Raw genomic sequence first — 69,765 nt, forward strand, 5'->3', positions numbered from 1 at the left:
CCTGGAAGATGGGAGGCCTGGAACGGTTGCAGACAGTAGAAATGTCTCCTACAGGAGAGCGAGGATGCAGACTGGCCCACCCCTCCCCTCACTCTGTTGGCCCCGGGCACAGGTACTTCCATTTGAAAGACAAGGTGTTTGGGGCACTGGGGTGACTCAGTTGCTTAAGTGTCCAACTCTTGGTTTCAGCTCAGGTCATGATCTTAGAGTCATGAGATCGAGGCCCAGAGTTGGGCTCTGTGCTTAGCCCAGAGTCTGCTTGAGACCCTCTCTCCCTCTCCCTCTGCCCCACCTCCCTGCTCTCCCCACTCTCAAATAAATAAATCAATCATTTAAAAAAGAAAGCAAAAGACAAGACGTTCTCAGGAAGGTGTTCTGGGGAGCCACCATGCAGGGGGAGATGCGGTAGGGGAGTTGGTGCCTCACCCAGACTTCTTATCAGTGTTGTCACCTCGTGTGAAGGGGCAGAGCATTCTGGGTCTTGGGTCCCCTATCATCTGAGCAGCCTCCATGAAATGCCTTCATCCCCGCCCCATGAACTCTCTGAGAGGCCAGCATCTCATGGTCTGCTGCCACCGTGCCTTGCACAGCACCCACCATGGAGTAAGCCCGCAGTGAATGAGGTCACAGCAGTGCACAGTCCAGCAGCTCTGATTCTTAGATTGGGGAGGTCAGATTTGGGGTGCTCCCCCACCTGCCAGCATCACACCTCATCTAGCAGGGATTTGTAATTTGTCTGAGGCCGGCTGTGGGTCTGCTGCGGACCTCCTGCTCAGCCCCTGGAAGCAGAGCTGGCCGGCCGGCGGCTGATCACAGAGGCATGAGGAAGTGCAGTCAAGACCAGCAGAAGAACCATCAGCAGAGCCCGGCCGGTGTGGTCGACCACAGAACCATGAACCATGGGGGTTCTAAGTCTATAAGCTTGGGGGCGGGTTGTTGTGCAGCAAGACATAGCTTCTACAGGGCCCCAGGCCACCATCCATATTCCATGTAATCTGGTAGAGTGATTGTTTAGTGGGTCTGAACTTGACACTCCCCTGTTTAGCGTCTCTGTGGCCTCTTGTGGCCTGTAGGGAACACCGACCTCTGAGCCTTGTGACACTTCTTCCAGCCCTTGATCTCACTGCATCACATCTTGGGCGAGACAAAGACTGTGGGTGGTTGACACCCACATTGTCCTAATTAACTGTAAGACCCAGCTCTGGGTCACCTCCTCTATTACCCCCGTTTCTTGAACTCCTTCCAGGCAGACTCTGTCATCCTGGGATTAGCAGCTCATACTGAGAAATGACTTCTTTCTCTACCAGCCCCCCTGCTTGCAGTGAGTTGCTCAAGGGTGGGTGTGCCTTGGGACCAGGGAACCCACTGTTAGCCAGGTTCTACCATGGGACAGCTCTGCCTCTCAGAAAGTTCTTTCCTCAAAGTAAGCTGGAATCTGTTTCTCAGGACTTTTTTTTTTTTTCTTTTTGGTCCTGCTGGGGAAATGCAAAATACATTTGTCCCCTTTCTCTGTAGGTCTTTGCTTCTTCAAGAAAGCCCTCTCAGGCTCTCACTGTGTCATGAAAGTTATGTTATTGCATCCCTTTGCCAGTCTGATCCCTTTCTTCTGAATGACCCAAGAGATGAAACACAATACTCTTTATGACCTTGTCCATTGCTAAGCTAAATGGGATATCACCTCCCACATTTTAGATGCTATACTCCTATTAAAATAACCCAAGAACTGGCAGCTATTTCAGCAGTCACTAAGCTCCCTTTCAAGGAAAATCCTGAAGTATCTTCCTCTCATACTTGCTGAGCCCAACTGACCCTTCTAATACCCTTCTTTCCCTTAAAGCTCCAGAAAAGTGAGCCTGTCTTCCTGCTCATTATCTTAAATCCAGTGCCAGGCACAAGGAGTCTGCCACCAGGAAGGCAACTCTGATGCTGGGATCCCTGGCACTCAGGCCTGTTCTCTGACTTCATAGTCTGTTAGGCATCCCTGGGTCTGGACAAAGCCCTACCCCAGCAATCCAGCTCACTGGGTAACCTCAGGAAAGTCTCTGCCTATGTCTGGGCCTTGGCTTCTTTATCTGTAAAATGGAAATGTTCAACTCAATAATATATACATGTATTTTAAACTTTTTATTAGAGTCACAGGGAGATCCCTTGTACTCTTACTCAGTTTGCCCTGTGATGACATCATGTGTAAGTCTGCTGCAATGTCACAACCAGGAATGTTTTCGGATTCTAGCCACATTGTGCTGGTTTGACACGCACTTATTTTAATTTAATGGGAAGCCTTTTCTAGCGTGTAGGAGAGACTTCCTCATCAAGCTCGTGACTCATCTCCGGAGGACGAGAACCTGTCTGTGTCCGTTGCAACACCTAGGAGTCTCCCCGGGCTGGGATTTGGGAGTGTTGAGAGCTGTTCAGTGCCCACAACGGATGGGGTGATGGCTACGGTGGGGGAGCGGGGAGGGCGACTGCGGACTGACGCGACAGGCCCACAGCAGGAACTGGGTTAGAGAAGGGGCCTGCATGTCTACCCTGGGCCCTTCTCAGACAGAACGTGGGAGCCCACCTGGGTGCTGGAGCCAGGAATGCCGGGAGACCACACGCTCACTCATCTCTTCGTGTCAGGTGGGAGCCCTACCAGGCGAGGCTCGACCCACACAAGAAATCCCCTGGGTCGAGCGCATCACCCGAGCCGCGAATTCAAAAATTTTATTTCTCGCGCAGCACTGATCCTTTTAACCAAGGCAGGAGTTTCTCCCTCTGCCCACGAACACTTGACCTTGTCTGCAGGGCTGTGGGCCGGGCTCTGGTGATGGTTACACCCACCCAGGAGATCAGGTGTCTGGAAGATCATGCACACAGCCTAATGTTGAACAGGTGCACGAGCAACGGTCTGATTTCTCACGCCAGCACGCTCTATATGGTGGCATCGTCTTTTGCAACCCCCAGAGAGAATTTTTAGAAGGTACAGGGGACCGAGAAGGCAGCAAGGAGGACCTTTTCAGGTCAGGTCACTCAGAGCGGGGAGAGAGTGGGTGTTATCTTTCCTTTCTGACCCTCTACTTCGGCCTGCTAGTCCTGTCCTGGCCGCCTTATTCAGGACCTTTGCTCCCAGGATTCCTGCCCCAGGGGCTCAGACATGGCCTTGGTGTTGGGAAGCAAGCAGGCAAGCTGGTGACTCCAGCCTCTGCTCTGTGGGAGGGGGCTGTAGCTCTGGCATCAGGGGCACCTGCTCTCAGCCCCAGAGAACTGGTGTCCTAGAGAGCACCCCAAAGTCAGTGCCTGGGGGCCCCTGCTGTGCTCCCAGCACCCACAGCAGTGTCTGGCCCGAACTAGAGGCTCAGTAAACATCTGCCTAAGGAAGGAATGCAGGCTCCATGTCACTAGATCCGCCAATGCCCAGGGGAAGCCCGGAATGGGATTCTTGGGTGGAATTTAACTATTGGTCACCAACTCAAAAATAGTTTTTAAACACCACATGATTTAAATTAAACACATGTGCTGGTTGGATCAGTGCTTGTTGACTTAAATCTCTGCTCTCCAGGACGCCTCCAGGGGCTGGTGCACTGACCTCGGGGGTGGCCACTGCTGGCCTGCAAGGGTCTGGTGGCCCAGGCCCTCTTAGAGCCCATCGGCGGGCTCCAGGAGCACTGGCTTCTTTCCCTTTCCTGAGTGCATCCAGGGCTTTGCTGCTGCCCCGTGAGCACTGGCCTTTCTCGAGCAGAAGCTGTTCCTCCCTGTACTCCCACCCCCGCCTGGACACCGGCCTTGGCACCTGACCCACAGCTGTCTCCTCCCCGGCACCCTCCAGCACTGCCCGCCTGCCCGCAGGGGCCCTGTGGGCTCCCATCCCCTGCCTCTCCGCTCCTGGGCTGCCCGGTCTCTCCACTCCCGGGCTGCCCGGTCTCTCCACTCCCGGGCTGCCCGGTCTCTCCACTCCCGGACTGCCCGGTCGCCAATGACCTTCTCCTTCTCTCTATTCCAGCCGCTCAAGGCCATGGCCACACAGGAGATGGAATGTTCTGCGCAAACACTCTGTGGCCTCAACCTCCTGTTCTTCTGCTCTGTCCTAGGTGCTCCCACGGTCCCCGCTGTGTGACCACATCCGTGTCTGTCTCCCTCACCTCCTAAGATCATTCCTTCTCTAATTCAGTCAGTCTCCATAGTCTGACCAAAACCCCCAACCCCCTTGAGCGGTGGCGGTGCTCTGGCAAAACCCCAGCCCTGGAGGTACCCCATGTCTGCCTGTCTGGGGCCTGATAAGCATGGCTAGAATGAGTCACACAACAGGTCAATGCCTTCTAGCTCTAGCCGGGCCCCCCATGCTTCCCTCCCTGACCTTGACCGGCTCGTCCCATCTGCGAGCGCCTTGTTCCTCACTCTCCTTCTCTTCTCCCTCCCAACCTGTACACCTACCCACCTCTGGCTGGAGCTTGCTTCTTCTCTCTGCAACACACCATTTTCCTGTTTGGTCTGGCCAACTGCGTGTCCTTCAGACTCACTACTTACAGTCCCAGTCTCTTCCTCCGGGAAGCCCTCCAGATCCCACTCCTCCTGGCCACGCCTCCTGGGGGCTGCTTCTCTGTGCTCAGAACACCTCCTCACACGTGGTGGGGGCAGTTACCCTGCTCTCTGACACTCTCCAAGCCCCTTGAACGCAGACTTTTCCCAGTTCACCCCGATCCCCTGGAGCAAGAAGACTAAAGCATTAACAGTTCCATAAATACTCTTTCTGCATAGCGCCCGTGTCGCACCTGCGTGCCCCGGTTATGCCTCTGCCAGGCCCCCCTCCCTCTCTCTGCGCCTCTAGACTCTGCCCTTCCTAAAACTCAGCTCCCTGTTGCCTCTCTTCAGAGCAGGTCTCCGGACAGCCCTGCAAGGAACACACCCTTTTCCCCTCTGAACACTCACGGTGCTGGATACGGGGCGTGCTTCTGTGATTTCTCGCTTTCTTTTTTTTATATTCTAATTATTCATGCCAGTCTCTTGTGGATGGGATCCCTAGTTCTAGCATGTCTGTGTGCCTAGCCATTAGCCTAGAACCTTCTGGGTGGGCACGTGGCAACGTGGGCAGAGACCCTTACCGCAAGTTTCCTGTGGCTGCTGGAACAAATGAGCACAAACTCGGTGATGTGAAACAACACGGCTTTATTGTCTTCTGTTTCTGGAGGCCAGACCTCTGAGGTCCATCTCAGCAGGCTCAAGTCCGGATGTCTACAGGGCCGACTCTTTCCAGAGGCTTAAGAGGAGAATCCTTCTCTGTCCCTTTTCCGGCCCTTAAGGGGCGCCAGCAGCCAGCCCCTGGCTCTGGGCTCCTGCGGTCCCTCCAGCCTCCTGCTTCTGCGGTCGCATGGCCTTCTCAGATGCTCACATGGCCACTTCTCTTATAAGGACCTTTGTGGAGACACTGGACTGACTCAGATAATCCAGGATCAACTCCCCATCTTGGGACCCTTACCTTAATCACACCCACAGAGAAAAACACGCAACAGTTTCCAGGGATGAGGTCCTGCCCATTGCTGCGGGGGGGGGGGGGGGGGGGGGGGGGGGGCAGAGGGCAGGGTGCGCTCCATCCGGAGCCCAGGACAACAGCATCTATCATGTCCAGAATTACTGAGAAGGAAGCCACGCTTCATGGCTCCCTGCTGTTTTTCTTCTGCCAGAAATGTGGGAGAACGTCCGTCCTGTGGGGCAAGGACCCCAGACTAAGACTCCGAGGGGTACACTGCTGGTAGAGCTCCCAGACCTTGGTCCGGAAAAGCCGGCCCACGAAGACGTAAATGACGGGGTTCAGGCAGCTGTTGGTGAAGGCGAAGAAGTTGGCATACTGCAGGCCCAGGTCGATGAAATCCTCCCAGAAGCAGCCCCGGACGGCCCGCACCTGGTAGAGGAATTCCAGGAAGGCGAAGAAGTGGTAGGGGGTCCAGCACACCAGGAAGGCGGCCACCAGCGTGAGGATGAGGGCCGTGCTCTTGCCGCCCGCGGGGCCCCCGCAGCGCGTCCCCGGGACCTCCGCCCGCCCGCGCAGGGAGGCCAGGATGTGGGCGTTGAAGAAGACGATGGCGGCCAGCGGCAGCAGGAAGCCCAGCACGTTCAGCTCCACCATCCTCGCCCAGGGCCAGGCCCCGCCGGGCGGCAGCAGCACGCAGGCGTGGGAGTTGTTCAGCTCCGGCACGGCTTGGACGGAGCGGAACAGGAAGGTGGGCACGCTCAGGAGGCCGCCCAGCGCCCAGATGAGCAGGCAGGTGGCCTTGGCCCGTCGCCGCTGCCGCCGCCACCGGCTGGCCATGGGGTGCACCAGCACGCGGTAGCGGTCCCAGCTGATGGCCACCACCAGGAAGATGCTGATGAACAGATTGGCCTTGATGACGCCATTGACCAGGCGGCAGAGGGGGCCGCCGAAGGGCCAGCGGAACTGGTGCGCGATGTTCTCCGCCCAGAAGGGCAAGCCCAGGACGAACACCAGGTCGGAGGCGGCCAGGTTGGCCAGGTAGATCTCGGCCACGCTCAGGCGCCGCCGCGGGAGGAGGAAGACGGACAGCACGAAGAGGTTCCCCAGCAGGCTGCAGACGCAGATGATGACGATGAACGGGGGGAGCGCGCCGTAGAGCAGGGCCCAGGCTTCCCGCGCGCCACCGCACGACGTGGCATTGGGCGCCGAGAGCCGGCTCCGGTTCAGCAACAGGGACTCCAACAGGCTCCGGGACGCCATCCACCGGGACCTGCACCGAAGGGCATGCAGAGTTAGCGGGAGGCCGCCCCTGGCAACCCGCCCCCAGGCTTGGGAAATAAGGTGCTATTGGCGCGTGGCCACACCTGCTCCTTTGTGTGTTGTCCAAGGCTACTTTTGTGTGGCAGCCACAGGGCTGCGTGGCTGGCACAATTGGGAATACTCGCCGTCTGGTCTCCTTGAGGAGATGTTTGCCGACCCCTGGCATAAAGGAAAGGACAGGGGCTTTGACACCCCAGTCCGAACCCTGCTGCAACCTCTCGGTGTGGGCCACTGAGACCCCTGACTTTTATTTTTCCTTTTTGGAAGTCGGAGCCAATCGTATCTCTCTTGTGGGGCTGTGGCGAGGACCGGCGTTTGGATCTGTGGAGCGCTTGGCGAGGTCGCCTGGTCCAGAGGAAGCGCCCAGTGGAAGGTGCTGATTCGTCTTATTAACAACCACAGTAGTGGGGTGCCTGGGTGGCTCAGTCGGTTTGGCTCAGGTCATGATCTCAGGGTCCCGGGATCGAGCCCCACATCAGGCTCCCTGCTCCGCGGGGAGTCTGCTTCTCTCTCTGACCTTCTCCCCTCTCATGCTGTCTCTTATTCTCTCTCTCTCAAATAAATAAATAAATAAAATCTTAAAAAAAAAAAAAAGAAAGAGTAGCCATTCACATCGAAGAAATGATCTCTATCTCCAGGCACCATTCGAAGACGTTCACGTTTAAATATTTTTTTGTTTAATTTTCCCAGCAGCTCTGTGGGGGCTGGGTCCTTGTCCCCTCCATGCAATGGTTCAGAAACCGGAGCCCTGGGGGGCTGATCTCTCCTTTGTGGTCACACAGACCTCGACCGTCTGACCCCAGAGCCTGGGCCTCTGTCTACATGATCCTGCTGCACGTTTTGTCCCCACTTGGTAGACGAGGGAGCCAGGCTCCGTTGTTAACAGCCTGTCCTGGGAGACCTCAGTCTGTGCTGTCCCCTAGCCACACAGCTGGCCTGCCTCCCGCGTGCCGACGCTGTTCCAGGGGAAGAGAGATGTGGTGGGAAGGAAGCGGACTATGCCTCCCAGCCCTCTGGAACCCCATGGAAAGAAGGGACCGCGTCCTGTACTTGTGGGCTGAGATTCTTCCACTGGGCAATGCCTCACAGCATCTAACAGAAGATACTGTGTAAGAGAGAATCAATTTTGGAAGAGTCTTGGCTGTGTGACCTTGGACAACCACTTGGTGTCTCTGAGCCCGACTTTCCTTATCTGAGGAGGTGATGACCGTCAAGTTTTGACACTGTTGGTAACTCACACACTGGGCCATTCACACCAAAGCACAATTCACCAGTTCCTCCATGCAATTATCTACTGAACTAGTATTTATTGAGCACCAGCTGTATACCTCGTGCTGTTCTAGGTATTTTGGACACGGCAGTGAATCAAACCGGTAAAAACTCCTTGCCCTCGGGGGGCTTCTAGCCTAGTGGGAGGAGAGAGCCCCAACACTGAACAGACTGAGTAAATGTGTTGGCTGGGGAGTGGTGGCAAGGGGGAATGATAAGATGGAATCAGCGTCTAGATTTATATTGGAAGTAGTACCACCGTGATTTTCAATCAGATGCAGGCTGTGAGAAAAGAAGGATCAGATGTCGTCAAGAAATATGAGGTTGTCCTCAACTGACATGGAGGTCACAGACTGCAGATGGAGCAGGATTTTTTGAGTGCGGGGGGAGATCAGGGGTTCATTCTTGGACATGTCAAGGTTGCGATGTCTACTGGCCCCCAAGTGGGGATTTCTAGGGCTCACCTAGATAGTCAAGTCTGGTTTTCAGGGACAAGGTCTGATACTATGATTACCTAGATGGTGTTTAAAGCCACATGACTGGATGAAATCACCAAGGGGGAGTGTAGACAGAGAAGAGAACAAGGTACCTGGTCACCAGAAGGCAGGTGAATGGGACACACAGGGAATCATTGGCTGGGGGGCTGTGGAGTACCTGAAGTGCTCGGAAGCCCTGACCCAGAGCGTGCGGAACAGTCAGGATACTCTTGTTCTGTCAGTTCCTGCAAAGCATAAATCCACAACTAAATACTTCCTTGGTTATTCAGAAATACTTGTTTGTTTTTTTTTTTATTCTTTTAAAAGTAGGCTCCACGCCCAGCGTGGGGCTCAAACTCATAGCCCTGAGATGGAGTTGCGTGCTCTACCGACTGAGCCAGCCAGGCGGCCCCTGGAAATACTTCTAAATTTTGCAATATGCCCTTTCTGGCAGTGATGAGCTCAGAATTACAAGCCGTGGAGACTAAAGTAGCGAGCTTCTGTTTCTCAAGGAAGCTGTGGTGACTGTGCAGGTTGCACAGAATGTTTGCTGATGTTGACATCACTGTGGGGCTGCAGCGATTTCGCTGAACCCAAGAATACCTGAGACACAAAAGCTGCCATTTTAGAAGTTCATGTTTTTAAAAGATCTGCCCTAAGACACCGATCTCACCCGTGGAAGCATGGCTTTTCAACTTAGACCAAGCAACTGTTCTGCAAATTAATTCAGTTGATGTTTGGTTCTGGTTTTCTCCTAGACAAATTTCTGGAAGCTCAGTCTGACCAAACAGAACAAAGGACTTTTGGGGAATTCTATTCTAAATTTAGTTTAAATTGTTTATGTTGGAACTAGAATTATATTTTTGTGATGGTAATGCAAAGACAGATTATCCTGAGCATGGTGTCATGGTAACAGTTACATTCTTACTAAATAAAAGACCAAAGAAACAGAAATGTACACACTGGGCGCCTGGGTGGTGCAGTGGGTTAAGCCGCTGCCTTCGGCTCAGGTCATGATCTCAGGGTCCTGGGATCGAGTCCCACATCAGGCTCTCTGCTCAGCAGGGAGCCTGCTTCCTCCTCTCTCTCTCTGCCTACTTGTGATCTTTCTCTGTCAAATAAATAAATAAAATCTTAAAAAAAAAAGAGAAATGTACACACTATTTATAATTACTTGCAAGTAAGTTTCGATATTCTACCAATTGAAATGGAGATGATTGCTGACAAAATTAAGAAAACCACAGCTTTTTTAGTGCAGTTGATGGTGAATTAAAAAAAAGAAAACCTTTGACATGTATTTCTTTCCTTTGCTGCCCATCATCCATCTATTTTATAAGACCTTGAGCCTAAATGCCTGAAAGTGTTACTAGTTGTTTATTAAAGGAGAGCTCTAATTTTTTTTGAATTTTATTTCAAATCAATGGGAGAGCTTTAATCAAGATGTTTAAAGAACAGAGTACTGAAACATCTGCTTTTGCATGTCTAACGATGGAAAAAGAAGCTAGTGTGCAGAAAATAAAGGAAATGTATTGTAAAAAGAAAGAAAGGATTAAATCAGAGAGCAAGGGCTCCGTGGCACACAAGATTTAATTTTAACCCACTGAGCCACCCAGGCGCCCCACAAGATTTAATTTTAAAATTCTGTAGTGAGCTTTGGACTTCCTCAGTTTGTGGGAAGAAACTTTCCGTTGGATAAGTTCATATTCTGTATAGAAATGAGGTGAAATTGGGAAAACCTATGATTCATGACATCTAAGCTTGCCAAAGCATTCAAAAATCACAACTACAGTTTCTTTGTAGAGTTGCGTCTAGTAAAAGTATTTGTGGAAGAAAGCCACTTTGAATGAAGGCATAAAGGCACCACATGTGAAAATATCTGCGCTAAAGTACTCACATCATTTTATATGCAGAGAGTCGGGCTTGAGAACAGCCCCCCTTGGCACAACTTGCTCAGTGTGTGTTGGCACCTGAGCACCTGCCCCAGCCCCATTTTCTTAAATAAATATGTTCTAGTCTAAGAGAAGGGTCGACTGAAGGTGCTCATTTACATTTATTAACTGTAACACTTGAAGGCGAAGAGTTCAGCAATTATGTGGAACAATTAAAAATAGTAAGACCAGGCAAGAAGAAAAAGTCATTCTCCAGGAAAATGTCCCGGACACACCCAAGACAGGCACGGATCAGAGCCCACGGATTTGTACCCAGTTTATGCTGCTTACGTCCTTTTTCAGTGTTCAGCTTGGTAACATGAAAACTTATTTTGCCTTCATGTATACGGGTGGATATATATACTTAAAGACGTAACTATTTTTTAAAACAATTGTATTACTAAAACTCCTTTCTAACTCCATCACGGTAATATGGCCAAGCTGCTATGGGTTTGTGTGCATATAGAGAGAGTTAAATACATCAATATTTAGAAAATAGCTTTTGCACGAGAACTGCTTTATGAATGCACTGCTGTAATACAGCTATTTGGTTCTTTGAAGCCACCTGATTTGTGGGGCTTCCTTTCAGCGGCCGCAGGAAGCTGGTGTGCCCATCAGACTTGATTTCTCAGATGCCCCGGGGCGGGGAGAGGGCCCAGCACCCCATTGGACTTCATACACATCTACAGAGCTGCGTCCTGAAACTGTCACGGGGCCTCACACCATGCCTTCCTGTGCCCTTCTCTGCACTTGGGGACCAAGTTCTACCCACCAAGGAAAACCCGCTCAACAGCTTTGTCTCTGCCCCAGGCCTCCCCGATGCTGGGGCTGGAGGGAGACCTGGATGCCCGTGTCTGAGCCTTCAGCATCCCCTACACCTGTCATCTGTGGAGGGTTCAAGACTCTGCTGGGCTCTCAGGAACTTGAGCTTGACAGCGGGGCTGCATGAATAGTCAGAGAGTTGTGCCCATGGTACAGATGAACAAACTGAGGCACAGATATGACACCAGGGGCTCTGGAGGTGGAGGAAGGGGCTGTGAGCCCAGAGACACAGGCAACCTCTCAAAGGTGGAAAAAGCAAGGAACAGATTCTCCTCTGGAGCCTCCAGAAAGGACACAGCCCTACCAATACCTTGACCACAGCCCAGTGTGACTGATGTGGAACACCGAACTTACAGAACTACATGACAGTAAATTTGTGTCGTTTTTAAGCCACGAGGTTTATGTTAATATATTACAGCAGCCAAGGAAATCTCATCCAGGGGGCAAGGCTTCACCCTACCCGGAAAATCAGGGACTGCTTCCCAAGCCACATGCCGAGACCTCTGAAGTCAGCTGGAATCTGATCGGTTCAGCACACGCTGTCCTCTGTCCCACAGTCTGTGTCTGCTCAAGATAGACTTACTGACTTTTTAAGACTTTTTTTCCCCAAGATTTTATTTATTCATTGGACACACACACACACACACACATACACACAGAGCACAAGTAGGGAGAGCAGCAGGCAGATGGAGAGGGAGAAGCAGGCTCCCCGCTGAGCAGGGAGCCCGACACAGGGCTCGATCCCAGGCCCCTGGAATCATGACTGAAGCTGAAGGCAGACGCTTAACTGACTGGGCTACCCATGCACCCCAAGACTTATTTATTTATTTGAGAAAGAACATGAGCAGGAGGGGCAGAGGGAGAGGGAGAGAGAATATCAGGCAGACCCTGTGCTGAGTATAGAGCGTAACATGGGGCTCCATCCCAGGACCCTGAGATCATGATCATGACCTGAGCTAAACCCAGAGTTGGAGGCTCAACAGACTATACCATGCAGGTGCCCAAGCTAGGCTTATTTCTAAAGGGTTTGTCTTTGCCACCTGCTATCGGTGTTTATAGCAAGTTGGACAGAAAGAAGAGACCTTCCTTCACCACTTCTTAGTTGTAGCTCTGATATTTGCCTGGCATATAGTAGGTGCTCAGTAAACAGCACTATCGACATAGTAATATTTGATCTTATTTGTTAAAAACTTAGAGATGACCAGGCAGGTCTACCAGAGAAGATGGGTCTATAATTTCTATGTGCCACTTTCTGAGTTCTCTGTACATTTTAACATTGACATCGTTACTCGGGAGACTACTGTCTTCCACAAGGAGGGCTTCTTGGAATTCATTCCAGTTCCAACAGTGAGGTGGTAATAAAGGCATTTGAAATACAGACACAGAGATTAAAGAATCACAGCTCAGTCAAATAACAAGATGCTATTGTCAAGCCACAAATAACCTAGCCAGTTATTGGCCTTCTGAAATCTGGTAAGCCATCCTGGGGAGGTCTGTCGGATTTTTATCCATCAGAATTTGTAAATGGAAGCTGGTCAGAGCCCACACAGAACACTTGGGAGGCTGTATCCAGCCTCTACATATTTCCTGTGGCCTTGAAATAAAGAAAGAGCTTCTGGAAACTTCCCAGGCTAGTCCAGACACTCTCTTCCTTTTCTTCTGGAAAAGCAACTCAACCTGGAATATAGTCTCTTAAACGGATTTAGAATTAGGATTCCTCCCTTCCTTTCTTTCTTTCTCTCTTTCTTTTTAAAATATTTTATTTATTTATCTGACACAGAGAGATTAGAACTCACAAGCAGAGGAAGCAACAGAGGGAGAGGGAGAAGCAGGCTCCCCACTGAAGGGACCCCGATGTTGGGCTTGATCCCAGCACCCTGGGATCACGACCGGAGTCTTTGGCAGTGCTCAACCAACTGAGCCACTCAGGTACCCTAGAATTAAGTTTCAAAAAAACACACACTTAAAGAAAGCCAAAAATTCTGCTAATACTTAGTTATAAAGGGAAGCTTTTTTTTTTTTTTAAGATTTTATTTATTTATTTGACAGAGAGAGAGAGAGAGAGAGATCACAAGTAGGCAGAGCAGCAGGCAGAGAGAGAGGGGGAAACAGGCTCCCTGCTGAGCAGAGAGCCTGATGTGGGGCTCGATCCCAAGACCCTGAGATCATGACCTGACATGAAGGCAGAGGCTTAAACCCTCTGAGCCACCCAGGCACCCCAGTTTGTTTTTTTCTAAGAGACGTGGCTCTCCTCTTACATCTCGCTCTCACAAGAGGGGGAAAAAAAGGTGGTAATTTACTTACCCAGGAAAGGAAAGAGTTCACAGCTTCAGCTGACTTTCCCAATGACGAGAGCAGCCCTCGGAGGTATGTTCTGCACTGAGAAGCCTCGTGGAAATGCTGCGGCCTTGAATTATATAACCTCCTCTCCGATGAGGTCACTGGAGGGATTGCCGAAAAGAGTGAGTCTTTCAAAGGAAGAAGCAAGCTGGGGTTTAAAAGGAAAACTGCTCTGCATTTGGGGGACTGGCAGGAATTCTGCTCCCACACCTCCTCACATTGGCGACATCTGGGGAAGCCCGGACAGCCCAGGAGTGCTGTGTTGGCCAACATGCACTTAAAATGCATCCTGGCCTCCTTCTGAGACCCCGTGAGCCTCCGTGGACACTGAGTGATAACAGCCCCATTGACCACGGGGTCCTTCCTGCCTGAGGTTTTGCAACAGCTTTCCTTAAATGCCTCCTTCTGAATTTCGGCCCTAAAGGATCCATGGCCAAGAACCCGTTAGTGTGGAGCCCACTAAACAAACAGTGAGCTAGGAAAAATTTGACTCAGGCGGGGTCCGGAGTTGAGTAAGAGCAGATGCACTTTCCCTAATCTTCCCGGGCGGCTCCGAGGCCCATTCTTCAATGCACATTGCATCTGTCAACTTGAACTACTCAAGACCTCGTGCTCAGTCCATAAGACATGTCTGGCTTTCTTTGAGAGTCAAGTTTCAAGAGCCTTTAACTGCAGTGCTCCTTATCCGCCCTCTTAGAAAATTATGACATTTCAGAGTCCTTCCCTAAACGCAGGAGAACGCATCCATGTCAGGGCTTAAATTCTGGCTTCTGGAAAGGGGATCCCCGAATCTCAGGGTCCCAGCCCTCCACATTCCTTAGTCTGCCTCTTGGGTGCTCCATGTCCCTTTGGGACGTTACCTTGAACCCAGCCTCTCTTGAGCAGAACATGTCCCCTTTGTCTTCAGAATCTGGCTAGGTTATTTGTGGCTTGACAATAGCATCTTGTTATTTGACACCTCGGTGGGGACAATATGCTCTTTAGAATTTTCTAGCAGTTTTCTAATATGCTAGACATATTAAAGTCATGGGAGCAGAAGACAAAGAAGAAGATGATTCCAAGATTCAGTAGCCTCTGGAGTTTATCTTTGGGAAGGCCGCCTCCCATCAGGGGAGACTTGGGACTATTTTATTTTTTTTAAATTTTTTTAATTTTTAGTAACGTGGGTGTTAGGTGAGTGTCGGACCTCGTTTGGGGGAGATTTTCATCAGAGAGAGGCTCCAAGTCCCATTTCTTCCTGATTAGTGATGAGGATTGGGGTCTCCCCAGAGAAGCCCTTTCTGGAAAGCTGCTGCTTTTTTTCTCCCTTCCATATGCGTTTAGACTGGACTGTATCTGCTCTTATGGGATGCCTTCCTGCCCAGGCCCTGAGATCAGGTCCCAGGGTCCGACCCTGGCCCTGCACACGTGGGGGCAGGGGATGGCCCATGAGGACAAGGGGACGGTGTGTGGCCGGGCCCCGTGACTCCTTTGCTAGAGGATGACTGAGCTGGGGCTTGGGAGATGACTCCGTGGCAGCCTTGCCAAAGCCATGGGGCCTCGCCCCGGGGGTGAGATGGAATGTTCTCTAAAGAAAATGGATGTTCCCACTGTTGCTCACTCCGAGTGGGAAATGGGAAGTGGGTCTTGGTCCCAGGGAGGGGAGAGTCTCCTTCTACTTCTGGGGCAGTGGGGAGAGGGGGCCTGAATTCTGGGAGGCTGAGGACAGGGAGCGTGAACCCCAAACCCAGGACTGAAGGCAGGATGAGGGAACCTCCCATCTAGGAAGGGGTACAGACCCCTATAATGTGGAGGATGGGGGAACCCTGGAGTGGGATGAGGGTCCTCTGTGTCCTGCGGGATGTGAGGGGCACGTGTGGGGAGAACAGGGCAACAAAGAGGCACAAAGAGGTGGCTGGCAGGGTTCCCAGGACTGCCGTCTGCGAACAGAGGACAGCCTGTCTGGCTTGGTGGGACGGGTCCTCCCTCTTGGGGACTGTCCCTGAGGCGAGTGCTGGGACTCTAGGCAGCTGTGTCTCCTGAGCTCCGGGTGAGCTTGGGCTTCGAAGCATATTCAGGGAAGGTGGGGTGGAGTTTGAGGGACTTGGGGACTCATGGGTCACAGTCCCCACTGTGACATACACAGTTCTCCAGTCGCTAAACCCCGGAGCCACCCTGTGTCCTCTCCTAGTCACATCGAGCAGCTTCTGTGAGGACATTTCATTGGGAACATCTCTGCAGGTAACTTCTAGAACCCAAGCGTACTCAGGGTTCCTGCTCAGCCACCACAGTCACACGTGTGGTCCCTACTATTAACTCTACTTGCAGACACAGGAAAGAAGCCGAAGCTGGGCACCTTCTGACCTGAACCAAAGGCACATCGAGCTCCCTGTCCCCTCTGTCGAAGCCTTCCTTCTGTCATCAGTGTTAGTCTCTCATGCCGCAGACACGTCTACGACATGGAATTCCCAACAAATCTTGCTTTCTCACTCTCATCCTTCTGTCAATGCCTGTGTTAGATTGCTATTCCAGAGCACTGTATTTTGTCATTCCAGAGGACTACACCCCAGTCCCTGGGAATTCACAGACTCCACAGTCCTGCTTGTAACACCCAGAGCCACTTCCCGATGCTGGGGCTTCTGATGCGGCCGAGCGGTGATTGGCAGGCTCCCTGGTGCTTCCGGACTTGTCTTCCTGTGGGCATTTGCTGGCAATGGCCTCTCCTTCCCAACCTGTCTGCTTTGTGTCCCTCCATCATTCAAAGCCCGTTGTAGCCCCTTGTTCCTGGATGAGCGCGGGCCTGTGTGTTCCTCCTTGTATTCTGCAAATACGGAGGGGGTGCCTGCCTGCCTGCCTGGTGCCCAGGGAGGGCTGGGTGCAAGGGGACAGAGAGAAGCAGCCTCGGCATGTCCCTGGGTCTGCTCATGTTCCGGCGGATCCAGCAGGTGGTCAAGCTCACGTTGGCGGGCAAGGGTGTAAACGCCGTTACAGAAGAGCCCAGGGCGGGCACACAGAGGGTGTGGGCAGGGAGTGGCCCAGCTGGAGGCATCTGGGTGGAAGGGAGGTAAAAATACAATCCTCAAGTTTGTTGGTTTCCCAAAGCGCAAACCCCTGGAAACTGACAGTTGCAGGCTTGAGAGGGTCCCAGGCCGCTCTGAGCACTGTGTCCGCCTGAGCTGATGGCCGTTTGGAAGTGAAGAGCTCTGAGCACTTGGCAGAAAGCACTCTGCTGGGCCAGGGGTTCCAAAGACCAGGAAGGTGTAAAAGTAGCCACATTAATCCCTGTGACAGCTTTGCTCTGGGAGAGGCTGTCTCACCTGGATGGGACGAGGAGGGTGGCTCGGCTGACCCTCCTTTGAGGGGAGTCGGGAGAAGCCCCTGAGCTAACACAGCCGGGCCCTAGAGCACCCTGGGCCCGGGAGGGTGTGGCCGGGGAAGCTCAGCCACATTCTGCTTTGTTCTAAAGCCTTAATCGGACCCCGTTGACTCTGCTGGAAATTCTCACTGCTCCTGTCTCAGGCACAGGAATGGACTAAGACTTGTCGGTGACACAGCCTGCCACCTTTTCTGGGTGCCATGGTCATGGTCCCCACCTGATCCTCCACTGACTTTCCTGGTGCCCTTGCTCTATTTTGAACATGCCACATCTCTCCCACCTCAGGGCCTCTGCACTGGTCGTTCCCTGTGCCTGGAGCACACTGCTCTTAGATGGCTCCGTGCCTCGGGTCTCCTGTTCCTTATAACCCGCTCCCCTCCCTTATCAGATAGCCCTTCTCTGAAATAACCTCTCCCCTCCTCCCTGGCTCCCCTGTTTGTTATAACCGTTATCCTCACCTGGATACCTGGTTTGGTTTTTACTTCTTGTGTCTCCCGCTAGAGCATGAGCTCCACGGGGCAAGGGTTTATCTCTTTTGATTGGAGTCATCGTCCAAACTCTTACAACAGACCTCAATAAATATTTGCTGAATGAATTCACAACCCTATTCATTTCTATATCAGAGTATCCATAGTTTGTCTCTGGCTCAACAAGCAGTCCTGAAACCCTTGAGGGCACCGTGTCCCTTGTGGGCATTGGAAAGACACAGATGAACAAATTCCTTTCCATGGCCCCTTGAGGGACTCTGGGTCCCTCTGAGGACAAAGACACACAGTGGCTGCACAGAGTGGAATGCAGAGTGACAGCGAAGAACCAAGGGTCTGTCTGAGGATGAGGACCTAAAGAGTTTAATTCTGCTTGAGGCTGAGTCTGGAAAGAATCATGGTGGAGAGATATTTGAGCTGGGTTTTGAGAGATGAATAGGAGTCAGAAGGCAGGCAAGCTGAAGAAAGCATTGTAGGAGGAAGGCTCCTCATGCATATGTATAAGACATGTTTGTGGAAGGCTTCCTTGGAACTTGGAGCCAGAAAGCCCAGGCTCAAGCCTCAGACCGCGTTTACTCATTCTTTCTGGGTACCACTCAGGCCCTGTGTGGGTGTGTCCCCAAACGCTCCTGCTTTGGTACCACAAAGAGAATTAAACAGTTTCAGATCAGACTGAGGAGTTCTCTGACAACACAGATAGCCCCCTCCATCCCACTATTGGGGAGAGAATGCTGGAGGACCCTGGCTGTCCCAGAGAGCTCCTGACCCAGTTTGTTCATCTGGGAGTGAATGTGCCCTGCCTATTTCGTGAGCTGTTGTGAAGATCAAATAGATCCTTGGAAAAATGTCGATATTGAGTTGATATTGTGTCATATGGATGCTTACAGGGAAGATGAATGCTTATATGTATTCTCCAGTCTTATGACCTTTCTCTGGGGTCAGAAATTGCCCATATGGAAAACATCATTTTTGAATCAACAGAGATGCCTAGGGGTGCCTGAGTGGCTCAGTGGGTTAAGCCGCTGCCTTCAGCTCAGGTCATGATCTCAGGGTCCTGGGATTGAGTCCTGCATCGGGCTCTCTCTGCTCAGCAAGGAGCCTGCTTCCCTCTCTCTCTCTCTGCCTGCCTCTCTGCCTACTTGTGATCTCTCTCTGTCAAATAAATAAATAAAATCTTTATAAAAAAAAAAAAACAGAGATGCCTAAATGGTCCGTGGGTACAGCAACAAAAAATGGGGGGCATGAAATCAGATTAGTTTTCCTAGGAAACCAGTAGCGCTCGTGTGTCTTTAAGAGAGACGGGATTGATGCTGTAGGCATGTGTCTTTCACATAAATCATGCCAATCCTATGATCAGAAATGCTTCCGCAACCTGGGTAGAGGGGAACTGACATGCTGAAGAGAACGTCCACCTTTTCTTGAAGACTTGGGAGCACCTATGGCTGTCCCAGTCCTCATGGTGGCTATGCACATGTGACAGAGACAGATAAGATGAAGACCCATGTGAAAGGCCTAACTGGGGTTCTCCAATGGGCACTGGGGTCAGAGAAGATGCCTCAGAAGAGAGCTAACATTTCAGAGTTACTGGCAAAGATGTTTCTCAGGTCTCTCCAGAGAAACTGAACCAAGAGGATGTCTACCTATCTCTACCTATCTGCCTGTCTATCATTCTATCATTCTATCTACCTATCATCTATCTATCAAGATGTTTATTTCAGGGAGTTAGTTCATGTGCTTGCAGGGGCTGGCTGGTCAGAACCCACAGAGCAGACCAGAGAACAGGAAACGCAGGCAGGAGCTCATGCTGCAGTCTTGAGACAGAATTTCTTCTTCTCTGGAAACATCAGTGTTTGTTCTGAAGTCCCAGGAGGGCCCACATGAGGCCCACCCCCATTATGGAGGGCCATTTCCTTTACTGAAGTCGGCTGATGGCGGACGTTCACCACATCTACAAATGACCTTCTTGGCAACACCTGGATTCATGTTTGATTGAATAACCGGGTGCTGGAGCCCAGTGAAGCTGACGTTGAAGACTCACTGTCACAGATAGCACTTAGAGCTGTGATTCTGGCTCGGATTAATAAGGGGGTCCGTGTAGATGAGAGGAGGGGTTAGGGTTGAAGCTTGAGGAACCCCAACATTTAAACGTCAGATGGAAAAGGAGATATGGGCAAGGAGGTAGAAAGAGCAGCCAGTGGAGTACAGGTTCTGTGCCAGTCAAGTCTGGGAGACCCTGGGGTAGACCAAGCCGAGAGGAGCGTGCCTCCTTCCTGCAGGACTTCTCAGGGCCTTTAATACATGTCTGCGCAATGGGCAGCCCCACGAGGAAGATGCAGTAGTTGCAGTTCTGAGACTTATTGGTCCAATCGGGAGCTAGGTTTTTGTTTTTGTTCTATTATTTTTTGTTGGTTTATTTGTTTTTGAGAAACTTTGGGAAAAATCTGCAATAGTAAATAATGACACTGAAATAGCCTGAGGATTAGAAGGTGAGCTCTGCTGTTCTGGGAGAAACTGATAGGAGAACAGGATTGAAGAGCTTTTGGACAGTTGACGAGGTGTGGGTGCCAAGGGGAGAGGACCAGTTTTCGCAATGACAGTCCTGTTCTTCTGTGTGGAGTGCGAGGACAGGGCTCAGGATGCCCGGGAAGGCCATGCGGCCGTCAAGATGCCAGGGTCTCAGAACGTCATCGTCCTCCGCGGGGACAAGGGCTTTGGGGAATAATCTGATTCGGAAGCAAGGCCTGGGTCTTCATGTCTTCTCTGGAATTCATGGGGGAGGGGGGCATATCTGGGCTGCGGAGCTCGAATCTCAGCTCCCTCACTGCCGGGTCAGGGGAACTGGAACCCCTTTCTCCACCTCCTCCTGAAGCCTTGGTTCCTTAGTCTGTGAGGGGGGGTCCCTTGTCCAAGTTTGGGGATCAGATGAGCCACGGCGGGGGTGGGGAATGCCGCTGGCCCCTGGTCAGCAACCGACTGCAGCTGGCCTCATATTGCTTTGCTCTTGCGCAAGGAGGGGTTATGTAAGCCATCCTCCGTCTTGGCCAGGACCCTGGAGAGGAAACAGGCAGACGTGGCTGGCCCACTGAGTGGGCCTTGGAAAGTGACTCAGCATGGAGGGGGCAGCCAGAGGAGCCTCAGCCCTGTCTTGGGTCACCTTGAAGGTTGTCCATAAACAACCTCCCACTGTGGGGAGCTCTGTGCCTGGGCTGCCTGGAAGAGGCCCTGTGGCCTCTTCTTAGCCTGGTCTGAGATGCCTGGAATCAGCCTGGCTTTAGGGTTGAGGGAAATAAGAAGGGGATCAGGGTGGTCCTGGTCCTGGGCCAGTGGGTCTGTGATGCACGGTCTCTTGGGGCTCAGGTTGGCTCCTAACATCTTGGGATCTTGGGAAAGGCCTCAGGATTCTCCTTTTGGGAAACTATCTGAGGTTCTGTATGATGGTCTATCCCACTCTTTCTTAGGGAAACTTCTGTCGCCAGTTAGCTCGTCAGCCCTCAGGAGTCCCAAAGAAAGCCCATGGCGGACTTCCATACTTCTGCACTGCTGGGGGCAGGGGTCTCTGGGCTGTGGCGGGGAGCAGGCCCTCAGAACCAGTAACACAGTTCTAGCCATCTTGGATTGCCGCAGCAAAGCATCACAGCAGGAGTGGGTAAGGAGGGGGCTTAAAACAGTGGAAATTTACTCTCTCACAGTTCAGGAGGCCAGAAGTCCAAGATTGAGGTGTCTGTAGGGCCCATTCCTCCCGGAGGGTCTGAGGAGGAATCTCTTTAATGCATCTTTCTTGGCTTCTGGAAGTTCCGAGGAATCTTTTTTTTTTTTTTTTTTTGAATCTTTTAAAAAAATATAATTTCTTTTCAGTGTAACAGAATTCATTGTTTATGCACCACACCCAGTGCTCCATGCAATATGTGTCCTCCATAATACCCACCACCAGGGTCCCCCAACCTCCCACCCCCCACCCCTTCAAAACCCGCAGATTGTTTTTCAGAGTCCATAGTCTCTCATGATTCACCTCCCCTTCCAATTTCCCTCAACTCCCTTCTCCTCTCCATCTCCCCATATCCTCTGTGTTATTTCTTATGCTCCACAAATAAGTGAAGCCATATGATAACTGACTGTCTCTGCTTGACTCATTTCACTCAGCATAATCTCCTCCAGACCGGTCCATGTTGATACAAAAGTTGGGGATTCATCCTTTCTGATGGAGCCATAATACTCCATGGTGTATACGGACCACACCTTGCTTATCCATTTGTCCGTTGAAGGGCATCTTGGTTCTTTCCACAGTTTGCGGCCAAGGCCATTGCTGCTATGAACACTGGGGTACAGATGGCCCTTATTTTCACTACATCTGTATCTTTGGGGTAAATACACAGTAGTGCAATTGCAGGGTCACAGGGAAGCTCTATTTTTAATTTCTTGAGGAATCTCCACACTGTTCTCCAAATTGGCTGCACCAACGTGCATTCCCACCAACAGAGTAAGAGGGTTCCCCTTTCTCCACATCCTCTCCAACACATGTTGTTTCCTGTCTTGCTAATTTTGGCCATTCTAACTGGTGTAAGGTGATATCTCAATGTGGTTTTAATTTGAATCTCCCTGATGGCTACTGATGATGAACATTTTTTCATGTGTCTGATAGCCATTTGTATGTCTTCATTGGAGAAGTGTCTGTTCATGTCTTCTGCCCATTTTTTGACACGATTATCTGTTTTGTGTGTGTTGAGTTTGAGAAGTTCTTTATAGATCCTGGATATCAGCCTTTTTGTCTGTACTGTCATTTGCAAATATCTTCTCCCATTCCATGGGTTATCTCTTTGTTTTGTTGACTGTTTCCTTTGTTGTGAAGAAGCCTTTGATCTTGATGAAGTCCCAAAAGTTCATTTTCACTTTTGTTTCCCTTGCCTTTGGAGACATATCTTGAAAGAAGTTGCTGTGGCTGATATCGAAGAGGTTACTGCCTATGTTCTCCTCTAGGATTCTGATGGATTTCCAGGGAATCTTTAGTGTTCCTTGGCTTTTGGGAGCTGCACTCCAGTCTCTGCCTACATCTCCTGATGGCCTCTGTGTCCCTGTGTGACTCTTCTCTTCTTATGAGGACTCGTCCCATTGGACATGAGGCCCACCTTGATCCAGTATTACCCCGTCCTTATTTAATGATTTAGGTGAAGATCTTATTCCCAAGTAAGTTCATCTTCTGAGGCCCTATGTGGATGTGCACTTGAGGAGGGAGGGAACCCTCTTTAGGCCACCAGAACACTTAGATCTGTCTTACTCTTTCAAAGCACCTGGATCCTCATTTTATAGACAAGAAAACAGAAACTCAGAGAACTTAACTGGCTTTGTCCAAATTCCCACGGCCAGGAGTGGCAGAGCTGGGCTGGGGACCAGGATCTTGGCTCCAAGCCCAGTGGTCCCTGCCATGTTGGCTCTGCACTTTATAGTTTATGGAACCCTCTTTTCAGAGTCAGTTGCTCTGGGTAAGACAGGCATACTTATTGGGTTATCTGCCCATTTTACAGATGATGAAATGGAAGCCAAAGGCCATGGAGGGGGTGGTTTGCCAAGATCACATGGTGAGTTAGTGGCATGGTAGGGACTCAAGCCCTGGCCTCCAAAGGTCTTCCCCTACAATTAAATATTACATCTCGGTGTAAGCCTGATGAAAGGAGCCAACCATAAAAGGCACATGGTGTGTGATTCTGTCCATATGAAATGTCCAGAAATCGCAAGTCTAGAGATAGAAGGGAGGTTAGTGGCTCCCAACGGTGTGGGGAGGGAGGATGGGGGATTTCACTTTGCAGTGATGAATGTGTTCTGGAATCAGAGAACAGTGACCATTGCACAGCTGTGAGAATAAACTGAAAGCCACTGGAATGGGTCAACTGTCTGGCCTGTGAATCATAGCTAGTAAAGCTGCTCCAGAGAATGTCTCTGGGTCAGGCGTAAGCCGCCAGCCCCTGGGGAGGCCGTCCTGCCAGAGGCCAGTACTCACAGGCTGACAAGATGTGGTCTGTTGATGAGGGCAGACAGAGCCCCAACACTGCCTCAGGAGTTCTTCACGCACAAAGGCACCTTGAGGGCTTTCCTGGTGATAAGATTCCTAACCACTGCCTAAGGTTCAAGCCTGCCAAGACCAGGTGGGCTTCCTGACCCCCTTCCTGAGGTCAGGTCCTGGGTAGCCTTAGCAAGTCATTTCCTTGCTGGGTCTCAGTTCCCACATCAGGAACCGATGAGCACCTGCCTCCCTGAGTGGTCATGAAGGTCAAGTCTGGAAAGGGGTCAGCAGAGTCATGGGACCATTTGACCTCAGCCAAAAACCAACCAACAAAGCATGAGGCTTTGAGCCAATGCCATTGCACAACCATGACCTCCTCGTTCTCCCTAGATGCCCGTATCCTCCAGGGCTGGATGAGAGGTCAGAACTATGTGAGGCTTTATAATGGGCTCAGGAGCTGAGTGGCAAGGAGACAGCAGAGCACACTGCTGGAGGCTGCCAGTAGAGGCTTCAGCTTCCAAACCATGAAGACAGCGTTAGTGGCTTTATACATTGATGGTAGCCCCCATCACTAGCGTTCGGTCCTGCCAGGTCACAGGAGATCAGTTTGCATCTCTGTACCAGATCCTTACCCACTCGGCCCAGGGGCAAACTCAAGCTGGGTGGCCTCCTGGGCTTCTTCCCATCACACCAGCTTGCTAGGGCCATGGAGGGCCCAGAGGGGAGAGGCCGCTCATATTGCCTGGCTGGGAGGAGGGAGACGGCAGCGAGGCTCTCCCAGCCTGTTTCCACCTGCCCAGAGCCCTGCTCCCAGTTGTAGCCTGATGGCTTCTTCCGGAGTGTAGACTTCCTCGAGGCAGACTCCCATCTGTGAACCAAGTCCTTGAAGGAGTGAGCGCCCTAGGGCAACTGTCGGCCACTTTCTCCAAGCTCAGAGCTGCTGGGGGCGGGGGAGGTTTGCCACCTGAGTGGGAAGGGTAAGCACTGGAGTGGGGAATGGGAAATCTGCCGGATTCCTTCCAGCTGTGGCTGCTAGGGCCGGAGGGTAGAGAATGAGTCAGGAGGTAGAGAGAGGGAAAGAGACAAGTCAGGGCGGGCTCATGATGGGTCTTGCAGACCACATTATGGAAGAGGAACTTTATCCCAAGAGTGCTGGGACACTATTGCAGGATTTCTCATTAGAGACTGTGGTCATCACCCCCCCCCCCCATCTTCCTCACAGCTGTCATCACCATCATGGTGGCTCTCATGGGTCCCGTGCCAACTCTATACCAGGCACTGTGCTAAACACTCTCTTTGTGAATCCTATTAAAAGTTCTATGGGGGAGGGGTGCCTGGGTGACTCAGTGGGTTAAAGTCTCTGCCTTCGGCTCAGGTCATGATCCCAGGGTCCTGGGATTGAGCCCCTCATTGGGTTCTCTACTCAGCGGAGAGCCTACTTGCTCCTCTCTCTCTGCCTGCCTCTCTGCCTACTTGTGATCTCTATCTCTCTGTCAAATAAATAAATAAATAAATTCTTTAAAAAAAAAGTCCTATGGGGTAGATCCCATTATTACGTCCACTTCACAGATAAGAACATGGAGACTCAGAAACAGTAAGTGAAACGTTCAAGACCACACAACAACTAAGTCCTGGACAGAAGCAGAAGTGGAATCCAGGTCTGCCTGATTCCAAAGCCTTGGTTCCTAAACGTTGGTGTTTGGGGTTATAGCCCCTCTCCAGTGGTGTTTGCATTAGAACATGTCATTTACTGCTGAGCAAAGAATAAGAATTAGCAGATGGTGGCGGTCGGAATCAGAGATGGGGAGAGCAGTAATAGAAGGTGGTTTGAAAAGGGAAGAAGCAGATAGGAAACTCCACCCAGGAAACCCTTAGGCGGAGTCTAAAAAGAGGTGTTGATCCACTGGGAGGAAGGAATGAAGGAGAGGGTGCCTTTACTAATGAGCCCCACATTTCTGGCATGGGTGGTTGGCGGGGTAGACGGAGGAGGGCCATTTCTGTAGACACAGAATACACGTTTTCTTTAATGAGTCAGAGAGTGAATGAATACATGAATAATGAAGAGGTCCCCCCAAATGAAGTAGATAATGAGTTCCCCATCATTGGGATTATGCGAACAGTGGCTAGACAACCACTTAATCTACACATTGTAGAAGACACTCCTGATTTGAAGGGGAGGTCCAATGGAAGGTACTCAATAAATATATTGCATGCATGAGTGATTGAATCGCTGCCATCCCTATGAATCTAGGTCCTCATGGGGTCCCACCAGCACCTGCTGGGAGCTTGGTGATGAGTTACCGCTGCAGGGATGTAGGAGGGGGAGAGTACCAAACCCTCTTAAATCGTCTTACATTTCTGATTCAGTATATTTTTAAGCCTACATTTTAATATGTATTAGAAAGTTTACATATTGGGTATGTGTAGTAAAAATTCCTTTACTTAGAAAGATACACAATCAGAAGCTCGGACACCACCGTTCTGAAGGACAGAAGCCCTAAAATAGGTTGAGTGGAATTAATGGCCTGTCTCTCCTCTGACCAAGGCTTCTGCCTGCCTATTGCAATGTCCTCACAACACTCAGGGGTTCGGGAGTTGTAATAAATGAAAAATCTCTGCAAAAAACCCCTTGTCCATTTATTAAGCTATGTGGAAAAGACATGTGTTTACACATTTCATCCATTTCCCATTGTTTGTGAAATGCTCCCTCTTTACAATGTAACAGCTCTTTGGGTCTTTCCTGGGACAGATGGTCTTTATCACAGTGTCCACACAACCCACAGAGTGGCTGCCCTCTCACAGACTGATTGCTCCACAGACCATGAGAGGACCCTTGAGTGACCATTAGGATCCCAGGGCTGTGACGCGGCTCGGCTCAGAAAAGAGCTTTAGACCATCGCACGCCAGCTGGTGGACAAGCAGTACACATTAGCAAAGCACAGCCTCTTTTTTATTTCACAATATGTGCACCTATGTAACTTCATTTAAATACTAAACCGTTGCTACTTCTTATTGAACTGTTTTCTTTCTCCAGCTACAAGTGTGTATGTGTACTGGGACAGAGAGGTGTGTGTGTGGCAGGGGAGCAAAGGCCGGGAATCTTTTTAACGTTTTTGTTTTAAAATCTAGAGCGGGCTTGATGAGGATTTATGAGCGGTTTGCCATCCAAAATTTCCCGGTCCCCTTTTGGGTTTCCATCTTCTCCAGAGAAAGTCAGCTAAAAGTATCCATTTATTTTGTTGAGCGAATGAGTGCCGCTCAGTGCTGCGTACCTTACTATCCTGGTAGCTCCTGAAACCCACCGCCACGGAGCTGACCCTCCCTGCCTTGGTTCTCCGCCACTTGATGTCAGAACCTGGGTGGTGCGTTCTCCAAACTCCCCATGGAGCCTGGCACGGTGCTGCCCCAGGAAGCAGACTGTGAAACCGGGGAAAAGAGAAACGAATCCTCCCCGGAGGACCTGGGGCTTGGGGGTAATGCTGTCTTTTAAGGCTCTGGCCAAGGAGGCTGGTCCAGCTTCCTGGGGCCTGAGCCCCGCCCCACGCATCACCCCGCCCACCGCCGCCCCGCCCAGCGAGGACTGAGCCCCGCCCCTCCGCAGTGCAGGCTGCTGGCCTCTTGGGCGAGGGCGTTCTCCCTTCTCTGTTCAACAGTGGACAAGCTGTTCCATTGCTCATTACACGGGTCCCTCCCCAGGGCCTCCTCACCGTTCACACCCACCTGGACCTAGCCAGCCTTCCTGACCCAGGGCTGCTGCCGGCACCCATGAGCCGCTCAGCCCTCTAGGGGAGCTCTGTCCCAGGACCAGTGCTCTGAGGTCAGTGACCTTTATGCCAAATCATTGGTCTGCTGACCTGGAGGGGCCCCCATGAGGCCACCTTCAAATAAACCACTGCTTGGTGGCCTTGGTGGCTGAGACAGGGACCACGGTAGGCGGGCCTGGGCTCCTCCCGACGGCTGCCCACCTCCAGTGAGGGTCGGAGTATGGGGACTCCCTGAGTACGCTCACCCAGACATCTCTCGGGCTCATCAGAATACAAACCCTGAACGGGGTGGCCTGCCCCCGAAATGCTTGTGCGTGTATGCTGGGGTGGGGGTGGCGGGGACAGAGTATGGAAGGAGGGGTGGAAGGTAGTTAACATTATCGAGCACCTGCTGCGTGGATGGCACTGATGGTGCTTTACACAACCATGAGCGACGAAGCTGTGACTTTACGATAAATTTACTTCCGTTCTGTGTGCGTAAGAAAGCCACACGTTTATATAGCACCTTTCCTTCCTTCGAAGTACCTCTATGCCTGTGGACTCTTGTAATCTTCACAACACCCTGCTGTTACAGGGGCAGGGACAAGGGGATGTGCCACCCGTTATGGGCTGGGGGCGGCCGGTTCCTCGCCCCTCCCTTCTGCACTACCCCACAGCACCTTGCTTGACCATGTCCAGTCGCAGAACAGCCTTCTGGTGGTTGCTAGAGTTCAATCATTCCCGTCTGCGTTTGCCAAGTTCCTTCAAGGCAGAGATTATTCTCTTTTTCTTCCCTTTTGCTGTTGGGGCTCAATGTTGCACAGCCAGCAAGTGACTACTAAGTGTTTACTGAGTTCTTTGTTGGCACAGACCATTTTGTCCGTGGACAGGGGAAGTGATGGAATCCTTGTCTCTGGGTTCTCACCAGGGATCCCTCACAGTTCAACCTTCATTAACCTGAGCATCAGCCTCCAGAGTCCCAGCTCGATAGATTTGAGAGACCTAAGGCAAAATCCCAGCTAGGTCTGGCCTGTGCACTCAGCCGTGGCACCAGAGCCGGGGGGCCGCTCTCCTGAAGGTCTGGGCTGCGGCGGGGCGGGACACACCTGGGAGGGAAGCACAGTCACTCCTGTCCCTGTCCCAGGCCTCCTCCACTCCTGGAGGGTGCAGACTGGCCCAGGGGTGGCAGCAGATGAGAACAATAATACTGTCGTGTGTATGGAGCCCTTGGCCATGTGTGAGGTCCCCCATCCTCCTGGCCTGGCTTGCTGCAACCATGAAGATTCTGGGTTTTCCTAGAGACACCGACTTCCTGCCCAAGGTTACAGCCGTGGCACACCTTCCCTTCCTTCCTGGACATATCCTGAAGCACCCCTCTCCCTCGTCCCAGCACCTAGGAGCAGGGGTCCCAGCAGCGTCCCCCTCACTGGCTGTTCCCTGCCCAGTCAGGCAGTTTGTGAATCTGGCGCTCCACAGAGATGGAGGTTCGGAGGGTGCCCATGGAGTTATCCATCTTGTTGGGCTCCGGCATGCAGCCCCCTTTCTGGCACAGTCCCCAGAACACCTCCCGAGACTTCTTGCGAAAGCGCTTGCCCACGATCACGTACACCAGCGGATTGAGGCAGCTGTTGCTGTAGGCCACGTAGGAGGCGATCTGCGTGAAGACGTCGATCACATGCTCATCCCAGCAGCCGGACAGGATGTTGAGGCGCAGCAGCGTGTCCAGCACGGTGCTGATCTGGAAGGGCAGCCAGCAGACGACGAACAGCAGCAGCACGGCCAGGACCAGCACCGTGGCCTTCCTTTCCGTCTGGATCTCCTTGAACTTCTGCATCTCATTGTTCCGGAGCACCTGCATGATCTGCACCGTGCAGAAGGTGATGACGGCCAAGGGCAACAGGAAGCCCACGAAGTTCAGGAGGATGTTGGTGAACACTTCCCAGGTGCGGGACGGGTAGATGATGACGCAGGCTGTGACGTTGTGGCCCTCGTCCCGATACTCCTTCATGGTCCGGAAGGCCAGCATGGGCGAACTCAGCAGCAGCGTGCATCCCCAGATCACAAGGCTGTAGAGCTTGGCCCAGCGCACTCCGCGCATCCGGCCCATGGACATGGTCTTCACCAGGGCCAGGTAGCGGTCGATGCTGACCAGCATGAGGAAGGAGATGCTGCTGTAAAGGTTCATGTAGAGCATGGTGTTTACCACACGGCAGAGGACCTCCCCAAAGAGCCAGTCGAAGTTGTTGGCGATGGTGATGGCCCAGAAGGGCAGCCCGCAGGCCAGGATCAGGTCCGCCACAGCCAGGTTGCCCAGGTAGATCTCGGCCACCGTGCAGCTGGTCTTATGCAGGCAGAAGATGCTGAGGACAAAGATGTTCTCGAGGGCCGCCAGCACGAACAGCACCCAGAGGAAGGGGGCCTGGATGGTGTTGAGCCAGTTCCACCAGTCGGAGAAGACGCAGGTGCTGGGCACTGTCTCGTTGAGAGCCGGCAGGAGGACTTGCGAGGTGATGTTGAGCATTTCCATGCTGAAAGAAAGTGGAAAAGAGGCTGTTACACCTCGAGTCACAAGAGGCAGGAGAAACAGCTGACGCAGAAGGAGGAGAGGCTCAGCAAGCAGCTTCCAGAAGCCAGGTCAGGAGCGGCACTCAGAGCCTTTCTGCTGCACGCTCAGAGACTCGGGTCCGGCCATCCCTGACGCCCCGGGGTCTTTGAAAGGTGCCCTGTGTCCTTGGGCGAGGCTGAGAGGTCGTGGTCTTCACCTTGGTGCTGCACTGAGATATTTCCTCGGCCAGCATCCGTCAGCAGCACGGATCATTGCAGTCTTGGACCCTGGAGTTCCTCGATGCTTCCATGATGGGAGGATCCGCGCACATTCCTTCCTTATCACACGGGCCCCTCCCGAGGGAGCTGGTCATCTTTCAGATTCTCATGGCCTGGTCCCAGTGAGTAATTGATTAGAGGAGATAAATAGTATCATGCCAGACTGGGAGGTTCCATCCTGGCTCCGAGACCACAGCCCGTGTGCCCACACCCTGTCTCCTTCTGGCAGAGGGAAGCTTTGTGCTTGCGGAACCCCCACCAGCAAGGAGTTGATAATAATTAAGAGGTTGCAGGATGGAAAGGGAGGGCAGGGGCTTTGGAACCAAGCAGTCCTCCTGGTTCAGATCCCGGCTCACTCATTAGCTGTGTGACCTTGGGTAGGTCGAAACCTCTCTGAACCTCAGTGACCTACCCCGTAAAATGGGAATAACATAATCTACTTATCAGGGTTGTGGTGGGAATCCAAGACAGTTGGCAAAAAGCCCCAACCTCGGTACTTGGTTTGATAAGTGTGAATAACTATTTTTGTGAACCACCAGCAACACTTGGCTTGCTCCTGCGTTAGTGATTTTATCATTAACCCACTGGTTCCTCTTTCACTCTTAGGTGAGACTCAGACCACGGGGCTATTCATTTTCTAGCAGTGTCACTGTCAAGGCTAACTCATCTCTACCTTCAGCAAAGAGGCATGGGGCTTGGACACATATGGGTTCCAATCCTAGCTGTGTGGCCTTGGGCAAATCACTTGACCTCTCTGAGCTTCCATTTCATCTCCTTTGGAGTAGAGTATTACTCTCTTCTTGCCTTGCTTTGCATGGCTGTGGCAAGGTTGAATCGAAGAGTAGATATGAAGACACGTTGCAAGCAGAAAGCCCAACCCAGATGGCAGGACTGAGTGGACATTTGCCCAGTGCCCTATGTGGTGGGGGAGGGAAGGTGGCCCTAGGCGGGCCCTTCCTAGAAGGGTGATTCTTTCCTGGGCAGGCTTATGGGGCAGGGGTTGAGCCACAACTTATGGGAAAGAATCTGCTGTTCACCTTGGGATTTCCTAGGAAAACCCTCCCTCTTACTTCCAGGAGTGGCTGGCTGGTTTTCAGTGGCCAGACTGGGCATCTCTGACTGACTGACTTACTCATCGATGCGTTTGTCTTTCTCTTTTTATTAAAAAAAAAAAATATATATATATATATATATATTTATTTATTTAACACAGAGAGATAGAAAGAGAGAGAGAGAGATAGATATCACAAGTAGACAGAGGCAGGCAGGGGGGGGGGAAGCAGGCTCCCTGCCGAGCAGAGAGCCCGATGCGGGGCTCCATCCCAGGACCCTGAGACCATGACCTAAGGTGAAGGCAGAGGCTTAACCCACTGAGCCACCCAGATGCCCACGTTTATCTTTTAAATGTGCCTCAAGCTTCTTCTCTGTGGGAGCCAGGAGCCAGGAGCCAGTACCATGTGTCCCCTGCCCTGTCCACGCTCCCAAGTGTGACAAATGCCACGGGGTGGAAGGAAAGGCACAGGGCACAGAACTGGGGTGGGGGGAGAAGGTTGGAGGTGATTCTGTAACTTAGTGTCCCACGATGAGGGCCATGTCAATGCACAGCAAGAAGGAACAGCGTTATACGGTGACAGATGGTGGCTGCGCTTGGGATGAGCAGAGCGTAATGTGCCGAGAGCTTGGATCACTGTGTTGTACACCCACGACCACGGTAGCATTGTGTGTCAACTGAACTTTGATGTGAAAGTTAAAAAAACAAAAACAACACAAAGGGGAGGGGACGGACCAGGCAGAGGGAGCAGCTTGAGCAGAGGTGCAGCGCGGAGAAGCCTCTGGCGCGTTCTGGAAGGCAGACTAGATGTTGGCCAGGGAGGCGGGAAGTGGCCCGAGATGGGATGAATAAGGGAAAAAGGACAGTCATCACTGGCTGCTAAGAAACGGAGGCTTTGTCCCTGAGGGCTTTAAGGAGTGAGCGACGGAATAGAAAAAACACTCTAGAAATTCTAGACCCTTCTGGTGAAGTGGTGGCTTTAGGATATCCCAAAATTCTGTGCCACCCTTCCCTTCAAAGGGTAGAGTCTAGTTCCTCTTCCGGGGAACGTGGCCAGACTTGGTGACTTGCTTCCCACCCACAGTGGCAGCGACAGTGTGTGACTCCCACAGCCAGGCCCGGAACATGCGCGATGCAGGGCACAGCGGGTTCAGCGTCTGACTCTTGAGTTTCGGCTCAGGTCATGATCTCAGGGTCACAAGATTGAGCCCCTTGTGGGCTCCATGCTCCGCACAGAGTCTGCTTGAGATTCTCTCTCCCTCTGTCTTTATTCCTCTCTGCCACGTGCCCCCCTCACCCCTGGACTCTCTCTCTCTCTTTCTCTCAAATAAATAAATCTTTTTAGAAAACCCATGGTGCTGCTTCCTCCTCTGCCTCTTGGGTCTCTTGCTGAGGGGGAGACCGGCTGCCGCGTTGGGAGGGGACACAAGCAGCCACGTGGAGAGGAACCTCCTTGCCGCTTGGAAGAGGATCCTCTGGTCCCAGGTAAGCCTTTGGTTGACGCCGGCCCCCAGCCTTTGAGTGGTCTAGTGGAGGCCCAGCCAAGGCGCCAGACATGAGGGAACTGAGACTAGCTATCCCCACCGGGCCTTAAGTTCCTGACCCCTGCAAACTGGGTAGCTCTGGAAGTAAGGTCTACCCTGGGAAGCCTCCCTGGTCCAGCCTTTGGTCCTGTTTCTGCAGCTACAGAAAACCCACTTCCTTGGTGCCCCAGGCTGGGAGAGTTGACTCTCAGGATCTGGCTCTCTGAGACTGAAGTCACCAGCAGCGGCTTGTTCATTTCCCAGCAATACAGTCCCCGGCCACTGGGATGGCCCCGGCCCCTAGTTGGCTCTGAGAAGCCACAGATTCATCCGAGGTGGCCTGGGGAGTGTGTAATTGGGACTTACGAGCCCTGAGGCTATTTGGTCATCTGCAGAGTAGGCTGTGCTCCCGCATGGGGCTGGGGGGCCGGACTGGGCCCTTCTCCCCTTTCTTGGGCCAACACTGCCAGCTGAGAACCAACCCTGCTTCCACTCAGGATCGGCTTTCCCTACATCCTCTCTTAAGGGTGGCTTGGCCTTCTACCAGATGCCAGACATGTGTTGGAAACTTCTTGTCTCCATGGTGACCAGGAACTTCACGTCTCTGTCTGATTCCTTGGGTGTTGACATCAGAGTGTCTCCCCATTTCCAAGTTCATGGGATCGCTCACACGGGACCACTGGTACTGTGTCCTTGTCCTGCATCTCTGTGCTCCGACAAACCCCACAGAGCACCTGCTCCGTCTGCTTCCACCAGGCGCATGGGGATTTGAACACCGGCCACGCCAGCCCCCTAGAGTTTTCGTCTGTGGATTCAACATCCCTTGTCACTTCAGTTGTTGTCCAGGAGATGGGGGTCAGGTTCTCCAGGCCTTCTCCAGGCTGCCTGGCCCTCCCTTATAAGGAGTATGTCAAGGAAGTCTTTTGACTTACCTAAAAGAGGCCGTGGTGGGCACAGGGTCCTCATGAAAAGACAGGAACATTGATCTTTTCCAGGTGGAGAACATCTTGACTCAGTGTGGGACGAGAGGGAGGCTCCTGGGCTGACCAGCGGAGAAAGGACAGTTAGATGGTGGCCAGGGACCATAAAACACACATTCTCTCCACCAGGGAAGGGAAATGGAGTCCTTCACTTAAAAAATGTTTATTAAGCAGCTACTGCATACGGGTGCTAGGGACCTAATGGTACAATGTCCCGTCCTCCAGGATCGTACAGTCCAATGGAGAAGCTAGGTGTTCCTGAATTAGTCACTAATTAACTGAAAACTGACATAAATGCTATGAAATAAAGGTTCCATGACAGAATGTAACTAACATGGAGTCCTAAACCAGTCTGCTCTGGGGGATGAATGGGTATTTGTTTTGAGACCTGAAGGTATGTAGGAGGAAACTGGGTAAGAGGATGGTGGTAGAGAGGAGGATGTTTGGGTGGAAGGAACAGCAGGTGCAAAGGTCCTGAGGCAGGAAGAAACTTGCTGTGGACATGTGTCAGGCCCTGGTGGCTGTTGGGGGAAGGAGGGGAGGAGATTGTGGCAGGGGCAGTCCGGAGGCAGGGAGACATCTGTCTAGGAGCTGGATGATGGAGACTGGAGAGGAGGAATCCCAGGGATGTTTAGACAGTCTGTAAGGCTGGCCAGGGAGAGGCTGCGGATGAGGGCGAGCAGCGTGTCAAGGACGCCCCTCCCTACCCACCACAGAGGCTGCCATCTCCTATGGAGGGAAGAGGCGGAGGGGGCTTCCCCATCTCACGCGACCTCTTGCTCCCGTCCCAGAAGCGTGGGACTAGCCGGGAGCCTGGGTGCCTGTGCGTGTGAGTGCATGCGGCCACGGGTCTGCCCAGCCTCAGGTTCCAGCCACTTCTTAGCAAGAGCAGCCTGTGCAAAGGGCAGGCATACGGGCTTCCAGAAGCCAGCAGTCTGAATTCAGCTGGGGGGTGGGTGGAGCTAGGGCAGCGGACAGTTCAGGAAATACAGGCACCTTAGAAAAAGAAGGGAGTGAGTTGGTAAGTGGGAAACAGAAGACACTTAGTTCACATCTGAAGAAGGTTTAGCAGAACCCCTAAGCTGAGCTGAGGCCAAGATTTAGAACTTTCCAGAGGAGGAAAGTGGTACTGATCCTGCAGGGAGGGGGATCTAGGGAAGGCAAGACAGGCCTCGTAGATTGCCTTTTTGGGGAGCCCCTTCCTGGCCACTAAGAAGAAAATTCGCCTGGAGGTAAGAGGTCATGTGCTTGAGTCGTTCACTCCTCCGTGCTGCCTAGGGAGAAAGCGCCCGGCGACCTTCCTCTGGCCGTGGGGCTCCCTCTCCTGCGGAGGGACCGCAGCCTGCCTGCAGGCCGTTGGGGATCAGGCCGGCTGACCCTAACTGCTCCCGTTTCCAAAACAAAGCCTGAGGCTTCTCTGTCTCCGGCAGGTCCCAGAAAGGGATTTCAAGTCCAGAGAAGTTGGTGGCGTGGAGGGCGGTTGCATGTTGTTTCTGTCCCTCTGCTTTGGAGGTGCCCAGCCCAGGGGAGGACTGTGTGGGGGCTGCGGGCTGCTCCCCACCCCTCTCCTTGCAGCCCACCCCCAGCCCCAGGGGAGCCCTTCCGTGGACTTGGCCAGCGGGAGCACGGGCAGGACATGGAGGGAGGGACAGCATGAAGATGGGGCATCGCTCCATTTCCCTGCCTTGGGGCCTCCAGGGGCTGAGGTCACAGCTCCTCTGAGGGGCCCCTTCCACCTCCCTGGCCAGGATTCCGGAGGGGACAACCTCCACCATCTCATCTTCCTCGGTTCTGGGCAAGGGGCAGGGACCACCGCCAGGGCCTTGGCTCTGCTAGCCCTGAGGTTCCACAGAGCGTCCACACTCTAAACAGACCCCCTGTCCAAAATCTCTCCACATTGGGGGCACCTGGGTGGTTCAGTCGTTAGGCGTCTGCCTTCAGCTCAGGCCATGATCCCAGAGTCCTGAGATCGAGTCCCGCATGCGGCTCCCTGCTCAGTGGGAAGCCTGCTTCTCCTTCTCCCATCCCCCTGCATGTGTTACTTCTCTCCCTGCCTCTCTCTTTGCTAAATAAATAAATCTTTTTTTTTTTTTTTTTTAAAGAAAGAAACCTCTCCATATTGCCCAGTGTGAATGTGCCTTCTCTGTCCTCCTGGGACCCTGTGGGGATTATAAAATCTGATGTCAGATGTCAGATGTCAGAGAGGGATTGGAAGGAATGTGGAAGGGAGTGTGGCTCCGGGGCACATTGGCTCCGGGGAGGGGGTGGTCAGGAGTGTGGCCCTCATTCTCTGTCGCCCAGACGGAGCTCTCTTGTCCTTCTAGTCCCCCTCCCGGCCTCAGGACTGTCCTGGTCAGTCTCCACCACCCCCACCCCACAGGCCAGAGCAACGAGGTGGGAGGGGGTGACTCTGAAGATGGGCTTCCTCCTTGGGTCTCATACCGATGCTTCGTAAGGAACATCCAACGTCCTGATTCATTTGGTCTCCATCTGCCTCAGAATTCAGGCCAAGAAGACTCGCTTCAAAAATATTTCCTTTCGTTGAATCACAGGAATCCTATCCTGTCCCTGCTGCCAGGAGTAAATGCCATGTGAGTCTCAGAGGGAGACCCTTGTGGCTTCCCAGGAACCCGCGTCTCAGGGGCTCTGAGTCTGGGGTCACCCCGAAATGCACAGCGTCCCTTTCTCAGAGGCCAACCTTCCCCTGGGCTGGAGCCCCCAACCTCACAGACCCCTCCAGGCAGCACCCTGTGGCTGCGCGAGGCCTGGGAGGAACTGCCCGCGGCGAGGGGTGTGGGCCGGACGGTGGGGAACCCTGGAGCATGTGGTCAGCCCTCCCGACGGGCCGGTCCCCACGGGGCCCATGTGGCTTCAACCTCTGTCTGGGATTTGCACCCGTTTTCTCCAAAGAGGGCGAGCCCAGTGCCCAAGTCTAGCCAGAATGAAAGAGCTTAGAGCCCACAGGGTTTATTTTTGGCAGGTTGTTTTGATGACAGATGGTACTCAGTTTCCTTTTAATAAAGTTGGCGATAGGAAGTCACAGGTCAAAAGTAAGTCTCTTAGAGAAGCGGCTGTGTGGGTGGTTAGGTCTGGCAGAAGCTGCATGCGGAATGACCGAATTTGGGAAAACAATCCCAGAACGCCTCGCTGGAAATGGGGGCGGGTGGGGTGCCCAGGCCCGTGGGATCAGAAGTCAGACCTGGAACGGGGTCCTCCTCCACTGGGCTTCTTATCTGTGGGTTTGTCTAAAAACAGCCCCACCCCCCAGGGCTGTCAGCACGTGGAAATGAATGCACATGGCACGTGGGCATGTGTTCTCGAAGCCGCGCTGACCTTGCTGCCCCAGGAAGAGGGCTGGTCTGCTTCTGCCATGGCATGTGCTGTGGGATGCAGGAGACCCTTCCACGCGGTCTCTGCTCTCCCGCTCACAGCTCATGGACCCACACTCGGTTCCCAGACGCTATTCTTCAGCGGGATGGAGAGAGGTGAGTGTGTCGCTGGGACGTGTTGTGTATGTGTGTGGGGTGTGATTATGTGTGTGTGCATGGTGTGGATTGTGTGGTGTGTGCGGTGTGTATGTGTGTGGTGTGTGCATGGTGTGTATGTGTGGTGTGTATATGTGTATGGTGTGTGGCGTGTGGTGTGTGTGGTATGTGTGGTGTGTATGTGTATGGTGTGTGTTGTGTGCAATGTGTATGTGTATAGTGTGTGCATGGTGTGTGTATGGTATGTGTGTGATGTGTGTGACATGTGTTGTGTGTGTGAGGTGTGTGTTGTGTGTGTGATGTGTGTATGCTGTGTATGTATGTGGTGTGTGTGTGGTATGTGGGAGATGTGTGTATATGGTGTGTGTTGTGTGGTATATGCAGTGTGTGTGGTGTGTTTGTGTGTGTTGTGTGTGTGTCATGTGTAGTATATGTATGATGTGTGTGTGGTGTGTATGTATATGGTGTGTGTTGTGTGGTGTGTGTGGTGTGTATGTGTGTGCTGTGTGCATGGTGTGTGTGTATGGTATGTGTGTGGGGTGTGTGTGAGGTATGTGTTGTGTGTGAGATGGGTGCATGTTGTGTATGTGTGTAGGGGGTGTGTGGTGTGTGTGTGGTATGTGGGAGATGTGGGTATATGGTGTGTTGTGTGGTCTATGCAGTGTGTGTGGTGTGTATTGTGTGTTGTGTGTGGTATGTGTATGGTGAGTGTTGTGTGGTGTGTTGTGTGTCCATCTATCCCATGTTGTGTTGTGTGTGTGGTGTGTACATGCGTTGTGTGTGTGTTTGATATGTGTATGGTGTGTGTGGTATGTGTTGTGTGTATGTATGTGGTGTGTGTATGGTGTGTGTGTGTGGGTGGCGTGTGTGATGTGTGTGTGGTGTGTTTGTGTGGCCGTCTATCCCACTATATTCCGCATCCCGAGGGGGAAGGGCGTCTTCCTCATCTTGCCAGCCCGCTGGGCCTGCACGGATTTGCACGTCCCAGTCTCTTGAAAGACACTCGCCTGTAAGTGGACTCTCTCTGGCCACCCAGCAATTCAGAATCAAGGCCAGGGTCAGAAAGAGCCGACGTCTCGAGTCACATGGGAGAGCCCTCCCTGGACACCTCCCCAGCACAGACGCTTTCCTCTGAACTCTGATCTCCACGGTCCCGGGAAGGGGCTGTTTATAGCCAGTCACCAGGGAAGAGAATGGGCCACAGTAAACACTGGTGGGGCGGGGGCGGGGAGGAGGAGGAGGTGGCCTCCTGCGTCTTGTTGGCCTCCGCGGCAGGGCAGAAGCGTGGCCTGGGCACAGTTTCCAGGGGACCCTTTTCTCTTTTGTCCTGAAAAAAGGTCAAAGTCATCTCTGGGGAAGCGTCAGGTTCTGGGAAGTCAACCCCCATTCTAGGAACTCCTCGAGAGCAGAATCAGAAGACCCAGTCCTACCACGTGGGCTCTTCTGGCATTTGCACACTTTGCAGGCCTGGAATGTTTTGGAAACATTTACAGAGAAGGCAAGAGAGGCCGAGGCCCGAGGCCACTCTGTGTTCTGCCTCAGAGGGGAGGGCGCACTCGCCCGACTCTGCTCGCCCTCCGATGACCCGGAGCCCGGTTCAGCCTTTCTCTTTTGCTTATTATGGAAGGTTATTCTTTTCAGCACGTTTTGCTTCTTTTCCCCACATTGGGATTTGGAGTTTTCATGATTGGGCAACATCATCTGACATCCTAACACCTTCCCTTTTTGTTTTGGCAGATAATGTGACCATACACCCCCCCCCACACACACACAATGGGATACTATGCGACCATCAAAAAACCCAAGATCTTGCCATTTGCAAAGATGTGGATGGAACTAGAGGGTATTATGCTGAGCGAAATAAGTCAGTCAGAGATAGACAATTATCATATGATCTCACTGATCTGAGGAATTTGAGAAACAAGACAGAAGATCATGGGGAAGGGAGGGAAAAATGAAGCAAGATGGAACCAGAGAGGGAGACAAACCATAAGAGACTCTTAATCTCAGGAAACAAACCGAGGGTTGTTGGAGGGGAGGGAGGTGGGAAGAATGGGATGGCTGGGTGTTGGACACTGGGGAGGTGAGGAAAAAAATAAAAAAAGAAAAATAGAACATTAAAAAAAAGATAATGTAACCTCACAGTAAATAGCATTTAAGCATGTTCAGATCTCCTAGAGTTCATCCCTACACATAGCTATTAGCATGACATTTGTTTATTGTTATCGATGAATCATTCCTTTATTCCAAGCTCTTTCCATGTAATATATTTTCTTAGTGCCTATGCAATGGAATAAAGAGAAACCTCATTTAAAATGGGGACAGTTGGGCACCTGGGTGGCTCAGTGGGTTAAGTCACTGCCTTTGGCTCAGGTCGTGATCTCAGGGTCCTGGGATCAAGTACCACATCGGGCTGCCTGCTCAGCCGGGAGCCTGCTTTCCTCTCTCTCTGCCCGCCTTCCTGCCTACTTGTGGTCTCTCTCTGCCAAATAAATAGATAAAATCTTTAAAAATATTAAAAAAAATAAATAAAACAAGGTCAGTTTGGGGCATCTGGGTGGCTCAGTGGGTTAAGCCTCTGCCTTTGGCTCAGGTCATGATCTCAGGGGCCTGGGATCGAGCCCTGATTTGGCTCTCTCCTCAGCAGGGAGCCTGTTCCCCACCCCCAGCCCCCACCACCTGCCTCTCTGCCTACTTGTGATCTCTGTCAAGTGGAAAAATAAAATCTTAAAAAAAAAAAAAAATAGAGTCAGTTTGGAGCGTGTGGGTGGCTCAGTCAAGTATCTGACTCTAGATTTTGGCTCAAGTCATGATCTCAGGGTCATGAGACTGAGACCTTCATCTGGCTCCGTGTCGGAGCCTCCTTAAGATTCTCTCTCTCCCTCTCCTTCTGCCTCTCTCCCCATGTCCTTCTCTAAAAAAATTAAGAAAAAAAAAAAACAAAAAAATAAAATGAGGTTGGCTTAGCCAAACAATACAAAAATACAGATTTGAAGGGGCACATACACCCCAGTGTTTATAGCAGCATTAGTAACAATAGCCCTATTATGTTAAGAGCCCAATGTCCATCGACTAACGAATGGATAAAGAAGATGTGAGATGTGTGTGTGTGTGTATTGAGCCATCAAAAAGAATAAAAGTTTGCCATTTGCAACAATGTGGATGGAACGAGAGGGTATTATGCTAATTCTCTCATATGTGGAATTTAGGAAATAAAACAGATGAACACATGGGAAGGGAAAAAGAGAAAGAGAGGAAAGCAAACCATAAGAGACTCTCAATGATAGAGAACAAACTGGGGTTGCTGGAGGGGAGGTGGGTGGGGAGGGGAAGGACTATAGGGGTGATAGGTATCAGGAGGGCACTTGTGATGAGCCCTGGGTGTTGTATATAAGTGATGAATCATTAAATTCTACACCTGGAACAATTTTACCATATATATATATATATATTAACTAATAAGAATTTAAATAAAAATTTGAAAAGAAAAGAAATACATAGGAAAGTAAATATGCCTCCCCCAAAACTAAAGAAATAAAATGGAGTTAGGAGGCCAGCAGGGGGGGCTCTCACATCACCCCACTCTTTATAGCCCTTTATAGCACGGAGGAAAGCATGCACCCCTCCGCCAGAAAGAAAGAAGGAAGATTGTCTTCTGACCCAGCAACAGCCCAGCCAATGAGAGACAGTCACAGCTCAGCCAATGAGAAATCACTATGCTTGGAACTCCCGGTTCTCTCGGATAGGCTTTTGTTTACAACAGCTGCCCCCCAGCCAAGTGTGCCCTTCTCTCCATAGAAAAGCCTTTTTTTCTTTAATCTCTTCGCTTGGCCAAGGTTTTGCTGTAGCTTGTGTGTCCCCAATTGCAGTTCTCTGCTGTCCTCAAACCATTTTGCTGGTAAAGCCACTGACAGTCTTATTTTTAAGGTCACGTTGCCCCTCCCCTGTCCCCCCAGGACATTTCCTGTGCTCCCACCTCTTGGCCTTTGCTCCCAGGTCGGGGGTGTGGGTGGCTGCAGCCTGAGGGGATGGTGGGGGCAGTCCAGCGGGCTGCTTGGGGACCGCTGGGGAATGGCGCAGGACTGGGAAATCGGCGGTCCCTGGGCCTTTGGTTTGGGGCTTGAGCAGGGAGCTTGGTGGGTGAGCTACAGAGGGACAGCCACAGGTGTGTGTATGCGCACGCGCACGTGTGTGTGTGTGTGTGTGTGTGTGTGTACGTGTGCGAATGTGGAAGAGCCTGGGCTCGGTACCTGGAGATACCCCAAGTGATGGGAATGGCATGGGACTGGGGTTTCATAACTGAGATCCAACCAGGTCGGAATCCGAGCTGCAACAGGTACTAGCTGTGTATAACCTCGGACAAGCAGCCGACCCCCTCCAGACCTCAGTGTTTTAATCCATCCAATGGGCATGCCTACTAATAGCCCCTACTTCTTTGCTGACAATTTAAGGAAGTTAAGGATTGCAAAGTATTTAGAGCAACGCTTGATACATATTCAATGCTCCCTAAATGTTAGCTTTCCCTTCCTCTCTGCTCTGTATCAGGTTACTGTGACACAATTTTATTGGAGGAAAGAATTTTCCTTAAAAAGCAAAAATTCAACCTACCCCACCCTCTTTCACAGAAGGGAAAACTGAGGCCCAGAGAGGTGATGAGATGTCTAAAGTTACACAGCAAGTAAGGGCCAGCCAGAGACCCCAGCCAAGGCCTTGACCATCTCCAGCTGGAGTGGTCTTTTAGGAGTTTGGAGCCAGCCAGAGGCGATCAGGGGTCTGGAGGCACTCATAGGACAGGGGCCATTGGGGTCAGAGCCCGAGGACTGTCTTAATTGAAGCATGGGATTCTTGTACCAAACCTCTTCCACTTTCCTTCTTCCTTTCACCCCTACAAACTCTTCCTAGATTAACCTGACAGGATCCTGGCATATCAGGGTAAGAAGGGCATCATTTTGAACATTTCATCAGACACACTCACATTACGGAAGTGGAGACAGAGGCCCAGAGATGGTGGGCATGTCCCCAGGACACACAGCCAGCTAGTGGCAGTACTCAACCTCAAAGCCAGGTCCTGGAATCCTGGTACCCAGACCTCATGTTCTTTTTTTTTTTTTTTTTCTTCTTTTCTTTTTTTTTTAAATCACTCCACAACTGTCCCCATCCCATGCGGAAGAAAGTGCTGGGTGCTAATATTGTCTGATTGTGAACATGTTTAAAAACCCACCTCACATGCCTAGTCCATGCACAGGGGCATACACGAGACCTAAGAGCGGCTGCCTAAGTGTAATTCAAATGGTTTCCTTTCCCCTCTCCTGTATGTTCCGGGGTTGATATCATGAGTGTGTAAATAATTTATAAAGGGAGGAAACAAATCTTTGCAAGAGAGCCTTGCGAGAAAGGAAGGCTGTGGGTCTGGAGGGAATGTGTTTTCCAGAAAAGCAGTTCCTCGGGAAAGGCTCAGGTTCGGGTGTACTGAAGAGTGCTCATTTCCTCTGCAGACTCTCTAGCTTCTGGAGGGTCCTGGTGGCCTAGGGGTGGCCGTGGGCCTGCTGGGGTAGGAGGAGCGGGCAGCTGGCCGGGGGCCTTGGCCACATGCAAATGTTTACTGTGTCTTCTCACACCGCTGGTTTATAAAACGAGGAGGAGGAAGACATAATAAACAGAGACTGGGAGCCAGCTGTAGAGAAAAAAAAACAACCCCTCGTGGCATAAAGTGGTTTGGGTCCTGCCAAGGGGTGTGCAAGAGAGACAGTGGAGAATGCCCAGTTAGGGGCAGGTGGAGTTTTGTGCCTTCCTGCACAATGTGACGTCTGAGATCTCGGCTCTAAAGGGACCCTTTCTGTTGTGCCTTCACTTCCTGACCCTTTGCTCCTTCAGCACACTTCCACTCGCCGTGTGCTTGTCATGAGACACAGTGGAGAGCAGCACGGACACACTGGGCAGGACCGAAAGAGCTTGGACGGCAAGCTACACCCTAATGCCATCCTTCAAGGACCATCTCCATTCTCTCGCTGAGCACCAGTGTGACCTGGAGTCAGTGCCTTGTCACCTCTGGGAGCGCAGGTCCGCGATTCCAATAAGCAGGTGTGATAGATAGTTCTGGAGGCCGCTGCACATCCAGGTCCCTAAAGAGGAAACGGGCAGCCACGGAGGAACAGGCAAGGGGTGGGGGGGAGGGGGTGTCGGCACAGTGCTGTTCCAGGGGCATCCTCTCGCTTGCTGGCATCCAGAGGCATTTATGGTGACAGAGGGAATGAGTCAGGCTTAGTAAGCTTCCCTTCACCCGGAAGCATGTCTCCCTGCCTGCCTGCCTCTGAGGATCCTGGGGCCTGGCCCCGCCTGCCAGGCCTGCCCAAGACAAAGCCATAGTCAGGTCTGAGCCTGGCCCCCACGCCGGGACTATGGCCCTCTGCCCAGTTCTGCTTCGGGAGGTGGAGACCGTTGGAACCCAGAGAGGCAACCTTCAGACCTAATCCCAGAGCTCCAGTTCAGCCTGTGTTAGACGTTTTCTAGAAAGGAGTGGCAGGGGAGCATGTTCCTTAGCGCTGAGCTGCAGAGGAACGGGCCTTGAGTCTCCCAGGATCAGCGAGGCAGAGAGTGTGGGAAAATTGTCTCTCAGTCTCCAGTACGGGTACTGATATCACGGACACGGGCAAGCCATGGACACAGGCAAGCCAATGACCTGTGGCAGGAGACCGAGCCCCGTGGGTAAATGAGGATAACCTCCATAGAAGGGTATTGCGAAGACTGGTGACGATGCCTAAAGCGCCTCCAAAATAAAGGTATTTTTTCTGTACATTTCAACGCCCCAATCCTATATAGCACACGGACTCTTGTTACTCGCCCATTTCATAGATGTGCAAACTGAGACCCAGCTAGTGAGGTGAAGCCACTAGGAATGGAACCGAGGCAGAGCCCCGGGTTTGTCTCTTTGTTTTTGTTTTTTTAGCTTATTGTTACAGAAAGCATTGAAAATATATACAGGCTGACACGCTGCCATCATGAAACTCTACGTACCCATCACCCAGCCTCTATAAGAGCCAACTCACGGTCAGTCTTGTCTCTTTTCACACCAAAACCCACCCCACCTCTCCTGTAAGACTTAGAGCAAATCTCACACACCTACCCTTGATTCTGTAAATACTTCACGGTGTGTCTCTATCAGATAAGGACTCTTTTCGAGAAGTGTCTGTGCCTATGCCTATCCATTAACACATCTACAAGAAATCAGCAATAATTTACTAGCATCAACTCTCCAGGCAGTGTTCCAATTCCTGATGGTCTCATGATGTGCTATTCATGATGTCCTATTTTTTTCAAGTCTTTTTTCCTTTTCTTCTTCTTCTTTTTTTTTAAGTAGGCTCAGCACCCAGCATGGGGCTCAAACTCACCATCCTGAGATCAAGAGTCACGTACTCTACCCTCTGAGCCAGTCAGGTGCCCCACAGTTATTTTCTCGAATCAGAACCCAAATTACTTTACATATTGCATTGGTTGGTATGTCTCTTGCGTTTCTTTTAATTTATTATTTATGACATTTCTCACTCTGCTTTCTCTTCCTATCAATTCACTTGTTCGTGAAACCTGAATCTTGGCTCTTTGGTTTCCCTCAGCGTAGAGCAGTGCTGTCCAGTGGAGATCTAATTTTAATGAAGTAATCTTAAATTTTCTAGTATCTGCATTTGAAAAATAACACCACCAAAAAATGGAAAAAGAAGCAGGCTCAAGTCATTTTAATGCTATATTTTTATGTCAGTCTATCTAAAATATCATTTCAATATATAATCAATAAGCTCTTTGTTTCTACATCACTCACTCTGTCCATTTATGAGGGCCGACTGTGTGCTACCTACCAGGGCACGTGCTAGCCTGTTTGTAGTGCTTACTGTGACTGCCAAGCAGTGTTCTAAGTGCTCTCCGTGAATTAATTGAGGAACTCCACAACCACGTTAGATGGAAGGACTACTACTGTCCCCTTTCACAGATGAGAAAAGAGAGGCCAGAATTACGCAGTGAGTGCCTCATAGAGCTGGGATTCAAACCCCGGCACCTCTCGGGACGGTGTCTCTTTAGAGTGTCACTGTAATGGTAAACTAGAGCCAGCCCGTGCCCTCAGGAATCTCCCAGCTGGCTGGAGTATGCCTAAAGGGCAGAGCACGGGAGGCTTCCTGGAGGACACGATCACACCAGGTGACCCCAACCATATGGCTCTCACCTGGGGGTCTCATCTTCATGCTTTTGCATTCAGACACTTGAATAGCCGAAGCATGGTATCGTCGGGGTGTGATAGACACCGTCATTCTGGAGAGCTTAGGGGCTTCCCATAACCGGAAGGCTGAGAGTCGGGGGGCTAAGGCAGCCATGGCATTGGAGGGAGGGGGAGAGGCAGGAAGAGCCGATGCACAGATGGGAGATGCCGAGCAGGATGGACTCTGGAGGGGGTTGAGGTGTGGATGACCACAGTGGGTCAGTGACCTTGAAGGGGCTTGTAGAGGGAGGAAGGGAGCCGGGCAGTGGGGTCCCCTGGGCTGTCTCCACCTGCTGGATCTAGGTGATCCCTTCTCTCCCTAGAAGGCAGGTGTGAACAAAACCTTAATGGGTTCTTTTGTTCCTGCCTCTGCTTCTCCTGCTGCAGTTTTGCCCGCATCCTGACCTGTCTGCCTTCTGCAGCCAATCTAGAGCCCCAGAAAAGCCAGGTCTGTCTGTCCTTGTCAGGAAAGCTTGTGCCTGAGAACTGCCCCCTCCACCGCCCACCTCACTCATCCTGAGTTGCCCCAGGGACCGAGTCATAGGATCCCTGGCCAGCCTGTGGTGTAGAGGGAACTCCCAGTGACACTCCTTCAGGAAATACTCCTGCCATGCCTCGGACTTGCCCAGGACAGCTTACAGGAGGAAGAGGGGCTCCTGCTGTCCTGGCCTTAGTCCTTGGGACACCTGTCCTGATGAGGGTGGTGGGCTGGTTCAGCCAACCGAGAGGCAGGCGTGTGGGCTTCTGGTGGATGTTAACAGCTGGCTCTTGGTGATTGGTGGGGGGCAGATTTTCATAGTGTAAATATTCCTATCAGGGCTGATGCCAAGCCCGTGTGATGTGTCCATGAGCTCACAGGGTTCCTGACAGTATATCATTGGCTCTGAGCCTGCTGGGCCCCAGCGCGTCTTGGTTGGAGGTCTACCTCTTTGCCTCCCTGCCCACTTCTCCCTCTACGAGGGGCCCTTCCAACTCCTGGGCCTCATCCTGTGGCTTCATCTCCATGCCACCTCCTCCAGGAGGCCTCCAGAGACCCGCTGAGCTGTCTTTGCAGAGAGGCCCCAGCCCCTGTGCGCCCGTTATGTCTGAGCACATTCTGTGTACACAGCTCCCTTAGCTGTATCTCTTCCTGCCAGGTCGGGGTGTGTGTGTGTGTGGGGGGTGGCTGGAACTGCAGGAGATGCCTCTACCTTTCCCTCCACTGGACCCCCACCTCCGGGAACCGGCCCTGGCCCATAGCAGGGGCCTGGGGAAGATTTGTTGGAAGGGCGGATGAGGTTGAGGAAGGTGACATCGATAGAGAATGTGTGTACCGTCTGCTCTGAGCACATAACACAGAGTAAGTCATGAAACCCTCACCACAATGCTAGGTCAGCGCCAATAGCCCCATTTTACAGATAAAGAAACTGAGCCTCAGCAGTCTGGGGGCAGAGCAGGCCTGGGGCCTCTGTGTAAAAGTGCTCCCGTGTCCTTGGGTTCCCCTCAGTCCTATAAGAAGAGGGGCAGTGAAGGGGAGGCTCATAGTATTGTCTTCATTTTAATAAACAACTAAACAGGCTCAGATCACACACATACACGTGCACACACATGCATTTTCTTTTTTCTTTACACCCATTCCAACTGCCATACGGTCAGTCCCTTGAGCACAGGACAGGGCCCTTGCTTCTCTAAATGCTCAGTGCAGACAGTATAGCTGCTGATGAGTTTTGCCGAATTGCATTGCTTTTTGCAGTAGTGAGTTCCCTGTCACTGGAGGTGTTCAAGAAAAGTTTGAGAAGTATTTTCAGTGTATCTGGACCAAGATTCCTTAAATTCTACCGATTAAAGCCCTATGACTACTTGGAGCTGCTTCATTCCATGCCATGGCCATGTCACTCCTTGGCCTTTCTGGGTTGAGACCATATATGAAACTCATATAATGTGAAGGTCCTAGGACTGTCAACTCTATGTCAGGCGATTCACAGACCTGATCTCCCTTAATTCTCCAACCAACACTGTGAGAGACTTACACGGGGTATGACACCACCTCGTTTCCGGGTGCAAAATGAACTTCAGAGAGGTTGCTAACCCCCAGAAGACCAGCGAGCTATGAACTGCAGAGTACAGCATTAGACCAATGTCTGCATTTATCACCCTCGCCAGCTGCCTTCTTGTGGCAGGGGTTGGGGGGGGGGTGTCGGGGTAGGATGGGGAAAGGGGGTCGAACATCAGAGCACTGTTATGTCTTCATGTAATCCAGCTCAGGAACCGTGGTCTGCAGCCCAGCCACCACCAGGGGTCTTGCAGACTTGCCCAGGGCTCTGAGACCTTTGCAGAACCGGCTGGATTGGGGCATGGGGTGCAGGTCCCCAGGATCCATCATTTCTGGGGTTAAAGCAGGTAGAACATTCCCACTTCCTGAGCTGGGTCGAGGAGAAGTTCTGACATGCACTAGCTTGTCTCTTCCCTTATGATTTTCCAGTTTGGGCCCACTGGGAATCTGTGCCAGGCAGAGGATGTTTCCAAACTGCTCACCCCCTACACACTCTGCTCTGAAGCCTGCCGCAGGAGGAATGCAGACCACGATCCTGTGTCCCTGCTTACTGCCAGGTCCCTTAGCCTCCTCTTTGGGCCTCAGTTTCCTTATTGGGAAAATAGGATTGATTTTTAATAGGTTCTCAGTGAGGATCGCTGTTAGCAAGAGTTTGCATCTGATGAGATGTCAGATCCCTCTCTCCAGTCTCTGGCTGCATGGCTCTGATTCCTGGAGACACCCTTTGCGGCCAATACAACATAAAAACAATCCGATTCGCAAGCATTTTAGTGGACCAGTCTCAGACTGAGAAAAGCAGGGAGATATGGCTTGGATATCTTTTCTGCATATAGTCAGGCAGGAGAGGGTGGGTGGTTCCCAATCCTGTCTCCAGAAAATTCAACTTGGATAATTCGATGAAGCAAATCAAGCATCTAAAACATTCCCTTTCCTTGTTGCTTGGTATTTCTGAAAAGAATCAAAAGGACAGGAAAAGCTTCATGCATTTAGACGAGGAATATAAAAACAACCAAAATATTTAGGACCAGGAAATTGGTTAAATATATATAAAATGATGCTCTAGGGACTGCTGGGGGGCTCAGTCAGTTAAGCATCAGACTCCCGGATCTGGGTCAGGTGGTGATCTCAGGGTCATGAGATCGAGCCCTGCATTGGTCTTTCCACTCAGCATGGAGCCTGCTTGAGGTTCTCTCTCTCCCTTTCCCTCTGCTCCTCTCGCTTGTGCTCTCTCTTTCTGTCTCTCTCAAATAAAGAAATAAATCTTTAGGAAAAAATGATGTTCCAAACAGTTTACAAAAAAAAAATATATTTCTGTTATCATGTCAAGCAGAAAAAAAAAGCAGGGCACTAAATTTTACATACAACACGGTAGGCAAACACTAAATTATTAACTGGTGGTGTTTGCCTTTGAGCGGGGGATCCTTGGTTGCTTTTGCATTTTTTATTCTTTGTAGTAGCCTCCAATTTTTTAAAAATGAAGGACATATATTACTTTTGTAATGAAGTACTTAAATAAGCTAAGTAAAATCTGGGTTGAGACCATATATGACCATAGTCTTCTCCTATTTTTAAAAACATAGGAAATGAATTATGGGTCAGCTTATGTAAAGAAGATAACCAGCCAACTTGTGTTCAAAGGGAGAAGACTTGCTTACATAAAAACCGATAAATACGCAATCATGTTTTCATTTAAAATGAGATGTCTAAAGTATTTATGAACTGTTTCTTCAGTGGTTTCCTGTTTACTCAGCCACCAGCTCTGAGCAGGTGGATTCAGCAGGCTTCTCAAACCCGGGGAAAGTACCCAGATGAGTTGCTGCTGAGGAAACTTCTGGGAAGATGCGGCGTACTACCAGGCGTAAGCCCTCAGGGTCAGAGGGCTCAGACTGATTTTCCGAATTTGGGGACCCTGAGAAACAAAGGAAAAGATCAGGAGCAAATCCTTCCCAACCCTTGTTCTAGATCTTGAATCATGCCTCTGTCGCCTGGGCTCTGTCTCCGCGTGATTTTTTTCCCTGACAGTTGCAGGGACGGCATGTTTTAGGAGCCTCTTAGATTTGAGAATTTCTTTCTGCTGCCTTTCCTCCTGGAGGACCTTTCAGTATCACAGTGCATCTCCCTCCTGTGTCTGTAGGCGTTCCTCTGTTGGGGTCTGGTGGATTTGTTGCTGCAGAAAACCTGAAGCCAGCTTCGTTTTCCTTCGTTGGTCTGTTGCCTGGCATTTCCCCCTGTTCCCCTGAATCTGGTTTTTTTTTTTTTTTTAAGATTTTATTTATTTAATTGTCAGAGAGAGAGAGAGCGCAAGCAGGGGGAGCAGCAGAGGGCGAAGCAGGCTCCCTGTTGAGCAAGGAGTCTGATGTGGGACTCCATCGCAGGACCCTGGGATTGTGACCTGAGCTAAAGGCAGATGCTTAACTTACTGAACCACCCAGGCGTGCCCCCTTCCCTCTGGTTTATTCAACTGCCTCCCCTAGTCACCCTCGGTCCAGCCCACTGGGACGTGTGAGGCAAATTTGCTGTGTAGTGAAGACCTTGGTTGATAGACTCACTGGCGGCCTTCAGATCCCAGCTCTGACATTTACTTCAGGATGTGATATCAAAGGGGGGGGCTCTCTGAGACTGGGTCCCCCACTCGTCGGACAAGGAGCTTCATCTCCGGCGTGCAGGACGTGGTGAGGACACAAAGGGTCCCCCCTGGCACCCAGGACCTCATGAGGCCCCAGCTCCCTTTCCTGACTCAGGAACGATGGTCATTTCCAGCATCCTTCAGATGTAAGGGGTTTTCTGTGCGGTGACTGCCCCGCGGACCCCCCTCTGCCCCCTCCGCTGCAGCTACCACAGTCCAAACAGACTCTTGAAAGAAGCTCCCCAGGCTGCTCGCAAGGAAAATCCCCGTGGCTGATACTTATTCTTACAGTAAACATGGGTCTGTGGCCAGGGGCGTGCAAGGGTCCCCGTCAGGGCTGCTGGCCCCTAGCTGGGGCTTCTGGGCTATGTCCCACTGTGGGAAGCACCCAGGCCGAGGGGTCCTTCTCTCAATACCGTCGCCTCTCCAGGGAGGCGTGATGTCCTCATGGGAAGAACCCGACCGGCTCCCAACCTAGCCGGGCCTCTGACGAGCTCCATTTCAGCTCTGGAGACATTTCCTTGACCCTCAAGTGGGGAGAGCATCTCTTCTTGTGGGTTCATTGGAAGAAGCACTTGCGATAGTGTTCGGTGGCAAGGGAGCCCAGAGGTGGGGCTGAGACACACGTCAGGTGGCACCGGGCGGTCTCCTGTGCCGTGTTTCTCCCACTGCTCCCTCTTCCCCATGGAGGCGCACCCTCCGCTGTCCCCGGCTCTAGGCCTTCTGGGAAAACTGCCCCCAAAGACGATTCAGACATAATAGACACATCACAAGCTGTGTGTGGGGATGTGTAGGCCACAGAGAGGCAGTGTGTGTGTGTGTGTGTGTGTGTGTGTATCTGTGGGTGTGTGTGTCTGGTCTCTGTGTGTGATATGTATGTTTGTGAGGTGTGTGTCTGTGTGCGTGTGTGTATGTATTTTGTTGTTTGTGATGTATGTGTGTGGTGTGCATAGTGTGTGTATGTGGGGTGTATGTGTGTATTTGTGATTGTGTGTATTGTGGATGTATGTGGTTTATGGTGTATGTGTGTGGCATGTGTATGTGGTGTGAGATGTATGTGTGTGTGGTATGTGTGTATTGTGTGTGTATGTGGTTTGTGGTGTATGTGTGTGTGTATTGTGTGTGTATGTGGTGTGTGTGGTATTGTTCGTGTACGTGGGGTGTGTGTATATGTGTGTGTGGGGTGTATAGTGTGTGTGTGTGTGTGTGTGTGTGTGTGTATCTGTTGGTGGTGACAGAGCCCCAGGGAGGGCACAGTGGACACCCTGCCACTGGTTCTGGGTTCAGGGTGTTTGGGAACAAGATGTGCGTGTGACTGTCCCGGGTCCCCTGGGGAGGGCAGCAGGGGCTGCTGGGGCAGTGCTGTGTGGGAGTTTCTGGGGCCCCTGCTGCCTCTCGCACCAGACTCTGCGGACTTCGTGGGCAGCCCTCTGAGCCCAAAGCATCACTGGGCAGTGGCTCAGGAAGGCAGGGACAGGCGGAGGGTGGCCTCGTGTGGGCACCTGCACGCATGTCCTGTTCCAGCAGCCACACGATGGCCGTGGATGCTCGGCTTTATGCCCTGACGCGGGTGAGAAAGGGGCGGCTCAGAGAAGTCAGAGACTTGTCCCGGGTCTCCCATCCCTGCCCTGGCCCAGGATCGCGGCTGGCGGGAGGCCGCCTTGGGGGAAGCCTGCTCTCTGCGACCAGACGGGCCCTCATAGTGGACGTTGCAGAGTGATGTCTGTCTCTGGATGGCAGCCGTGGGAGTCCCTGGAAGGAACCCTCTCAGGGGCCTGAGGCTCAGGCTGGTGGGCTGAAAGGTGCCCTCTCATGGGTGCCCCAGAGCCTTTGGGGGGTGCGGCCGGCTCACACGGTGAGGCTCCCAAGAGATGAAGCCTGAAACTCAGCACCCCAATATTAGTCCGCAGAGACAAAGAGGCCTCTCGGGACACCCCTTCTTTCTAGGCGACCAGCGCCACACTCAGAAGTTCCAGTGCTTAATGTCTGTGGCTTCTGACAGCCAGATGACCCTTACTGTCACTATAGAGACTGATGTCCCTGAGGCCTGGCTGAACCTCCCCAGGGAGGAGCAGGTTCTTTGAGGTCTGGCTTGGGATCGCCGGGTGCCCGCGGCCCTGCTCTGCGCTAGTCCAAGAAAGTTCTGTCTCCCAGATGTGACCAGCTTAGTCTGACCAGATTACGACCACTTTTTTTTTTTTTTTTAATTTCAAGTATCCTTTTAAAACCGTTATTAAGCTTCAAGGTTACATTACAACCAAATTTGTTAGCCGCACCTCAGATTTTAGCTGGTTTCCTTACACTAATTCACTGATCACACTGATTTTTTTCTATAACATCTTCTCCTTTCTTGGATTATTTGATGGGTTTAATTTCTCGTTTGGCTGGAAATGCACGTACAAGTAACAGGAAAAACTCTCCTCTCCAGGGTCTGAGCATGACAAGCAGTTTCTGGGTCCCAGCAGCACCCTGGTGCCCAGCACAGAGCCCCCAGACAGCAGGTGCTCAGCGAATGAACTTCCTCAAAAACTCGCAAATGAGTCAGAGGGCCGGCCTGTCCCCCTATCCTGGGGTCCCTCCTGTTCTCTTGCTGCCCTGTCCCTGCACTGGTTCCTGGGTGCCTGTGCCACTGGGGAAATTGTCCCCTCCCTTCATCTGCAGGGCAGGCTATGGAGAGTGGGAATCTTGGAGGATTTTGTCTCCTTATTTCCATTTTGATTTATATGTATATATATAAATTATATGTATATATAAAATTTTGATTTATATATAATACACATAAATTGAAATATATGTAATATGTAATGCATTTATGATTTATATATATTGTACATGTATATATATAAGTTCTGCAAAGGGATATGCATGCTTATAATAAGAATTTCAAAACGGAGGAAAGTGTATACAGTGACCAGGAAGCCTGGCTCCTGGCTCTGCCCCCCCTCCCCCAGCCCTCTTCCAGAGGTAGAGACTCCCTCTGGTCTCCCCCCCACCCCCAGCTCCTTCCAGACATCGTCTGAGCCTGTAGAGCACTGTGTGTGCCCCTGTCGTTGGAGGGGAGCAGACGCATCCCAATGCACAGTTGCCCTATTGCATTTAACAAACCAACCACCCCCTTCGAAGGCATCAGTCACAGCAGGCAGCTCCCAGTTCGTCTGAGGAGGTTTCCAGTTCTATGAGTATTTGCAGCTGAAGGAACCAAGGCTAGGAGAGGCTAAGGGGTTGTCCTAGGCCATGAGGCTGGGGAGGTGTGGGGGTGGGATTCGGTCCCTGCGGATGGCTTCAGAGCTGGGAGGAGGAGGAGCAGGAAGGAGGCAGGGAGAGGGCAGGGAGGGGGCAGGGAGGGGGTGAGGCATCGCTGCCATGTGGCGTCTTTTGCCCCTCGTGCCCCAGTTCCTTTGAGTCCCTTGCTTCCCATTGTTTTGGCTACCACAGACCATCTGCACGGACCTCCTTGTCCGCAGGCCTTTGCCCACCTGAGCCCACTATGCCCGGTGGATGCCCCCCATTCCTGCCGGGTCTGGCTTTTCATCTCCCCGCCATGTTCTTACATTCTAGCCATTCATTGCTGGACATTTCTGGTCAAAAGAGAGCCCAGAGGCCCTTTCTCCCACCCACCCTCCCACTTTACTAGCCGACATTTAACAACATTCCCTGGGGAGGGTAGCTTTGGTCCCAGGAGGGACAGGGCCCGATTTCTCCTCAAGGTTGCTTTCCTCAGAAAGCCCTTTGCTAAGGTTGTTTGTCTCCCGGATGTGGACAGAGACCCACCTGCCTCAAAATCCTGGGGGGCTGCCAGGAGGCAGAGTCCCAGGAGAGGGCCCTGGAGTCTGGAGTTGGCGGGAGGAGGGAGTCAGCCCCCATATGGCCCGATGATCGGCCACGTTTGGAAACGCCCAGTATTTCCCCGCCAGGCAATGGCCACGCTGGAGCATGGTCGCTCAGGGAACCCTCAGGAAAGAGGAGACACGGAGTCATGGGTACAGATCAGCCAGTGGCAACCACTGGAGTGACAGGCATTCTACAGTTTACAACATCCTGTGGGATGTCCGGTCCGGATAGAGCTGATTGTCAAATGCCACACTGCGAGGCCCAGAGAAGCAAAGTGACTGCTCTGAGGTCTCTCTGCTGCCTTCTGAGTGGGATCCGGGGTCTGGAAGCCAGTTCTCTGAGCCCTACCTGACCACGCTCTGCAGGCTCCAGAGATCAGGAGGCCCACAGGCATTGGGGCGGGGGGTGGGGTGGGAAACCTAAAGTTTGAGCCCTGAAGGGATGTATGACGGGGCTCTTGCTGTCACCACCCAAGGATGTGTCGCCTGGGAACAGGAGCAAATGTGTGCGGGGGTGCCGCTTTCCCTGGGAATCCCCAAGACGCAGTGGCCCCTTTGCAGGGCAAAGTGCAACACTTCTGAGGTTCCCAGAACCTCTTCTTGCCCCCGTAAGCCGTCCCTCCACTAGGTGGGCACCAGCCGTGAGCCTGATACCTGCTCACACTGTACCAACACGGATGGAGTTATGGCTCCCCAGAAACAGGAAGGAGGATCCCCATTGCACAATGGAGAAAGCAGGCTTAGAGAGCATCCATCACCAGTAAACGGTCAGGACTCGAACCCAGAACTCACGTGTGTTCCACCCTGCTTTGTACTATGATGACTGGCGGCCACGGGGCTGGGGGAATCTCATATTTTTCCAACCTCCAGTAACCTCCAGATCCCACTTTGATGACACAGTCAAAGAGGTAGCTGACTCTTTGGGTTTGCAGGAGAAAGTGTGTCTTAGTGGAGGAGCTGTGGAGGTTTAACTCAGAGAGGGCCTACGAGGACTAGAATTTGTGCCCACCAGCTCCAAGAAATAGACAGTGGTTCATTGTTCAGCGGGAGAGGAGTTTAGCTCCAGTCCAAAGAAGGACTTCTTAACCACAGAAGTCTTCTGAGATGGAGTGGGCTGGCTGGCAAAATAGTGAGCTCCCCGTCCATGGAAGCAAGTGCACTAAGAAAGATACTCACAGATCAGGGGATTCCTAGACTAGGTAGGTGTTGGAAGCGATGCACTTGGGTGTCAAATCTTAGTACATTCTGATCATTTGATTCACGGTCTTGAGCTACTCTAAGTGACTACTGAATCTTCAAAACAACAGAGATCTGCTTTGTGCCTTTTTTTTTTTTTAAATAGGCTCGATTTTTTTTTTTTTTTAATTAGGGCAGTTTTAGGTTCACAGAAAAATTGAGCAGAAAGTACAGAAGCTTCCTATAAGCCCCCTGCCCCCACACACCAACAGCCTCCCTCATGATCAATACTGCCTAGCAGGGAGTGCATCTCCTACAGTGAATACCTGTATTGGCGTGTCTTTATCATCCAAAGTCCACAGGATCCCTTGTACATTCTATGGGTGTAATAATGTGTATCCACCACTACAGACCCCTAAATGCAGTTTTGCTGCCCTAAACATCCTCTGTCCTCTCCCTATTCACCCCTTTCTCCCCCTTATCCCTGGCAGTTATGGATCTTTTTTACAATCCCATAGTTTTGCCTTTTCCTGAGTGTCACATTACTGAAATAATATAGCATGCAGCCTTTTCAGATGGGTGTCTGTCACTTAGGATGATTCTACCCATCCAACCATCTATCCATCTATCCATCCAGCCATCCAGCCATCCAACCATCCAACCGTCCATCCGTCCATCCATCCAACCATCCACCCATCCATCAACCATCCATCCATCCATCTAACGATCCATCCATCCGTCCATCCAACCATCCGTCCGTCTGTCCATCCATCCATCCATCCATCCATCCATGCACCTCGCATTCTGCAGGTAGTGACCAGGGCCTACATGGTGCTGGGCATGGTTCTCCGTGCAGGGGAGGCAGCCGTGATCTGAGAGAGAAGAGCCCTGTTTTCATTGGTAAAACCAGACCCTTTGTCCCACTCTGAACTTGCAGGCCACACGCTGTCACCATGTTAGCCGAGACCACGTGGCACAGCCATTTCCCCTGTGTGGTCCCCGCTTGGCCGGCATCTCTCAAATTTGGTCTAACCCCAAGTCCTTAGTCAGTCATCTGAACCTTCCTCTGTGTGTCAGTGACAGAGCCAGAGTCCCAGAGAGGCTGAGCCACCCCCCACCCCTCCCCGGTCCCAGCAATCTTCACTTCTAGCCTGAGGGGTTCGGAGCAGGGGTCACAGGGATTTTGTGAGTATAGGCAGGGCTGGATGGGGACTTAAGGCTTCACGGGAGGGAATGACATGGGAGCCTTCTTGTTCTCAGTGTTTTCCCAAACCTCTTCTCCTGGCTCTACCCCACACCTGCCTGTCTTCCACCCCACAGAAGAAGAGGTCCTCTTTCCTCAAACTCGTGGGGCTCCCCTCCACTCCTCGGCTGCCGGGGTCCTGGAAGGACACAGGAAGGGCTTTCCTCCCGAGAAGAGGGAGTGGGCAGTGTCCTCTGGGGTCGCTCACCCTGGCCCCAGCCTGAGCCCTTCTCTTCGAGGGCTGGCCCAGGGCCCCCCATGGCCCCACACCTGGGCCAGTGTTCCCACTTCCTGTGCGCTGGAGCCAGAGACAGTCTGTGACTCAGGGAGGTGAGTTCTAACCTGCCCACCAGAGCGACGCCCATCGGCCACCCCGACCCAGGCTCATGCAGCCGCCTGCCCTCAGCAGCCCGCCCGGATCCTGGGCTGTAGCTGTGGGCCTCACAGGCAAGCGGGAGCCCATGTCTGTCTGCCCTTCTACCGCCCTGCCAAGTCACCTCCATGCTCAGGAAATGGGGAAAAAAGAATTTGCTCAAAAATGTTATGCAGGAATGAGAGCAGAGCTGGGACTCCAACCTGTGCGGAGCCCAGGCTCTGAACTGGTGTCCACATTTATCTCTCTGCCTTGGACAGGCAGGACCAGGACTGGGATCAGACGGAGGGGCTTTCAGCCTGCCTGAGTTACCACTGACTCTGGGCTGCCCCCCCCCCCTCGCATTTCCAGACCCTCTCCCCTCTGCCCTCTGATTTAACTCTTGCCACCCTGGGAGCCAGTAAGCACAGTACTTTGCAGGCAAAGAGACGGAGACTCAGAGAGGTTAAGCAACTTGTCCAGGGTCACACGGAGCCCATGAGCAGCACACCCATGAGTTAAAAGCTTTGTTCCAGAATCTAAATCCCACAGGCATCCCTGCTCCCTCCTATTGCTGAAGTTCTAGGCAGCTACCCAGAGTCCATAAAAATCAAATCACTAAATTGTTCACACAAATACACACATGCCTGTCCCGATTCAGGGAGAAGAGAAACCTGGAACAAACAAGATAATTCCTCCCGCAGGGAGCCCTTGTAGTTACTTGTCAGGACTGCGAAAGGAAGGGAACTTTCCCCCCAGCCCGGGGAAATCAGCCCGTGGGACACTCACCTGCTGGGTCTCTCTTTGTGCTGGGACCTCCTGTCCTCCTGGTGATGGGGAAGCGACTGGACCAGCCCCCGCCTGGGGTCCCCCTTGTTCAGAGTGAGCCACACGGGCACCTTGGCACTCCCTCAGTCCGGCAGGGCTGCCTGACGTCCTCACCCCTCCTAGGAGCTGAGCTGAAGTGGTGGAGGGAACAGCTCATCTTTCAAGGGCTGGGTGGTGATGTCACCGCCCTCCTGGGCACTTCCTCCCTCCTCCTCCAGCCCAGCCCAGCACTCCTGCCCAGCAACCGGGCCAGTCCGGCCACCGTTTCCAGAACCCACGCGTGCAGAGCCCAGGCTGGGATGGCTACGTTGACGCAGGGCTCGGTCTGCCCTGTGAGCCTTAAGAGTTCAAGTGAGCCACACAGAAGATTTCCAAGTTAGCCCAAAGAACGTGCTATTGTGTGGACTGGCTGTCCTTTAGAGCCGCGGGTGACGCGGGTGACGGAGGTGTCCAGTGCTCACAAGCAGCAGGTCCTGGATCCCCATCCCTGCACTGCCTGCCTACGGACCTTGGGGAGGAGGTGGCTTAACCTCTCTGAGCTGGGAGGTGAGCCAGAGATCCGACGTGGGGACAAGTGTCCGAGGGGGCGTGGTGAGGACTCATTACAGCCCTGACCCATCCGTAACTAGTTTTCTGTGTCAGGCATTTTTCTAAGCACGTAAATGGACAAACTCAGAGAATCCTCACAGGAACCCAGACAGACTGGGTTCTATCCCCGTTCTCACTTAAATGTAATCGTGGATGTGAAAAGTGGATTGCCCAGCAGGTTCCCCCCCGAAAACTAGCATTCTTCCTTCTGGCATCGCGGCCGGCAGCTGGCACACTGTGAGTAAGTTTGTCTAATACAACATTTATCTCTTTCCATTATTTCCCCCACGTGATTCTTTCAGTGTAAACAGTCGGCGTGCCTCCCCAGTGGCAGAAACGAGGAAACAAACTTTGGAGAAGGAGCACGTTTCCCTGTCCTGTTTTCTGGCAACAGGGCAGGTTTGTGCACCGCCTTGCTCCCCCCAGCCCCCCCCATCTGCGGAGGTTTGGCAACGGTTTCCTCCCACTTCCACACTGATTGGTTTTCTTGGCTTGACTCGGGAGACTTGGAGACTTGCCAATCTTAGCACTTTCCGTTTCCAGCAGCTTCAAAGCTGGAAGTACGGGGCCTTTCAAATGTTTATATTTTTAAGATCTTAAAACCTTTCCTTCAAAAGAGACCAGAAAAAGTGGAATTGGGGAACAGATAGGAGAGTCAGATCTTCACCTGCGGGTGCTCCCTTTCCCTGTTACCATCTCTGAAGCAAGTCTACGAAGAGTGATCACGTTCTACCGCACCCTCGTGGGGAGAGGGAAACTGAGTCCCAGAAGGATGCATCGGAATCTTGGCCTGACGTGGCTGTGGAGTGGTTGCAGAGACTTGAAGTCAAGTCCCTCCCCAGCGTGGGGGCCTCAGGTGAGTCAGAGGAGGAGCCTGCCCTACCACATGAGGACTCCTTGCCCGGAGGGTTCTCCCGTCCCAGGTGGGGCCGGCGCTCTCGGGAGAGGCTGCACGGGGCTCACTGAATGGCTACGCAGAGTTGTATCGTGTACAAGGCTTTTCTGGGCAAGAGGATCTACCGCCTTCCTCGGTTCAGGAAGACCTCAGCATGTTGAGACCCAACAGAACAGAGACTTCTCGAAGTCCCCAGCTGGCATGATGGTGTGCGGCTCAGTCTCAGGACCCCAGGATCATGACCCGAGCTGAAGGCAGGCACTTTTCCGACTGAGCCACCCAGGCACCCCTGTAATGTAGTTTTTGAACAATACCATCTCGATCCACTTTTGAAGATCTGGTTGGAGCCTGATCAGTTTTTGTTAGCAGTTAAGTTCACATTCTGACACTTCCCTTACTGGGCTCTCACAGTCTGGGCCACTGTGTACCTAATCACCCCGGGGGCCAGGTTCCCAATAACTGCGGACAGGCCCCCATACCCTGGGGCTTGAAAACTTATTCAGATTAGCCAGTTTGCAGGGAGCCTGGGAATCCCAGCGAAACCCTCCCCTGCTTGCCACGGGGCAGCTGCTTCCCGCAACTCCAGCTTGCTGCAAGCCTGTCCCTGAATACAAGCCCTCGTGTGGGCCTGCCTGGAAGGCTTCGCACATCATGTGGAACAAAAGTAACAAAAAGTTCCATCTTTCAACCATACAGTTGTCATTGCGTTGTGTGTTGCCATCAAAACAAACTTTAAATCTTATAAAACAATTACCTACTTTTTCACTCACCTATAGGTGTATCTACCCGTTCATCCAAACATCCTTCCTTCCATCCAGTTATCCAGCTACCCACGCACTGATAAATCCCACACCACCCAACTAGGCAGTCCATTCTTCGACAGAAGTAAATGCATCCAACACACCCTTGCCTGGGAGGAGTCTGCCCCTGAGGCCAGTCGCCAGCTTCCGAGCAGAACCTGGGTGGGAAACCATTTCAAAAGGAGCTCCGTGTGGACACAGGAACAACCTTCTAATTTGTATCTGTGTTAGCATGGGTTTTGTCCTTCATTTTTGCTATGAGGAAATTTGGCTAAACCCTTCCTGAGAAATGACCCGTTACACTTCCTGAGAAATGACTCGTTACACTCCTGCCCACTGGGTCTGCGTGGCTGGGGTCCACTCCCAGCTCCAGCCGGCGCCCCTGCGTTCAGAGAGCACAGCACAAAGGCAAGCTATAGGCATCTGTGGACCTATGCTTGTTTATAAAGGTCGGCCTTTCCACCCCAGTGTTCTGGAATGTTCTCTCCAACTTCTGTGTGTGAGCCAGGGTTGTCACTCCCACCCCTTACCTCCCTACCTAGGAAAGCCCTTCCCTGGCCCCCAGAAATGGTCTGTCCTTTTGCACAGAATTCCACTGTCCTGACCAGAAAGCCAACCCCTATTCTCTGTGACCGGCAGCCACTGAGGGAAGAGCCGATCTGTCACACACACCCCGGACAGACCCGTCCTGGAAAACCGGAAGGCAGAATTGAAAGGTAAGCTCTGACTTTGATGTGTAGCAAAACACATGCAAAGCCTGTACCTGGGCCTGCTCGGCACCAACAGCCGCACTTGTGAACCCTACAGAGCACAGCCCGGTCCCCCTGCCCCTCCTGCCCGCCTCTGGTCCCCGCTCCCAGAGGCCCTTACACCGACCGCCCTGCTAGAAGCATTGACTTTGAGCCCTGGCCCAGCTCCGGCCCTGTGGCCGCCCACTGCCCGATGACAACACTGTTGGCTATTTAATGTCGTTCTAAGGAAAACAGATTAAAAATGGAAAGGGTCAGCATATTTTACAGCGTATCTTCCCATCCTTCCCTATCAGTGTTAAATTAGAATATCTGTGCGTTTAAGTCACATGTGGAATCACGGATTGTAATCACGGATTACAATAATGTAATCCGTGTTTGTGACACAGGGAGACACCGCAGAAAGTGAGCACATCTGTTTTTGTTTTACTCTGGCATATGGGAGTTTCCCACACAGCTTCTGTTCGGTTGGGCTCTCCCACGGCACCGACCCCTCCCAGACTCAGGGAGCGCGTGAGACCCCGGCTACTCCTGGTATGCCCACCTCAAGAGCTCTACCCCAAGGAGAGGGGCTCGAGGGAGTGGCAGAGACAGCTGTGAGGGGGCCTGTGTCTCCTCAGTCCCTGTCCCTGTCTCTCTCCTTCCTGCTCTGGGAGGCAGGCAGGGGGTCCTGGTCCCCTTGGGCCTGCCAGACTGTTGGAGCACCCCAGGCTTGGTGGACAGGAGCCCTCAGTCTGCCCGTCAGCCTGGCCACACTTCCTAACTCTGTCCTTGGCCCTGGGCTGTCGCCAGCAGGTCTTGACCCGTGGTTACTCACTTCCCGGGGCTGGAGCAGGGAAATCCAGGGTGAGGAAGAGAGGCTGATTCCTGGTATCCCTCAGACCCGCTTCTCCTAGGACTGGCCACTGAGCCAGGGTCCCCAGGGAGCAGGAGGGGGCAGCTGGCTGTCTGGTTAGCCCCTTGGGGTCCGCCAGGCTGGCCCAGCACCGAGTCCTCTCTTCCTCCTCCGCACCCGCCCTCTCCTCCTCCTCTTCATCTTCATCAGGAAACTGAGGCTTGGAGGGGGAGTGGAGGTGGGCTTTGGTGGCACGGCTGCAGCTTCTTCTCCAAGGACTCGAGGGGGTGGAGGTGGGGGAAGGAAGGCCAGGGTGATTGGCTAAAGGTTCGGGGATATGCAAGGAGGAGGAGCTGGTGGGACATTGAACGACCCTCCCCAAACCCATTTGCCCTCCCTAATCTCAAATTCGGCTTCTCCCTCCCTTGGCCACCAGAGATGGCGCTGTGGGCCCCCAGGCTCAGGGGAGACCAGGTAGGGAGAACAACCAGGCCTGGAAGGGAACTCCTATCCTATGTGTCTACCAGCGGCCCCTCACAGCCTTGGTCTGCAGCACCCATCGGACCCCAGCCGGGGCTCTCTCTGCGCTCTCCTAGCTGACCCTCCCTCACCTGGGCTCCCTTTCTCCCGCTCTCTAGCCTGGCGCGATGCACCTGCTTCGGAAGCCCTCTGCCCCCGCTCTGCACCCCTTTCTGCCCCCCACCCCTGAGCTTGGGGCTCAGCAGCCCCTCATTTCCCATCTGTGATCTCCAAGGGTCCTGGACCCGTCTTCCTTCTGCGGCTCCCAAACCCTGTCGCTTGGGCATATGCACACGATTTTAGATGGTACTCTGTGGGTCCGCCTCCCCTTGAACCGCAGAGGCGATGCTCCCGCCTGGTGGGGCATGAGGCTCAGTGAGGCTCAGGTGTGTGGGGTCCGCCGAGCAGCAGGCAGAGGCAGGGGTCCCTAATGCGTGCAGACCTGACCTCCAGCCCCGCACCAACGTAGGGGCTCCAGCTTGGGCAGGGTCCCAGGCTCCTCGTGGTAAACCAGGGTGCCACATCTGTCCCGGGGCTGCTGGTCGCTGAATGGGGATTTGGGGAGCCCTGCCCCTCGCTGGTTGGGTCCTCTGTTCCTGGCAGTATGGCCCTCTCACTTCCCTGCGCTTACAAAAAGCCGAACATAACCATTTAGAAGTTCATTGTCACTGAGCAGACTCGCCACGTTGTATCATCTCCTCTGTCTAGTTCCAGAATGTTTCTGTTCCCCCCAGAGGAAACCCCGCACCCTGTGGCTGTCACTCCCCATTCCCCCTCTCCCCAGCCCCCGGCAGCCATCTACCTGCTTTGTGTGCTGGGATTTACTTATTCTGGATAGTTCCTCCCCGTCGAACCACACAATCTGTGACCTTCTGGGGCCGACTCCTTTCACTCTGCCTAAGGTTTTCGAGGTGGGTGTCAGGATGGCCGAGTGGTCTAAGGCGCCAGACTCAAGCTCCGCTTCCTAAGGTTTTCGAGGTTCCTGCGTAGCATGGGGCTGTGCACCTTCCTGGTCACAACCGGACAACAGTCCACCTTTGTTCATCCTTCACCACTGACGGGCGTTTGGGCTGTTTCTACCTTTTGCCTGTCGTGAGCTACGCAGCTGTGAGCATCTCTGTAAAAGGACCAGAGCTTCTGTGTTCAGTTCTTTGGGGCATATCCCGAGAGTGGAGCTGCTGGGCCAGGTGGTACCCCCATGTTTACCTTCTGAGGACCGGCAGGACTGTTTTCCACAGCAGCTGTGCCTGCCGTACCCCCCCCCCCACCGCCGTGTTCCCCACTCGGGTCCACGCGCTCTGCCCCTGATGCTGCTGGGGGTCGAGGGGCGCTTTGTCCTGTGGCCTTTGAAGAGTTTCTGCTGACGCAGTGGCCAGCCCTTCTGCACCAGCAACCATACCTTCTTCATCCCCCGTGTTGGTTAGAATATCTCAGTTCACCGAGGTCCCTTGCCGCCTGCTCCTCATTGGAGTCTTTTTCTTTCTTCTTTTTTTAAAAAAAGATTTTATTTATTTGACAGAGAGAGAGAGGGAGAGAGAGAGAGAGAGAGAGAGAGAACGAGCAGGGGGAGGGGCAGGCAGAGAAGCAGGCTCCCTACTGAACAGGGAGCCCGACATGGGGCTCGATCCCAGGACCCCGGGATCATGACCTGAGCTGCAGGCAGATACTTCACCGACTGAGCCACCCGGATGCCCCTCTCTGGAGTCTTGTAACGAGACAGAGAGGTTGAGTGTTTGGTCTGGAGTCGCCTAGCTCAAGAGAGGCCAAGTTGGAGTAGGAATCCAGGCCTCTCCACCCTGGTGCTCCGGCCTGTGCGATGCGGGGCCCCACAAGCCAGGCTGTCCCTTGGACCTACCCCACCACCACCCCACCCCAGCACCAGTGCTCTGGCCTCCCTGGGGGAGAAGCGTGCTAAGTCCCTAACACTCTGGGCCACATTCCTCTGCCCAGGGTGGCTGCATGTGTCCCGGTGCCCTTCACCCTTGAGTAATTCCTCTCGGGGTTTACTTTCAGGTCTGTTTTCTGAACTCGGCCCCTGGCCCCTCCCGGCCCCCTGCGGCTACCCAGCTGAGAGTTCCCCTCGGGGCACCCCGAAGTCGCCGCAGCCACCCTCTGGCAAAGCACAATCAGCCAGACTCCTGGGGGCTGAACACCTTGCTCAAGCCAGCCCCCCCCCCCACCCCCCGCAGGTTACAGGGGTCGCCCTCCCCACCCACAGGCTCAGCCTCCTGGTGGAAATCATTGCACCACGTCCTCGACGAGGGACCGAGGGACCCGGGCTCCCCCACAAGGTCAGCAGCCTGAGCTCAGGTATGTGACCCAGCCACTCTCACCAAGGTCATGGCAGGCCCCCAGCCGGTCTCCCTTGTCCCCGCCGCCCCTCCCGCCCTTCCTCCTCACAGCGGCTGGAGGGAGCATTTTGTAATTAAAAACTTGAAAAAACTAAATAAAAAATAAATGTGCATGCAGTGAAGTTTACTCTTGGGGTGTCCCGGTCTGTGGGTTTTGATAAATGCAGACTCATGTGCCCAGCCCCCGAGAGTCCCCCAGAACAGTGCCGTGTCCCAGGCATGGGCCCCATTGCGCTCAGGCCTCCTTTACTGTCTGACAGCGAGGGATCTGGGTTCTGTCCAGAGGGATTAGTAAGAAGGGAGATCACCCTTGCATCTAAAAGAAAACCCAGCCCCAAGCCCCAGGGCCCAGCCAGCACTTTCCTGCCCAGGACACGGGCACTGTAGGTCCCTCCCCTGGGAATGTTTTTTCCCTCTGGTGCCCTGGCCAAGCCCTCTTCTCCTGAGTCCCCAGCCACAGCCTCGGGGGGCTCGGGGGGCCTGCTCTGTCATCCTGACAAGGAAGGAGCCCTCCCCCCTGCCTGCTCTCCTGTGTCCCCTGGGGGCTTTTCTGGGGGACACCCGCCCTGTGCAGTGCTGTGGGCTTGCTCCTCTGTGTGTCCCCTGCATTGGCCGTGAACTCAGCTCTGTGAGGTCAAGGGCCATATTGACACAGCCCACCAGCCACAGGCAGGCACGCACTCAGTGCTTAATAATTGCTCAAGGAAGGCCGCAGAGGGCTGTGAACTCACTTGCTTTCTGATTCCGAGCTGCACCTTTTCCAGGATGCCTTGTTTGCCTTCCCAGAATTCTCACACATCCATCCATCCGTCCGTCCATCCGTCTGTCCACCCAACACCCCCTGGGGCTGGATTTGTTCTCATGTGCCCGTCCAGGACTCACAGAACCGGGGAAGGCTAGTCCCTGCTTTCTCGTGGTCGGGAGATAAACATCCCCCTCCGGGGGCACTTCCGAGACCGGAGAGGACCCTCCTCTCCATTTCTTCACCTGCTCGCCTGGTCACAGTTCTGGGAGGAGAGTGACCCTGGGATGACCCACAGAAGGGACAGTGACCTGCCTAGGGAGAGCTGTAGCTGCCCTGGGCAGCCCAGTCCCCGCAGAGCCCCACCGCACTCTGAGAAAGGCTGCTTGGGGCAGCAGGAGATGGGGCAAGGGGACAGCCTTTACATGGGGCCCTGGGGTGGTCCAGCGGGAGCCTGGAGCCTGCGAGGGGCACCTCAGAGTCAGAGGTCCCCAACTACCCTGTGCCTGGTGTGGAAACTGGGGTACTTTTCCTGGGCTTTTCCCTTTCTACCCCCACGAGGGAGCCATGGGTCCCTGTGTTTCTTGGTGGGTCACAGAAGGATCCTGGAGATGGGGAACAGAGGTGCTTTGGGGGGAGGGAGGAACGAGCCTCGGCGTCACGGTGACAGCAAGCATGTCCTGTTGTTTCTGCCCCATGAATAAGCGCCACCTTCCTAAATGCCTCCCGCCCCGGCCGTCACAACTCCTGAGGGTGTCAAGCTGCAAGCAGGATCCAGAGCTCCCTGTCGCCAGAAATAGGCGAGGGGCCCCCCGAGGAGGCCGGGACTGCGTGGGTGGTGGCTGGCCGCCCTTCCGGGCACTGAGCTGTGTTCCCTTCCCAGACTGGAGTGATTCAGAAAGTAAGGAGGTGAGCTTTTTCCTTCCCTGAGGGTCACTTTTTGACTCCAGAGTTTTTTTGAGGCGACAGGACATTTTAGCCATCAGGGTGGAAGCCAGGGGAACCACGGCGCCTGGCACAGGAGACCGAGCGGTCAGCACTTGCCCACGGACTGGACAGATGGTCCTTCCCTGCCCTCTGCACGCACAGTGCTTACAGGGCGACAGGCGGCAGAACCCGGGGAAGTCTGGGCACCCGCGGCCCTGAAGAAATGCTCAGGTCTCCGGGGATGGGGTGGGGGGTGCGCGGCCAGCCACGTGCCCCGAAGGCCCCCCGGAGCGGCTTCTGAGCAGACCCTGCTGCCGCCCCACTGGGCGCAGGTTTCTCTGATGCTGCTGGGCCCAGGCTGGGGGGGTGGGTGCCACGCTGTCCCCAGTGCACCAGAGAGCGGAATGCGGCTGCCACCACCACCAGGATGGCTTCCTGGGTGCTCACCAGCTTCTGAGTCAAAGGCCCTTGTGGGAATGTCTGATGGGAAATCCTGGTGGCGTACCTACGTCCCACCTTGCAAGAGAATCTGGGAAAGATTTTGCCGTCCTTCAGGACTCTGGGGGTGGGGAGCCCCCAAACTTGGCAGGGGGACTCAGAGATGCATGGAGACCAGCAAGAATACACAAGCTCGCAGTGCTCCCCTGTAGACGTCCCACACTCGGGCCGATCGTTGCCTCCTCGGATGCTGCTCTCTGCGTGTCCCTGCATCTTGGTATGTCACCATGTACATGGACGCCACTCTTCCGTCTCCTCCCACCTCCCCCCAGTGTGATCATATCAGCAGTTTGGGTGCATTCGTTTGCAGGTTGTTGTGCCCACAGGGTAGGGAATGTAGTGTGGACACGTTGTGACAGGGGAACCCCGTGTCGTGCCATGAGTAGGGCTATGGTGCTCCCAGGGCAGCTGTGGCCAATGACTTAGGACGTGCTCACAACAGCAGAAAGGTGTTGTCTCATAGTTCTGTGGGTCAAGGTCCGAGAAGAGGGTGTCAGCTGGGCTGTGGGCCTCCCGCCAGCCGCTGGTGGCCAGTATTCCTTGGTTTATGGCCACTTCCTCCCATTGTCACCTGTTGCCTGTCTTCTCCCCTGTGATCATCTGCTCCCCACCCCCCCCGCCTCCCTCTCATGAGGACACTTGGGACAGTATCAAGAACCCACACAACAATCCAGAATCTCGTCTTCTTCCTCATATCCACAGAGACCCTTTTCTCCAAATAAGGACACATGTATCATGTCTGCGACAAGTTCCTCCCTCCGGTTTCCTTCCGCATTCTTCTTCTGCATCCTCTGTGTCTTAGCTCTGGAACCACCTGTACGGAAACTCTAACTCTCAGGACTTTTTTTACTCCTATTACTATTATTGTTTCTCTCCAATGGGGAAATTCCTTTGATGTTATTTTTGATGCTTCTTTTGAAGATGAGTTACTGCGTTTGAACCAGCTTTATTGAGGTGTAATGGACACACAACAAACTGTGCCTAAAGTGTGACGTTCACTAAGTTTTTACGTAAGTATAGGCTTCGAGGACATCACCACCATCAAAATAACAAACACAAATGTCTGGCTATGGAGCCCCTCAGGGAATCCCTCCCTTACAGTCCTGCCATCTCTACCTTCTGTCACATGGATGAGTTCGGATTAGAGATTTATAAAGATGGAAGCAGGTGGGACTCCCTTCTGTTGTCTGGCTTCCTTTACTCAACGTGATTATTTCAAAATTCACCCATGTCGTTGCGCCCACCAATGGCTCATCACCTTTTCCGGTAGTGTAGATGGATGTACCCCAATTTGCTTTTCCATTCATCTCTTGATGGACATCTGGGCTGTTTCTGGTTTGGGGGTTATTGTGAGTAAGCTCCTATGAGCATTCACGTACAAGGCTTTTTAGGACATAGATTTCCTTTTCTCTTGGGTCAGTAGCCGGGCGCAGAATGGCTGGGTCCTCTGGCAAGTGTATGTTCAACTTTGGCAAACTGCCAGACTGTTTCCCAAACTGCAAAAATCATCTTACTCTTCGACCCGCAGCATACGAGTCCCCATTAGCTCACAGTTACACTGGCACTTGGAAAGGTCTGTCTCCTTAATTTTAGCCAATCTTTTGTTTGTTTATTTAGAGATAGAGGGAGAGAGCATGGGCACAGGGTAGGGGTGGGTTGGGGTGAAGGCAGAGGGAGAGAGAGAGAGAGACAATCTCAAGCAGACTCCAATACCCAATACAGAGTCTGACTCGGGGCTTGATCTCATGACCCTGAGATCACCACCTGAGCAGAAATCAAGAGTCTGACAGACACCCAAGTGACTGAGCCACCTGGCATCACATAATTTTAGCCAATCCAATAGATGTGTTGTATGTCCCTGTGGGTTAATTTGCATTTCACCAGTGAAGAATGATGCATCTTTCCATCTCCTTATTTGACATCATATGATCTTTTTTGGTGAAACATCTGTTCAAATCTTTGTTGGTTTTTTAATCAGATTGTAGGTTTCTTCTTTTTTTTTTTTAAGACTTTGTTTATTTACTTGACAGACAGAGATCACAGGTAGGCAGAGAGGCAGGGAAAGAGAGAGGAGGAAGCAGGCTCCCTGCTGAGCAGAGAGCCTGATGTGGGGCTCCATCCCAGGACCCTGGGATCATGACCTGAGCTGAAGGCAGAGGCTTTAACCCACTGAGCTGCCCAGGCGCCCCTTCATTGTTGGATTTTGATAGCTCTTTATATATTGTGGATGCAAGTCTTTTATCAGATAGATATGTACTTTGCAGAGATTTTTCTTTCAATCTTAGTAATGAGATTTTTAATGTGTAAGAGTGCTGTGTGTTCTTTTTCACTTTTACAGCACCCATTCTTTAGCTGATGCAATATTTTATTTTGGGGAGGGTATTAATTATAATTAAAAAAATTTCTGTACTATCTCTTCTATTTTTTGCCCTGCTTTCCCTTGGCCTCTTTTCCTCTTTGCTTTTGGGTTAGCAGGTTTCCTCCAAGACCCAGTTCCCCTGGCTGTCTTTTTATACCCAAGAGTGAGCTGGTCCTAGGTTTGACACACCTGGGCTAGGCTCAGTGCCAAGTGTGTCTCATGGAGAAATAATCCAGCCGCAAGCCAGGAATGCTGCTGGGGAACCTTCCAATGTCAGTGCTAGTTTCCTTAGACCCACTTAGCTTCCCGGAGCACAACCTTTGGTCCTCTGCCTGGGGAGGCCATAGCCCAGCCACTGGCCCTCCTGGGACAGGATAGGAAGGGATCTTCTTGCCAGAGCTTGGTGGGCAGAGTTTCACTGAATCCTATGCTGTTCGGCTTCATGCCTCCTCTCTCCCCTTTCTTGCTTGATTTTTCCATAAACCTCATGTCTTGGGGCTGGCGGTAGCACGGAAGGAAGGAGAAGGTGATGCTGGCATCAGACAGGAGACAGGTGTCCCAGCTTTTGATGGGACACTTTCTCCCAGTCCCCACGCTGTCCTCCTGCCGTCCTGAATCCAGCACCCGCCTTCCTTCCACGGCACCTGGAGCCTCAAGCCCCTGTGGGTTCTGTGATCGAGGGGGTGTTTTTCTTGGGTTCTCCTCTTCCTGCGGTTAGATGGGAACCCCCTCCATTCTGTCAGACCTTTCTTCTGCTTTCTGCCAGCTAAGAATCCACTAACTCAGCTGCTGTGGTAGACTCTGCGGGTTTTATGATCTTGTAGGGTATTATCTTTTTCGATAACACCTCCACTAACATTTAAAGGGGTTTGGGGGCCGGGGGAGACCCATGGATGGCCACTTTGACCAAAACCAGTATTTCTCTTTTTGCTTATAGCGCCCCTTCTTTTCATATGACTTATTTGGTTATTCCCGCGGCCTGCTCGCGCTCCCTGAGTCATTACCTGCTCTCCCTCCCCATCCCCCTTGTCCCTCACTGCATTCTGTCCCCTCTCTACCAGGCCAGTGGTTTCCCTGCAGCCCAGATTTCTGAAGCCACTGTCGACTTAGAATTGTTGGTCCTGGC

At 52.6% G+C, this 69,765-nt stretch overlaps 2 protein-coding genes and 1 long non-coding RNA gene across 6 annotated transcripts in view; 1 reads left to right on the plus strand and 2 right to left on the minus strand.

Moving 5' to 3' along the window:
- Positions 1-5,128: 5,128 nt before the first annotated feature.
- Positions 5,129-33,616, minus strand: BDKRB1 (bradykinin receptor B1). 3 transcript variants are annotated; one of them, XM_082736243.1, is made up of 3 exons: positions 33,512-33,616; positions 13,569-13,705; positions 5,129-6,719 (listed from the first exon to the last, which is right to left on the minus strand). In XM_082736243.1, the coding sequence occupies exon 3, from the start codon at positions 6,707-6,709 to the stop codon at positions 5,630-5,632; it is 1,080 nt and encodes a 359-aa protein (XP_082592369.1). In that variant the 5' UTR covers positions 6,710-6,719; positions 13,569-13,705; positions 33,512-33,616; the 3' UTR covers positions 5,129-5,629. The 3 variants fall into 3 exon arrangements, with proteins under 3 accessions (XP_082592369.1, XP_082592370.1, XP_082592371.1); XM_082736244.1 differs by lacking the exon at positions 33,512-33,616 and adding an exon at positions 8,693-8,759 and having other exon boundaries at positions 13,569-14,512; XM_082736245.1 differs by lacking the exons at positions 13,569-13,705; positions 33,512-33,616 and adding an exon at positions 8,628-8,646.
- Positions 26,058-33,604, minus strand: BDKRB2 (bradykinin receptor B2). Its single transcript, XM_082736236.1, has 2 exons — positions 33,512-33,604; positions 26,058-29,710 (listed from the first exon to the last, which is right to left on the minus strand). Exons 1-2 carry the CDS (start codon positions 33,583-33,585, stop codon positions 28,606-28,608), a joined length of 1,179 nt encoding a protein of 392 aa, XP_082592362.1. The 5' UTR covers positions 33,586-33,604; the 3' UTR covers positions 26,058-28,605.
- Positions 33,617-65,613: 31,997 nt separating the features above from the next.
- Positions 65,614-69,765, plus strand: part of LOC309868145 — a 10,852-nt gene continuing 6,700 nt past the window's right edge. Inside the window, exon 1 of one of the 2 annotated variants that reach the window (XR_014313525.1) lies at positions 65,614-66,497. This is a non-coding gene — a long non-coding RNA (uncharacterized lncRNA). The remainder of the gene's footprint in view (positions 66,498-69,765) is intronic. The other variant, XR_014313526.1, reaches the window with a different exon arrangement.

The sequence above is a fragment of the Mustela nivalis genome (genome assembly GCF_964662115.1).
Source record: "Mustela nivalis genome assembly, chromosome: 6".
Classification (NCBI taxonomy): Eukaryota; Metazoa; Chordata; class Mammalia; order Carnivora; family Mustelidae; genus Mustela; species Mustela nivalis.

Coding starts and splice junctions, on each gene's coding strand:
- BDKRB2 (XM_082736236.1), bottom strand. CDS start 33,585: ATGTTCTCCACCTGGAAAAGATCAATGTTCCTGTCTTTTCATGAGGAC. Junction 29,711..33,511: donor CCCACCACGGCCTCTTTTAG/GTAAGTCAAAAG, acceptor ACTTTCTTTCAG/CATGGAAATGCTCAACATCA.
- BDKRB1 (XM_082736243.1), bottom strand. CDS start 6,709: ATGGCGTCCCGGAGCCTGTTGGAGTCCCTGTTGCTGAACCGGAGCCGG.